Source organism: Asterias rubens, chromosome 17, assembly GCF_902459465.1.
Source record: "Asterias rubens chromosome 17, eAstRub1.3, whole genome shotgun sequence".
In the NCBI taxonomy this organism is placed as follows: Eukaryota; Metazoa; Echinodermata; class Asteroidea; order Forcipulatida; family Asteriidae; genus Asterias; species Asterias rubens.
Genome location: NC_047078.1, coordinates 4,575,758 through 4,647,653, shown reverse-complemented (window position 1 = coordinate 4,647,653; position 71,896 = coordinate 4,575,758). Strand labels below are relative to the sequence as shown.

At 39.1% G+C, this 71,896-nt stretch overlaps 3 protein-coding genes across 3 annotated transcripts in view; 2 read left to right on the top strand and 1 right to left on the bottom strand.

Moving 5' to 3' along the window:
- The first annotated feature begins 12,028 nt into the window (after nt 1–12,028).
- Nucleotides 12,029–47,712, top strand: LOC117301456 (serine/threonine-protein kinase SIK2-like). Its single transcript, XM_033785450.1, has 9 exons — nt 12,029–12,240; nt 12,923–13,077; nt 20,411–20,527; nt 22,636–22,699; nt 24,215–24,330; nt 26,030–26,200; nt 37,568–37,691; nt 43,795–44,012; nt 44,255–47,712. The coding sequence occupies exons 2-9, from the start codon at nt 12,937–12,939 to the stop codon at nt 45,953–45,955; spliced, it is 2,652 nt and encodes an 883-aa protein (XP_033641341.1). The 5' UTR covers nt 12,029–12,240; nt 12,923–12,936; the 3' UTR covers nt 45,956–47,712.
- An 8,676-nt stretch (nt 47,713–56,388) lies between these two features.
- Nucleotides 56,389–60,880, bottom strand: LOC117301635 (39S ribosomal protein L41, mitochondrial-like). Its single transcript, XM_033785653.1, has 4 exons — nt 60,713–60,880; nt 59,081–59,116; nt 58,365–58,429; nt 56,389–56,791 (listed from the first exon to the last, which is right to left on the bottom strand). The coding sequence occupies exons 1-4, from the start codon at nt 60,807–60,809 to the stop codon at nt 56,603–56,605; spliced, it is 387 nt and encodes a 128-aa protein (XP_033641544.1). The 5' UTR covers nt 60,810–60,880; the 3' UTR covers nt 56,389–56,602.
- Nucleotides 60,881–61,090: 210 nt separating this feature from the next.
- The window catches only part of LOC117301553, a 15,266-nt gene continuing 4,460 nt past the window's right edge, over nt 61,091–71,896 (top strand). The window contains exons 1-2 of the mRNA XM_033785583.1: nt 61,091–61,207; nt 66,161–70,883. Coding sequence (XP_033641474.1) covers nt 66,242–70,883 — 4,642 coding nt within the window. The 5' untranslated portion in view covers nt 61,091–61,207; nt 66,161–66,241. The remainder of the gene's footprint in view (nt 61,208–66,160; nt 70,884–71,896) is intronic.

The window sequence follows — 71,896 nt, the reverse complement described above, 5'->3', positions numbered from 1 at the left end:
AGTCAGTAATGGGTTATGAGGTACTGCATGGGGTGTCAAAATAGAATTTGGTTTGCGGTAACACCATGCGTGTGTGTATAAGTAAACGTTTTCTCTGTCAATTTCGGAAAATGAGCAGTCAAGTTAGCCACCAGCCTATTTTATTTCGCACAAAATTGAACACTACTGAGAAGGGCCATTCGATTCCTTTTTAAGACTAGTCGAATGTACTTTTACGTCATTCGATTTAACAAAGAATAATCATTCAATTTAAAAATTCATCGAAGCTGCATTAAATTTCGCAGGATTTTTTTGGGGGCAGTCAATTTTGGAATTAATTTTGGTTAAATTTTTGTTTCCTTACGAAAAAGGCATGCGGTTCACTTTTTGGCACTCTTGAGCATAATAATTATGCCAAGATGTCTGGCACGCCAACAGATTGATGGCTGGCGAACATCCCCCCCCCCCCTAAAAAAAAACAAAAAAAAAACAAAAAAACATTCAAGCACATTCAACTAATATCAGGTCTTGCTCAGTTACTCATTTAAGCTCTTCCGAAAAAAAAAACCCATGAAGAATAATAAAACCTTACTGGGCCCTAGTTAAGGTCTAGTGGAAACATAAAATGGAAAAAAATAAGGTTCGCCTTAATTTAAATTACGAAACAGTTGCCTTTTACAGTTTATCTGTTTATTTGTATTTCTTTAGTCGTATACTTATATGAATCCTCGTTTAGCGAAATTGATTGCCTCTTTACGAATTCGAAAATCAGCGAAATCTCTAGTCGAACCAGCTTTGTGTGTCATGAAAAAGAATGAGTGTGCTAGGAACTTGAATGCCTCAAAACGAAGTTGAATGACCGAATTCTGAATTTTGAAACGCAGTAAAAACCGGAGAGGCAAAATAGCTTTAATCCGAACGCATGAAAATTAAATTGGCTGCTGCTCATTTTCCGAAACTTACCGAGAAAATTTATATTAGAAATATAATTAGAATGTTTTATTGTCCGCAATATAAATAATGTATACAGAAATTTAGCTTCCATTGAAACATACAAATGTTAGTTTAAAACGGTTTATTACAACGTTGCACAGATTAAAAGGACATAAAGTACACACCAAAACAAAACATTTTGTTTTACTTGCTATATAGCTATCAGTAGAATGCTTTGCGAACTTGTCTTGCTTTACATAATACTGCCGATGTGGCACGAGATTCTGGTCTCCCCCCCCCCCCCCCCCCCTGAGATTCAGTCCCCCATCGGTGAACTGATGTGCAAAAACTTCTTTGGATAGCGCCCTCTTTGAATCATCCTTCTCCAACCATTATCTATGGCCATTTTCGAAACTACGGCTTCGGCTTTGGACTCGGCTTTAGGCTCCGTCCTCTCGTCTGGGGCCCTGAGTGTGCAGGCAAAGCACGTGCAATATTTTCAAAACTAGTCTAACCAAGACTCTAACAAAGCTAGTCAGAGCCGAGTCCAAAGCCAAGACCGTGGTTTCGAAAAAGGCCTATGTGTATTTCCCGTAAGGTGGACAGAATCTCTGGCGGACACATTTCCCTGGGACACCGATTTGGGACACGTTGCCTTGGATCGGGCGAGTTGGTCTATGAAAAGTGTTTGAAACCGTTTGTTATGAAATGCGTGGTTAAGATGTTTTAACGGTATAATAATAATAATGATCCAAACAAATATGCCTCGGCTATTGAGTGTTTTTCCCTTTATATTGCGAACTAACATGGTCGGCCATTTTCACAAAATAGCATGCCGTGTTAGTAACCGAAAAAACATGGTTGTACCCGCAAGTTTACTATTAGGCCGTGTCCGAAACGGCTACTTCGGCTACAGCTACGGCTAGATCGCGCGCGTCTGCTATTCTTCAACACTGGTAGACGCGCTGATCTAGACGTAGCTGTAGCCGAAGTCGTCGTTTCGGACACGGCCTTAGTATGTATAGTTACTTCTTGCAACGTTCTTCTTGTAGCACCCTCATGTGAATTATCCTCCTCCAGCCCATGATCATTCCATTGGACCGGTGATAATGGGTGCGTTCGATAAGCTTCCCTGGGTCGACCCCGCAGTGCTCACTCGGGTGAGCCCCTAAAACGAACTAATCGAAGGATCACACTCGCCCTCTCGTGGTGCTGTCATGCACCCCTCAGGTCAACCCCAAGTGACCCACTCCACAAGCAGGGCACTGGGGGCTGACCTGGGTGAGCTCCGTCAAAGCTATTCGAAAGTGCCGGGGCAGACCGCGGGGTCGACCCAGAGGGAAGCTTAACGAACGCACCCTATGCCTGAACATCTGACGTCACACTTCGAGGCTCGTGAATAACGCCAGAGACCTGCCTCCAAAACCGGCGTGTATTTTAACTTTTAAGCTCATTCATTTCACATAGAGGTGTACGCAGTCAAATTCTATTGCGGACGTGAAAGCATTGTACTGTTTGGGCAGGATGCACGTTTATCTAATTTCATTGTACCCAATAGAATCACTGGATCTGCCAGCAGGGACTGATCCTTGCGGATAAAGACACGGGCCCAGTCTACCGGTGATTCTGCCCGCGCCCACCATATTGGGAAATACGCAAGTGATCATAGTATTTGACGCAAAGTGTCCATCAGTGCCCTCAACCATAGAGCAAGGAGATGGATACAACGCATGCAATGATAGTTAGCGTTGGACTTGATTGGTCTGAGGTCACCTCGGACGACTAATCAAAACACAGATATGGAAAACTTACTTTCGGTCGTCTGCATGGTGTACACCACGTACCGTACATGATTGTGTATTGTACAGTACATGCATTATGTGCATCTACTTACATGTAATGTTGGTGTGACTGCGTCTTTGTGAAATGAATGTAGGTTTAAGGTGAAGATACTCGCCGGCATGGAGGCCAGTCACTGGCGTTATCACGAGCCTCGTAGGCAGGTGGCGTCATGTTGTTGAGGCTATGCTTCTTCAACACGCAAGAAGAAGAAGCTAGCTCATGTAATGGGCCCGCGAGAACAGGATTGTATAGAGAGCTGTTTCGCAATCACCGCGCGACAAACATTTCAAACGACTTGTCCACAAGTCTATGTTCAGGCAGGCAGGCTGTGGCCGCATGTATGACGTCATTGCGATAGGTCAATAATCGGGCGCTGAGACAATTCATCGAAAGTTATGACGTCACACCCATTACAGATTACGACACATTGTCACAAAAACAGATGGTTGTAAAATTGAACGTACCGCGTCCAGCATGTGGTTACTATCATGTTCAATATGGATTTTAAAAATAGAACAGCTTGCAAACCAGCAGATAGATTTTAACGTACCCAATAATATTTGTGTCTTGCTTATGTTTGGGGTTGACCTCCAGCCTGCGTCACTGGGTCCGGAGCTGTGATTCAATCAGCTACATTGACCATTTAGAAGTGCTTCGCTAATTAATTACTTCTCTTGGTTCATCCACGTGCTGGGTATAGCAGGATGTCATGATTGTTAAAACCACTGGGACAATTAATTTGTTTTGTGGATTGTTGAGCGGGGCTCCCATGGGGGTTGCAGGACCTCAAGGATCCACTGTGTGGTCGGATCAGGACATGCATGCTGGCATTAACAGTATAGCATGACCTGCTGACGGTTAGTCGAAACACCGCAGCCACCTAGCAGTATTTATAGTCAAGGCACTGTGGGTGGAGACTTTTGTGGTAACACCTTAAAACAAATGCTGGTATAACAACCGTCGATAACAAAATTGAGAAAATAAAATTAGCTGGTGCTAACAGGTTACCAAACCAAATCGACCTCATGAGAAAGAAACATTAATGGCCTGACGTTTCGACCCTAGCAGAGTCTTTCTATAAAAAAAATCGTGAGGAGCACGTACCTCTGGAGTATGCAGTTTTTGAGAAAGTCTAGCTAATTCTACTATAATTTTTGTATTTACTTTGAGAAAGAATTCAGGTTGTGAAGTTTTCTTCATTCACCTGAAAGTTTACAATGTTGTGCAAACTTTGGTGACCAACTGAGCAAAACAAATCACAGATTTGTTATGTTTCTCATGCTGGGATGTACAGAGAGTGCTAGTGAGAATGCTGGTCTTGAAAATTGCCAAAGGTGCCCATCAGTGCCTTAGACTGTTTGTTTTTCTAACAAACAAACAAACAAACAAACGAACGAACGAACGAACGAACGAACGATGAACGAAGCAAGCAAGCAAGCAAGCAAGCAAGCAAGCAAGCAAGCAAACAAACAAACAAATCATCTTCCAATCAAGGGAACTCGGCAAACTCCCACAAATACCAAGTTGGCAAGATTGGTATACAGTTGTAAATATGGTTATCCCTGATAATTTGGGCGTTCAGTATTAACAGTCAGTAATCAAGCTCACCCCTCAAAAAAATATTCTTTGCAAGCTACTCAGAACCTAGACGCTACGTATCCGGGACAATTCCAAATACATGCCGGCATAATCGATCCAATAATGTATACTACAAAAAGGATACTCTAATCTACACACAATATGTAAACAAGCTCAACCAACACAATAAAACTCAAGACGAATTAAATCCACTTAGATTTGTTTTCTTCTCACCCCCCCCTCCTCCCCTTCCCCATCCCCTCTTCTTCTTTGCAGCCCGCACAAATTAATTCGAACTATAGGAATGTAATAGTTGCTGCAAAGACTTCTCTAAATTGCGTATAGCGGTATTTCCTATGCACTAAACGACACCACGTTCTGCAACCGGTTTATTTATATCCACACAGTATGACGTGTGGAGCTTGTCGGATGACGTCACTGCCTAACGCCATAATGAGCATTACACGCAATGTGTTTGTTTTGTTTTAAGATCTCTTGAGTGTTGAGTTATTGGTTTGTATTGAATTTGTACACTTGTTGTTGTTTGCTTGTATGTTTGTTCCTAGATGCTGCGTCGTTCGTAACCTTTAATATTCGATCCATTGCAATCGTACGACGAATCAACTCATGATTTAAAGTTTGTGTGCATGCATCACTTCTGTTTTCCCCTCAAAACCCGTTTTAATTCTCTGTCTGCTTTATTCAAACTCTACCACAACGGTATTAAAGTGAAGGTACACGTTTGGTTATTACTCAAAACAAATTTACTTAAAACCTGACTTGGTAATGAGCATTGGAGAGCTGTTGATTGTATAACACATTGTGGGAAATGACTCCATCTGAAGTAATGTAGTTTTTGAGAAAGAGGTAATTTGTCACTAAAGTAATAAAAGACTTCTAGCTAGAAGTATTTTATTAGTATCTGAAAGCACACAAATTCGCCCAACCTGGGTGTTTTTTCTTTCATCATTTTCTCGTAACTTCGATGACCGATTGGGCCCAAATTTTCACAGGCTCGTTATTTTATGGTTATGATGAGATACACCAAGTGAAAATACTGGCCTTTGACAACGTGCACATTCCCTTTAAGCAGAACAAACAATGCGTAAAAACCTTCTGCCAAGCAGAAATGGGCAGGATACCAGTCACAATGTATTGTACATGCGGTTGTGTATTTTGGCTGGTAACGTTGTTCTAGTGTCAGCATACCTTTATTGATGATAATCTCCACCCTCCAAATTAACCTCCAATAAAGAATTTACCCAGTTTCAGGGTACCACTGGAGCGACTGACCTATTTCTTACCCAAGTGTTCTTTTTGTTGTACAATTATTTGTGACAGGTATCCTGCTTTTTGTCGTACATCAGAAAAATGCTATTTTGCTGGACGAGTGGTTTTCCAACTTATTTTAAATGAAATTGAGCTAATTTAGGTATTATGTCTCACTATATACGATTAAGTCGCTGAGGATTATGGTGTCACTTATGCCGTACAAAACAAACAAATATAGCATATGTTTTCTGTCTTAAGTTTGATGAACTCTAAGCAGCTTGTATTAAAGGCACTGCACACGTTTGGTAATTGTCAAAGACCAGTGTTCTCTCTTGGTGTATCCCATCATAAGCATAACATAACAAGCCTGTGAAAATTGTGGCTCAATTGGTCACCGAAGTTGCGATAAATTAATGACAGAAAAAAAACCTTGTGGGACGAATTTGTGTGCTTTCAGAATAAAGACTTCTAGCTTGAAGTCTTTTAATATTTAAGTGAGAAATTACCTCTTTCTCAAAAACTACGTTACTTCAGAGCGAGTCGTTTCCCACAATGTTGTATACTATCAACAGCTCCCCAATGCTCGTTTACCAAGTCAGTTTTTATGTTAATATTTGTTTTGAGTAATTACCAAACATGTACCTTCCCTTTAAGGATCAACTGCTTTGGCCGCAATAGTTGAAGAAACGTGTTTGTTTGGAAGGATATCATTGGCCGAGAGTTGTTGTGCGTAGTCGCCCGTGGGTAGGTTGAATACATACCCTTGGGGCACAATGGGAAATGGGTCCCATACACCGGGGGGGACTCTTTAGAAAACGGAATAACAGAACATAAACAGAAACTCCCACAACTGTGTGTGCAAACAACAGGATTATAGGGGACTTTCCCATTGTTTGTCATCAAAGATGGCAGCCAATGACGTCATGTGCTCTCTCCATCCTCGTAGTGGTTATTGTTACCTCCGTTGTTTGGCAATTACCTCCCCATTGGATACGAGGGTGTTAATGACGTCACACACGCTACTTTCTTACGACATTTTACCACAAACAAATTGCAATGATATAACTATTGAGGCCTGAAGTGTTTTCTCAAATCGATTTTGAAGAAATCAAATTGGGTACATCAAATCGAAGCAATATTGAATATGCCTACCCGTTGAATACAATGATGTCATACGTTACTTTATTACTAGACTGCCCGCTGCTGGATGCACCCTTTATCAACAACAACTGTGGAGATAAACGCATTCTAGCGAAATGTTACCAAAAACAATTTACAAACTTATTGACTATTAAGGCCTACCTTAAAGTCACCTGGAAATAGAATTGTTTTTCTTTCAAACATAAGAGTATATGCTTACGAACAATAAAACAATTTGTTTAGTAATTGTTTGTCACGATTTATATGTTAAAAAAATATATAAAGTTGTTTGGGGGGCTGACTCCGCCTACCCCTTTTGTGACGTCAATCGAGGCAGACTTTGCCTGCAATGCGTATAGTAAACACACGTGCAAAGTACATGTACGTCCAAGTCGTGAGTTGGTACATTTCAAAAAGTGTTTTCTGCATTCAGCAGCAATACACCTGGTCGGCATTGCCGGAAAAAACTTTCTTTTTTCTTTTCTTTTTTAACGTACAAACTCACGACTTGGTCCGTACATGTACTTTGCAATTGTGTTTACTCTACGCATTGCAGGCAAAGTCTGCCTCGATTGACGTCACGAACAGCGGGGTCTACTCTTAAATTTGTAAATAACATAAGAACTGATTTTTCAAAACCGCAGTTAACTGTTTATTCACATTCCACTCATCAAAACACATATACTAGTGACAAAAGCTTTATTTTGAAAAAATACCACTTCCAGGTGACTTTAAAACTGTTTCATTTGGTGCATTCAATCAACAATTGAGTACCCGTTGAACGAGGGTCTAAATGACGTCACACACGCTACTTCATTGAGGTTGCCCGCATTAAAAGCGCTACTCCACCAACAACACTTATGTATGGAAACGCGAACACATTACAATCATAATTCCTTTTTTAAAACAGTTTTCTAATCTCGATTTTAAAGTCACTAGGCACCACTGGTAACTGTCAAAGACCAGTATTCTCAATCGTATCCCTTGCATAGAAATACCAAACCTGTAAACAGTTAGGCTCAATCATAATGGGGAAAAATCACCCTTGTTCCACATACTTTCAGATGCCTAGTATAAGGTTTCAGGCCTGAAGTCTTTTACTAAGATAATTTGAGTGAGAAATTACCTCTTTCTAAAAACTACGTTACTTCAGAGAGAGGTTTCTCACACTGTTTGTTACGGCACTTGTATGTTTACCATATTTTTGTTTTTTGAGTAAACAGTGTCCAGTGCCTTCAACTATTTTGGCCATGATTTAAAACTGTTTTCTCAACTCGATTTTGATTTTGATTTTTTTTTTTTTTTGGCTTTCAATCGAAGAAACCAGTCTTGACTGGCCATTAGAATTTTGGTCAACGCATATCATGCGGCTAGCTATTATACCACTAAGTACTGACGCACACGTACAGATGATCCCACGCAATGTAAGCCAAAGACCACGTATGTTAAAATGTCACACAGTTCAACTTGTTAGCTGATATAAGTTTACTGTTACCTCCACTGCATGCATCTTGAAAATTGAAATACAGATTCCTTTTCAATTTCCGTTTTTTTTTTTCCTCAGCAAAAATGATCAAACGACATTCAACAAAGCAAAATAATATTATTTAAGTTTAAAGGCAGTGGGCACTACTGGTACCAAAATAAGTGTTTGCATAAAAACTGTTGGTAAATAGCCGCAATGGAGAGATGTTGATAGTATAAAACATTGTGGGGAACGGTTCCCTGTGAAGTAACGTAGTTTTTGAGAAAATTGAAATTTCTCACATAAAATATTTAAATTTGATTTTGAGGAGACCTCAGAGTTAGATTTTGAGGGCTCGAAATCAAGTATTTCAAAGCAAACAACCTTCCATTATTCCCTCGCAACTTCAATGACCAAGTTGAGCTAAAATTGTTACAGGTTTGTTATGTTGTGCATAATGTTGAGATAGGCCTACACCAAGTGAGAAGATTGGTCTTTGGCAATACCACTATAGTGTCCAGTGTCTGCCCGGTCCGATAGCCGGAACTGAACCGGGTTTCAATTCACAAATAGATTGTTAATCTTGATGCCCGTATGTTGGGCCTAATTTCACGGCTCTGCTGATCTGCTTAACCGTAAGCAAAGAATGATGCGTTTATGGAAGCAGGGAAACTAGCGCTTACGTCAAGCGTATTTTGTAGCACAATATGCAGAGAATGGTGATCGTATAAGCATAAGCATGCAGAGCCATGATGAAAGTTGGGCATGTTCCCCCATGCTCACGTATAGTGAGTCTGTATAATGTTGCATTAGTGTGTGACATTATGCAAATAGCGCCCTCTATTTCATTTACTGTCAACAAGGCAGACTAGTCACCTGTAAGGATAAAGATAATTCCGGGTTCATGTCTAAAAATGTTGGCCAGATTTAACTGCGAATCTTCAAAAGCATGCTGACAGTGAACTGATGCGAGATCAAAGGTGATCATGTGCGCTCTCTGGCGTAACTCACTATCCTTCGAAGTTTGACGTCAGATGTCACCAGGCTATCAACATGGCTGCGAGAAGAATCTCTTTTGAGTATTACAAAAAAAAAAAAAAAAAAAATAGAACATGACTCCTTGGTAGTCATACTGGTTATTGTTCAAGTACAGCAGCTGCAGGACATGAAAAAGCCGTCGACATTTACACAAGGAGGCCACGTCTTACAACAAATCAATCAACCTTTCTTTTTACGTAATAACGCCATTATAGGCCTCGTGGCTATAATATGGATTGCATGGTTTGGTGCACAACTGATTTACTGCATTAACAACATTGCAGAAAAACCGCAACCCACACAAAATTTAATAATCAACGTGAAATTGGTGAATAACTAATACAGGTACTTATGAAAGTATATGGTTTCGAGTGTGTCAATCGTATGTATACAGATATACAACAAAACTTACGTGTAACATTCATTTCAAAGGATGGTAGCATTTTTCAAATAATTATCGCCGAAAACCCGGACCGGTTTAGTGGCTTGTTTATAATACATTCGTACACATTCGTCTACGTGAGTTCTGCTATAGTATAACGTTTCTCAGAATGCTCAGATTCAGTTTTCGGAATAACAATTAATGTCTTTTTCCATAACAGTATAATCGTGTTACTGTGAAGTGCATGCTTTAAAGTATCGAAAGCTGCTGTGTGTGATACTTCTAACCAGTCAGCTTCTATAACCAAGTGCATTTTTATTGCCATTAATTTTTGGTTACCAAACGCTTACCTTCACTTTAAATTCACAAGGGTGTATAACGTCACTGGAAATGTACCTGGTACTTGGTATACTTGGTTACTTCTAGATACTCCCCGGGAAGTTTAAAGGCACTGTACAGGTTGGGTAAAATAGGCTGACTCAACATTATTAGCATAAAAACTTACTTGGTAACAAGCAATGGAGAGCTGTTGAGTATACAACATTGTGAGAAACGGCTCCACCTGAAGTAACGTATTTTTCTTTTTAGAGCGGGTCCCTCTGATTCTGAGTATGACTTCCCGAGTTTTAAGGCATCTGATGAAAGCAAACACAATTATTGCAACTTCATTATTTTTCTTACATGCAACTTCGATGACCATTGAGCTCAAATCATCTTCGCAGTTTGGCATATACATGTTGAGATACATTAATAGTGATATATTGGTCTTTGACAAAAATTACCAAACGTGTGTAGGGTCTCTAATAAACAAAGTTGTGAAGGGGGGGGGGGGGGGGGGTGGGGGACTGAACTTAATCGAACTTTAAAAGAGACCAACAGTGCCTAAAAGCATTGTGGTTTGTGGCATTTTGGTGCACTCTATTCCATGTCTATAACTGTTCAGGGGACGATTTTCACAAAGTTTTTTTTTGCTTAGCACATTTTTGTGTTAGTAGCTCTATTAGATGGGCCACATGCAATTTTCTTGTTCAAGACTTTAAGCTATAATAGTGCTAGGGTTACCTGAAAGCTGCTTGTAAAACGTGGAAAAGAGAGACATTTTGGGGTGAGAGACGGTCAACCATTTAGTTAGCGGCACTCTTCTTTGATCTTTGATGAAAAACCAATCCATTATTGACAAATAGATTAGACACATTATGAACATTATTACAACAACAATACATTCCAAAAGATTCCAAGAAATGTTCAGTTCTTTTGTCATTACTTATTGATAGACGGGTCTTATAATCAAAGATCAAAGACCTTTGAAATTCCATTATAATAGAAAAGTATGTACCAGCCGGTACTTCATGATTTTGAAGCACGTCAAAAGAAAAATATCCCTATAATAGGCCTAAGTATTTCATGAAGAGCTCACACCAATATTTAGGCTAATCGGAGGGAGCTTGAGCTAGCACAGGTAGATAGTCCCATTCGACGTCTGCATCTACTGATAATTTAGGCATGGGATTTGAGGCCTTGCATGGTAAGGTATGATTTTATATTTGGTTGGTGGTAACACTTTATGTGTATCTAGGACTACTTGTTCTCAGGGTTAATATTATAAAAAATAAAAATTAAAAATTAAAAAAATACGGTACTAAAGTTGAGTTCTACTCAATTCAAAAGAACATCATCTACAAGTAGATTTTATACATTGTGTTACCGCAAGCCATACTCTGCCAATTATAGGTTCACAATCTTAGTTATTGTCCATTGTTTTTGTTTGATGACACGTACGGGGGCTACATAATAAAACAGTTCCAATATTTCACACTTAAAAATCACGACTACCCTGCAATTTTACAACGAGGCAAATGATGCTCTGAACGATGATCCCTGATTTGTTATGTGTAAATTTGCAAGTCACAGTTAACAATAATGTTGTCACATGTTACCGGTCCTCTGGAATGCATATTTCCCGGTTGAATATTAAATGAGACCCAAACCTTTTTGCATGTTGATTTTAATATAATGATGTTTTTTTTTTTTTTTTCTGGTGTTCCCCCTGCTATAATAATAACACAAATCACAACACTATAGCTTAGTGTGATTTATTTATACACCGCCCGTACAGTACCATTGTGACACTGGCAGTTTTCTACTAGTGGATCTATAATAATGCGGCAATTTTGTGTGATGTCGAGTGAAATTTACGTGCCTCGGACCACCGATTTGCGTCATAACCTTGTTCGTTGCCATAACAACTAATAGGGAGTCTCGAGGCACGGCCGCGCCCCCCTCGAAGCCTGGAATGACGTCACAAATTGACGTCCGCGCGATTTGGAGAAGAAAAAAAATACTACAGTGTGTAGAGATATAGAGAAATGTACATCCTATGTGTTACAGCGGCCCTGCGTACGTAATCAATGGGAACTTGATGGTGAATTTATATAGAAACTCTAAAGTGAAAAATGTTGTTGTCTCCCGTACCTCGCTGGCTGGTGTTTGGGTGGACAGTGAACAACTGGGACGAGTTGTGACTCTCTGGGCTGTCAGCCTACCTGGGAAGAAGTGATTTGGGAGCAGTTTGAGGGGCGATTGGAACGCTCTCGGCCACCTTGTTTTCGAGGTAAGAGGGGGGATGAAAGTACCGGCTTTTGTGTACGTACATCCGTAGCATGTGTCGGTGCCTTTCGCCGTGGAAATGACTCAACAGACGGCATGGTGGTGTGTTTGTGTGTGCGGTCTGCCACCACAATTGCCGTACATCGGGCAGCTGGGTTTGATTGATGAGCAGAACGGCTATCGGTGACAGACAACTACTTTTTGTTTACATCGGGAAAAACCCTGACAAAATGTCACTGAATTATTGGAAACATTGAATCACCGGAGAATATGCAGATGCTGGGGATGTTTCCGTCTGTCCAGAGAAAAAAAGTTGACAACAAATGATATTTTATTTAGTGAGGAGTTCTGGACAGTGGTGCTGTGTGCGAACGGCGTGGAAAGACGAAGCAACTGTAAACATCACCAAGAGAGCTAAGCGAGGAATACAAGCATCTCTGTAGGATAGAGGAGGACAGTTCAACAACCTTATTTGGCTACAATTTGTTTGCTTCATCAAGAACAAAAATCCTGCTTAAAATTCCTAGGGCAACACTGCTTTACTTACAACATAAAACAACATTTGTTTTATTTTACATACAGTACTCATTTCATTCATCACATTTGTCTCAAACCAAACTTTGGATTTTGAGACGCTGTTTTTACTTTAAAAAGAAAATACAAGATTAGACGTTTATTCCAAACAGACAAAGCACGGAAAATGGTCGTTATGGCAACGGAGACACAGGGAAAGCCTCGTCGGGGCCACATCCGGGTCGGTTTTTACGATATCGACAAGACCATTGGGAAAGGAAATTTCGCCGTGGTCAAGCTGGCTAAACATCGCATCACAAAATCTCAGGTGAGCGAAAACTCAACATCATTTTCCTTCCCTATCTCAAGTCTAGTTGGGATAACACAACCCTCTTCCTTACGGCCGGAGGGAGGAGGGTTACGTTATCGCCACTACATGTACCTCCCTCAAATTTGTTTGTTTTGTTTGTTTTTTTTTTTTGGGGGGGGGGGCGCGTCAGAATAAGTAGGCCCCCCCCCTAAACATTAATATTTTGTATGTTTAATGTTAGTTGTGATGATTGACACCTTTAAGCCCAGTTCATACCAACTGCAAATGCAATTGTGTTACGAATGTTGACGTAACAAATTCGCACTGAATTCGCAGCAGCTCAGCTCTGCTCAACTCACTTGCGAATATCGCTGTAAACGGATAGTTGTGACGTCAAATTCACATCGCATTCACAGGAAGTATGAACCGGGCTTCAGTCAAACGGGACTGTAATGGAAATGGTCGCTCAACTACTTTTAAACCCCTGTTCATACTTCACGCAAAGCAAAGGCAAAGTAAATCTTCTTGCGTCACAATTGAACAAACAGTGCATGATACTAGTTATTTGAGTTTGTTTCGCGTTTGCTTCCATATGAAGAATTAATTGTACGTATACTCTATTGAAGTCTTCCCCAACCCAACCAGGGGTGGGTTTCACAAAGAGTTAGGACGAGTTACTCCTCCTGTATCTTAGGACTTGTTAAGTGTTTAATATATCCTGGGACTAGTCCTAAGTTAGGACTTGTCCCAACTCTTTTTTAAATCGACCCCAGGACCCAAGTCAGTTTGCATGGAACCTCTTTACAAGCCTTTGCCTACAACAAGCCTTTACCCTAGTCTCCTACCACCCCCCTCAAGTTACAAGATAGCCCCACCGTGTTGGGCTGAATTACATGTATGGCTCTCTTGTCAGGACGTCACCAGTCTTTACTTTTATGAATGTAATGGCTGTAGACTATTTTATAAAAGAGAGCCATAACAGCCCAAACATGTGTGCCAAAACTATTTGTGTTCACATCAACGTCTAAGACCCTCAGTACAGCTGCCATGTCACTGATTAACAATTTTTCAAGCTTAGGAGACCGAGTACCAGTTACAACAATAGTTCCTGCATCGCTTAAGCCGGTCACCCGTTTCTGCCAGTTTTTTTGACACCATGTTTCACTAACTAAGTAAAACCAACATGTGGCTTAATTGCTTTTTTAAAGTATAACAAAAAATCACAAAATCTTGCTTAGAAGCACAGAAAGATCATCTGGCTCGCCTCCAGAAACACTCACGAGCTATGAGATTGGCCCTGCCCCCAATTAAAGGATTCAATCACACCCAAAACACTTGTGCAAACAATTCTTAATGTTTCCCAGTTGACCTTTAAAGTCCTCCCCAAAACAACATCAGACCATGAAATAACCCATGGCACCCATAGCAATTGCAGTTTGTGCAGTGATGCCCTGAGCTTTTGTTGTAGTTGGTGCCCTCTGTGCAAGGTTCCGGAACATCCCATTGTATAGCCCTAGCCTAGTACCCCCTTACCAGAGGCAAATTAATGTGCCCTTTCAATAGCAAATTTTGAGGCCTGCAACTTATCATATAGGTAAAATGATGGTACAAAAGGTGCATTATTAGAATGAACACCCCGTGAGGGCGCCCTTCTCAATAGTTGTACGTAATATATAATTTTTAATAGTGATATGATTCGTTTCAAATTTCAGAGCTTCGCACACGATTTCTTTCAATTAATGACTTCAAAACACCAATTAATTTTCACTATACTGTGTTTAAAACTAAACACATTTAATTATTGTCAAAAGAATGTCTGCATGGAAAATATTACAATCCGGAGGTCGTGGTTGTTAAACCCCTGAATATTTTCAAATTTACCTAGAGTCGGTTTCCTTTGATTGTGCCAGTTTTTACTTGATTTTTATTTTAAAAGGTCGCAACCACTGTGATCCTTCTCTTGTTGGTTCCAAGGTTGTATCATCGTATAATGTGGTGTGATTCCTAGCTATACAGCAGTTAACAGGTTGAATGGCTTCTAAATGGCACCCCAAACAAAGATATTTGGCAAAATAGGGAGACCCCTAACAAAGGGCTCAATAGCTCAGTTGGTATGATCGTCCGCGCGTTAATCCAGAGATTGGGACATCAAGTCTCTTTCTTTTTGTTTTCTATGTTTGAACCAAAAACGTTTGTAAATGTTGCCCAGATTCCCTTGTTGTGGTTTACTGGTATAAGGCCTACTTGGTAAATTAATATTTGAGATATGTTTTTCTAAATCCTATTAAAACTAGGATTTGAAACTTGAAATGCCAGAAATTATTGTTATTATTATGGTGGGGAAAAATTCTTTTCTAAGAGAGGTTTTCTATAAAACAGGAGTAGTGTTGGTTCTGAAAAGAACTGGTTGGTCGTAAATATCTCTAGATCTACATGTAGGCCCTATACAATAAAAAGGTTGCACTTTTTGTGAAAGTCTTTTTTTAACAAAAAGCAAAAAGGTGCGGAGTTATCTATGTGAGATTAAAACTAATTATAGTGGTCAGTTACACCTGTTCTTTATTTCAAAGGATAATAAAGACTGGTCTTTACTTTGACCTTTACTGCAAAGGTCAGAAAAGGTGCCCTTCAAACTCAAGGTTTATTTATAATTTATAAAATTATATTTTTACAACATCCTTTTTAATCAGGGGTGAGAAGGGATAGGTCACTATTTTTAGATTTGTTTCTAAATTAGTTACAAAATTTATGAAACAATCCCACCAGTTAATATAATGAATGTTTCAAACTATTTCACAAAAAGGGATTGGGTTTTAAGGGAAAGTATTTTGTGATTTTACTTCATTTTGTCAAGAGTGTTCCACTAGCCAAATTCAAGTATGACTCTTTATAAAGGCAGTGCAGACACTTTTGGTAATTACTCAAAATAATTGTTAGCATAAAAACTTACTTGGTAACAAGTAATGGAGAGCTGTTTATAGTAAAGAGCATTGTGAGAAACGGCTCCCTCTGAAGTAACGTATGTAGTTTTCAAGTAAGAAGAAATTTTTAACGAATTTGATTTTGAGACCTCAAAATTAGATTTTAGATCAAACATCTGAAAGCACACAACTTTGTGTGACAAGGCTGTTTTTTTTTCATTATTACCTAGCAACTTCGACGTCCAATTAGAGCTTAAATTTTCTGTTATTTTAAAAAAAGTTTACATTCATCTGAAACTTATTATAAAGCTCCAGAACGGGACATCTTTACATTTACAACAAAGAAAAAAAGGAGTCAAGACAAAAACAATATTTTTGACAGTGCAGTACGACATTCTCTTCTTTGAGAGTACAAGATTAATTTAATTCCATTACAATCACTATTTTACAGATGTTTTGCGCCCCGTTATTTACCATTTGTTTCCTTCAATTAATCAAGAACAAATCTCAACACCAGCTGGCCGAGTAGTCTCTAAAACATCAACCGCATTTCACAGACAGGATCCCCCCTTACAATCCAACGTCTACTACCCATCAGCCAATAGAACGATCCAACATATGCGGTCGGCCAGGGTCAGGAATTCCAAAAATCTTACAGTTTCCCCTCTTCCAGTTGCTTCGTAATTTCTTTGACGCGTGGCCAGGAAAGGGACTCCATATGTGATTACGCAGTGCGGGTGTGTGACGATTATTATGGATTCCCAAAAGTTCATTGACCTGTGAGTGCATCATAATGCGTCATCAGAAAGCCTAGGATTTGTTTTTTACCCTCCAAAGAATGGTAGTGATATTTAAGGGGTATTGCCTTTTAGGTGCTGTAAGTGCTATTCACATGGCAGCATTTGAACTAGGGTCCCTTGCCTAATTTTAGCATGGTTATAAAATGTACCAATGTCTGAGAAGGTTTTGCAAGAGAACTTGGACAGTAGACCAAATTCATGTCCTTTCACACAATTTTACAACCATGCTACAATTTAGCAAGCTTGCTGGACCCTTGCAGTTATTTAAGGGTTATAAACACAGGGTCAATCACACCACAGACCGTGCAGGGCTCATGCGTGTTACCTGGGCCTAATTTTAAAGAATTGCTTGAAACAAAAAGTAGCACAAAACATTTCTGCTTAACAGAATGCGGTTACCAGCCTAAATCACGTCTCATGTGCACAATCTTTGACTGGTGCTCTGCTATATTTTGCCAAGCATAAGTCTTTTGAGCAATTGGATGTACATAGGCTTGGCCATCATCAATCCGAAGCCTGGCTGGTATAAGAGCAGAAAGCACTACCTCCCCAATGTTACGTAGCAAGTGTTGAGACCGAGATTCGAACTCACACTCTGCTGATCAGAGCTTGAATCCGGTGCTCTTAACCGCTCGGCCATGACACACCGAAGTATTGGATATTTCCAGTACTGTCAGATCTTTCCGAACTACAACTCAGTTTGTTACCCCAAACCTCACTACCTTGTTTGCCATTGATCTGGTGGAAGACTTTGAAATTTTACTTGTTATCACTGTCGCTGGACAGGTCTTTTCAGAAATGAGAAGTCTCCCGAACACCCGAACAATCTACTCTGCAGTAGTAGAATAAAGAATAAGTATGACAGTTCTCTAAGAACAAACTTTACCTGGCATGGTGTTACCTGGCATGGTGTTACAGCAAACCAAATATAATTATATAGGGGTCTATTGACACAATGTGTACGTATACATGTACACCTCACCTTGCAATGCCTCAAATCCTATAATCCTGTCGCTGTTGTTGTTGTTGTTTTTGTTGGTGTTTACCTTACTTGTGCATTATTTACGAACTCCAAATAAGAATCCACAAACTTGTTTAGTGTTCTTTTTAGTTTATTTTATAAACTGTCTTCTCATCAGACAACAGTTAAAAGCTTTCTTTGTTAAATTACCAACAAAACCATTTGCTGAGGAGAACCAGAACTAACAATGGGTTAAATGAAGCATGTAATTCCCACTGGTCTGATCCTCAAAGCACAGTAAATGAATAGTGGACCAGTAACTTCACTCCTGGGGTCAAATGGAGTTTTATTGATTTTGTTCTCAATACCTACCCTAAGCATCTTTTCCACTGTGGTTGAGATCTTGTGTCCAGGGGAATTCTGTCCACTGGAGATTCTGTCCACTACGTTTGAAATAAACGAGGGCTAAGTGATGAGGATGATTCAAAAAGAGGGTACTATCAGAATGAGTTTGTAAATAGTTTGCAATATGGGGGGGGGGGGGGTAACTAATCTCCGGGTTGGGGGAGGGGGGGGGGGGGGTCAGAATCTCCTGCCACACAGGCATTTTGATCCTGACCGCATCTCAAGATCTTGTGTCGCATTAACACACCAGTGCAGGACTGTTGGTCCCAACATGTATGCTTCGTTTTTGAAAAAGGCAAGGGCACCAACACATTTTTTACTTGGTTTGTAGATGAGGAAATTGTACATTTCGAGAGGATTGTGTCAAGGGCACCAAGGCAATGACCAGGGGGCTTGGAGGCAATCACCGTTGTTGCCTACGTTCATGTAAAGTCTTCCAGTATGCATTTCTAGTAAAAATTATCAAGTTGTTTTGAAAACCATGGATTTAATAAAAACATATTAACCCAAATTTACCTGCAATTTTAAAAGTCTCTCAAGATGCTGGTACAATTTTGATATTTAAAACAAAAAAATAGCACCCAATAGAAAATGTGGAAATAATACCAGAAGAAGTAATCCCTTTATGAGAAAACTAAAAGGCTGTCACCAAAATATTAATCCAAATTATGTAAAAAGTCTCTCAAGATGCTGGTACAATGTTGGAATTTGACACTCAGAAATAAGACCATGGAAAAATGTGGAAATAATGTACTATGTAATGAGTAACTAAAAGGACGTCAACAAAAAAGGAATATCGGTCGAATGAGTTAATTTCTAGCACGGTTAACTAACTAGTGCAAACACACTGTTCACTATTAACCGTTCATCTATAGCACCGCTTTCCTTTAATTATGAATCACTATAGATGACAACCTATGACGCGATACTGCCTCTGCCGTACGTGTGTGTGTGTTGCCGTTAAATAGTAGCCTACTATGACTAAAAGCTATGAAATGTCAAAGCCTGTGTGTGTCATGTGTGCGGGCAAAAGTAGTAAACATGGTTGTGTACGTTGCAGAACTCAGTTATTGGCCTTCTTCCACAGTTACTTTCACATTGGCCTCTGGAAGTTTAATCCGTTACTCTAACCAACCCAAACCCTTCAAAATCCAACCGCTTGTTTTGTTTGATTTTGTTGGATCAAAGGACTGTTATATTGAATGCTTTATCGGATCAGACTACATGTACCATCAGTAGATAGTGTGGGTGTTGAGTCTAATGCCATATGGTGTTGGATTTTGTTAGAGTGAGAAAGGATCTAACACTAAAAAAAAAAACAGTAGTGAAACAATCAAAGCCTGGACTCCATAGAGCTGCTTTAAAGCCATTGGACACTTTCGGTAAACAGTAGGGGCCTATTGTCCAAAGGCCCACACTTCGTGTATCACCGATTATATAAAATAACAAACCTGTGAAAATTTAGGCTCAATCGGTCATCGGAGTCGGGAGACAATAACGGGAAAACACACCCTTGTTTCCACACGTTTCGCCGTGTCATGACATGTGTTTACTATAAATTTGTAATTCTCGATGTCGAGAATTGATAATTGTTTTAAAGTTTTCTCAAAAAGTAAAGCATTTCATGGAATAATATTTCAAGAGAAGTCTTTTACCATTACCTTCTGTAAACACTGTAAGTTATTTGTAAATCTGTGAACTTTTATTTTATTTGTTCTGTTCCGAAAGTGTATAATGGCTGTAAAACCACAAAAAGTAGCTTAGCACAACAAAGTTAGGCTAACCAACTCAGCCAAACTACCATGCTACAGGTACAATTTGTGACTGGAATCTTGCTCATTTCTGCTAAGCAGAGAATCTTTTTAAAGCTATGTTTCCTGCTTCTAAAGCAGTTCTTTGAAATTGGGCCCAGGGGTGCAACAGAAATCTGGATAATATTGTGAAGGATTTTTGTATCATGATTTTAATGTTAAATAAGATTTACGCTATCAAATCTCCAAAAATCATCATCGTCGCTAGACCGTATAAGTTTTATGTAAATCTGTGATCTCCACGATTTCTGTTTCTTACAAATTCTGTAAGGTTTCTTTAAGCTTAAATAAGCTAAAATATTTTAGATTGTCGCAATCTTTATTTTAAAACATTTTTAAGGAAATGCATTGATTGATGTGCACAGATTTAGCAAGGGGGTGTAACTGTAAAATGCCAAGGAATTAACCTTAAATGTCATTAATTAGTTTTTCTTGTTCCTTTGTGAATTATAGGTTGCTATCAAAATCATTGACAAATCAAGGTTAGACGAGTCAAACCTGCAGAAAGTCTACCGAGAGGTCCAAATCATGAAAATGCTGCACAACCCACACATCATCAAGCTGTATCAGGTGAGGAGACTTGTTAGCCAGTTTAATAGTTAGACAAAAGTTATGCTGAACAATTTAGCCTTTGAGAAAGACTGGGGGGGGTACCTGAATTGGCGGTTACAGCTACATGTACATGTACCTGGAAGCCGTGGCATATGTTGCCCCTGTTTTTGGCCCTGGTACCCCTTCAGTGGTTTCCCATAGACTTTCCAATGTGCCTTTTGCAAAAGGAAAAGTGGCCTTGCCCTCTCAGAGGTGAAGTTCAAGGCCTGATTTTGACACCAATGGAGGGCTGTGGCTATGCCTCTGATCTTGGCCTTAGTACCCCCTTCCAATGGTTTCCCATCTACTGTAGACTTTAAGATTTCCCAAAGGACAGTGCCCTTTGCAAAAGGAAAGCGCCCTTGCCCTCTCAAAGTTGCAATTCTAGGCCTGATTTTGTCGTCAATGATAAAATTGACGCTCATCTGCTTATCTCCACTCAACCGCTGTTCCATCATTATGTTACAAATAAAGTGACTTGTTTGCCAGTCTAATTCCTACAAAATCGTAAATCTAGACAAGACCTGTCTACGGTACATGTACGTCGGCTTTATATTCCTCGGCGACCGAACCGTGTGCCATTCACAATTTATATTGCCTTATACTGTATGTCTGATAAAGTGACTTGTTTGCCAGTCTAATTCGTACGAAATCTAGATTGAAGACTGTCACAATTTTTATTGCCTCATGTCGAATTAAGTGACTTGTTTGCCAGTCTAATTCCTACCAAATTGTAAATCTAGACAAGACCTGTCTACCCTCAGCATTCTCATTCCACAGCGGCCGAACCGTGTGCCGCTCGCAATTTATAATTGCCTCATCTGACAACGTGACTTGTTTGCCAGTCTAATTTGTACAAAACCGTAAATCTAGACTTAGAGCTGTCTGCTCCATCCTTTCATTCCACAACGGCCTAACCGTGTGCCGCTCGCAATTTATAATTGCCTCATCTGATAACGTGACTTGTTTGCCAGTCTAATTCGTGCAAAACCGTAAATCTAGACTTAGAGCTGTCTGCTCCATCCTTTCATTCCACAACGGCCGAACCGTGTGCCGTTCGCAATTTATATTGCCTCATGTCTCTGATATGGTGGTGTGTATTACAGCAACAGACGTCGTCGTTGTGAGGATGAGTTTTGTCAGAGCTTTGTACTAACTGTAGTACACTTAGCAGTGATCAAAGCATTAAGGCATCATTAGATAAATGATTGCTGTTCTGCATCATGGTTGTTTTTTGTTTAATGACTATTACTCACTTCCCTGGAGAACACATCTTGGTTGTTTCAAGACACAAAACTAAATATCTTGAAAATGAGAAAATAGAATTAGCTAATTGCAAACTGCTTTGGAGGGTATAAATGCAACAGATATATTTAATGGCCTGGAGGTTGCGATCTAGCAGAGTCTTTCTTGTTTACTTAGTGTCGAGAAAGACTCTGCTAGGGTTAAATCGTCAGGTCTTTTTTTGGTGCAAAATTAAAAATCAAAAGTAAAGGTCGATAGGATCCAGGGCTCAAATTTTAAACTGGATCACTGTGCAAAGCCAGTCAGAAACTTCTGGCCAGAGAAGTCCGTTTTGTCCAGTCTTGTGTTTTTCAAAGAATACTCACTCACTGTTTAAAGGCAGTGGACGCTATTGGTAATTACTCAAAATAGTTTTTATCATTACCTTTCTTGGTAATGAGTAATGGGGAGAGGTTGATGGTATAAAACATTGTGAGAAATGGCTCCCTCTGAAGTAACGTAGTTTTCGAGAAAGGAGTAATTTTCCACGAATTTGATTTAGAGACCTCAGATTTAGAATTTGAGGTCTTGAATCTTAATTTTTCCCGAGGAAGGAAAACCGGATCGTCTGGAAAACCCTCGTAGCACAGCTCAGAGAACCAACGCACAACTCAACTCAAATGATGGCCCTGGCGGGGAATCGAACCAAGGTCACATTGGTGAGAGCAGGCGCTTTACACCATGGTGATTTGCTCTGATGTCCCTTGCAACATTTCCTACATGAGAGTTTTTAAAATTTGTTTTAATGCGTACAATACATTATGTAAAGTAGTTGTTGACATATTTTCCCTTGTTGTTTACAGGTCATGGAAACAAAGAGCATGCTTTATTTAGTATCGGAGTATGCCAGCAATGGAGAAATGTTCGGTAAGTGTTTTGTTGACACGGCTCACAATATACATTTCGTATCGCAAGCCTGAGGCCAGTGACATTGCATCGGGCCAATAAACTTATGACTGGGGAAGTCCAGCTGTCTTGTGTTTTTGTTCACACTGTGATGTATACGCTAAAATATTATTGTTAAACGCAATGAGGTAATCCCTTATTTTTCTGGCCCAATGCTAAAATCGCATGCCTCGGTCCTGTGTTCAGTTTGAACCCTGGTTGCTCCGCCCTCCTTTCTGCCTTTCAAAACAACTTCAAGATGTTGGAAGTGTGAACTGGCTGGCGGTCAGTGAACAGACCCCCTCCATTTGGGTACACCTCCTGCCTTCTATAATAAAGGATGTATCGAGCCTCCAGAATGCTTGCGTCTATACTGTAATTTGCTACCTCTGATTAAAGCTGGTTTACGTCACACACCAGAAGGTCTTAGACCTACAAAAATATCCTATTTCCACTTTGGTTTTTTTATTCTACGACAAGGAATTCCAAATATTTTCTGGGGGACACATCACTGACAGATCCGATATGGTTTGCCCAGTCGTCCATGTTAAGGGGCCTCTGGTGAAAACAGCATTACAATGCACAGGGGCATGGCAGCATGGCCGGAATCTGGATTATTTATCAACAAGAATGTCAGTGAAATTAATTTTCAGGGCTGCCCATGTCTAGCAGTAAACAAGGACGAAATAAAAAATATTAACGTCATCACAAATTGATGTGCTTGTTATTTTCACCAAGTGAGCTTGTTGACGTCATTTTATGAAAGATTTCGCGATGTGGCATAGAAATAAAATTGGTTGAATTTAATTTAATAGCCTCATTAAATTTATTGATGAAAAAAAAAGTAATTGTTAATGACGTTAAACGTTTGTAGCAAAGTAACAGCACTACTGATGCTGTATGTACGTCATCAAAACCCTTACAAAATTATCCGTTTACACTTACAGAAAACAGACTAACATGCAGTTGTTGTTTGTTAGTTTTCAACAACAAACTTTTTGTTTACCCTGTTTTAATGCATCTTTTAATTTAAGGTTTTATTTGGTGAGATAATTTTGACAAAATATTCCATGGTAATTTTGTACTAATGACACGCGTGATATTCTTTCTACCTCAGGCTTATTTCTGATTTTTTGAGAGGCTCTTAAAAATGACAACTGTTAAAAATGTATTAAAGGCAGTGGACACTTTTGGTAATTGTCAAAGACTAGCCTTCACAGTTGGTGTATCTCAACATACGTGTATGCATAAAATAACTGTGAAAGTTTGAGCTCAATCGGTCATCGAACTTGCGAGATACTAATGAAAGAAAAAACACCCTTGTCACACAAAGTTGTGTGCGTTTAGATGGTTGATTTCGAGACCTCAAGTTCTAAATCTGAGGTTAATCTAAGACTAGTACGCCCTCAATTCTTATAATTAAATTTTAATTAGTTTTTTAAATTAACTGTTTGGTGGATACCAGTGACTTATAACCGGTTTCATTTGCTCCCGCAGACTATCTTGCCAACCATGGTCGGATGTCGGAGAAAGACGCACGCAAGAAATTCTGGCAGATCATCAATGCTGTGGCTTACTGTCATCAGAGGAGAGTGGTGCATAGAGACTTGAAGGTGAGTGTGATGTTAAGTGTATCCAGTGTAGTCTAGGTGCCAGACTTGTGGCTTTAGGTAATGGCTGAGGCTTTTCCCAGATAACTGCATACTACTAGTGCTGCATTATCCTTAAAGGAAACGTTGCCTTAGATCGGTCGAAAAGCGTTTGTAACCGTTTGCTATAAAATTGATATGGTTAGAAAGATGTTGTAAAAGTAGAATACAATGATCTACACAAATATGCCTCAAAATTGCGTGGTTTTCGTTTTACCTCGTCGACTAACACGGTCGGCCATTAATGGGAGTCAAAAAGTTGACTCCCATAAATGGCCGACCGTGTTTATTCGCGACGTAAAATATAAACCGTGCAATTTTGAGTGATACTTGTGTGGATCATTATATTCTACTTTTAAAACATCTTTCCAACCATTATACATTTCATAACAAACGGTCTCAAACGCTTTTTTGGAGACCAACTCGTCCCATCCAAGGCAACGTGTTCCTTTAACCATTGCTCTTAACTTGGATGTAGTCTGGGTGGCTTAAGTTAGTGGCTTACAGTGGCTGTGGCTCTATTCTTAAATCACCGTGCATTTTCCTACCGTTGCTCTTTAACTTGGATGAAGTCTAGGTGCCAGACTTTTGGCTTAAGGTAGTGGCTGTGGCTATATTCTCAAATCACTGCATTAAAATCCTACAACCTCTTCGACTTGGCTGCTTGAGCCAATTATTGCAGCTGTAGTGGCTCATCAGTTTGGACACAGAGACTATACTCCAATTGGCGGCTACAAGAGTTTTGCGGTTTGTCAAAGGCGGTAGTTCATGGAACTGGCTCTAAAGGGGGTGTTGAGGGGGTGTTAAAATGGGCTAAAAATAACCATTTACCCTCAGATGACCTGCCTTACCACACATACATGTAATGTAGGCTACGGAATGTTGGTATTTTGTCACCATGGTGACGAGTTCATTGGATGTTTTTCAAAAGTTGTTTATTGTTCAGAAGAAACTAATTATTCCAGCTTTTATTTTGATGTTCCAAAGCTCAACTTAAAAAGAAAAAGGAAACCATCACTTACCAGTGAACTACTCAAATTTACTGTTAATTCAGGGCCCAATTTAAGGCCAAGTAAAAAAAAAAACATGTTTCGCGTCCCCGCCCGCTTCCTTTTTACAGGCCGCCTCCTTTTTTATTTTATTTGTTATTTTATTTTTTTATGCACATTGTTTTTTTGTTTTTTTTAAATAGGGTTATTTTAAATGATTGCAGCAAAAACAATCTGAATGTCTTGTCTGAATGCCTCGACTAAATTGTTTCATTTATGTTTTGTGTATTTCAGCAGTAGAAAAAACAATGGATATTTGACATTTTAACAAAGAATGGCGGCCATCTTGAAATAAAAAATAAAAAATAAAAAGCCCCTCTTCCTCCTTTTTTTTTTACTCTGCCTAATGGTTCTACTTATTGCAGGTTTATGTGTTACATGTACATACACACTGTACGTATGAGCTTGTTCAGTACACTGGTGAGCTTACAATCCCCAAGAAAAACATTTGAACATTCAATTGTGAATGCCTTTTCTTCTTGGAGACTACCTGGAACTGGTTGCTTGTATTAAATTCCCTTGTGTGACACTGGCCTTTACAGGTGTATATAGAGCAGAATTCTGTAGTAAATTTTGTCCTTATTCGTCTTTATTTTGTCTTTACGCCTCCCCAGGCAGAAAACCTTCTCCTAGACTCCAACATGAACATCAAGATTGCAGATTTTGGTTTTAGCAATTTCTTCGTTCCCGGTGACCAGTTAGCAACGTGGTGTGGTAGTCCACCCTACGCTGCACCAGAGGTCTTCGAGGGACACAGATACAGTGGTCCGCAACTAGACATTTGGGTGAGTTGTCTTAAAAACAAACAATATTTACGCTGCCAACATTTCATGAAAAGACTGGAACTGATCATAAAGGTAAGCGAAAGTTACAGCTAAGGTCCATAACCTAACCTCCAGTAGCCATGAACTTTACAAAGAATAAACTTGAGGTCTGAATTTGTTCTGAGGACAGAAACCGAAACACGCTGCTTTTAAACAGGGTCCTCGGAATGTTTTCCTACTTGATTTTTATGTTTGGTTTTAAAGGCAGTGGACACTATTGGTAATTACTCAAAATAATAATTGTTAGCATAAAACCTGACTTGATAACAAGTAATGGGGAGAGGTTGATAGTATAAAACATTGTGAGAAGCAGCTCCCTCTGAAGTAACGTTGTTTTTCAGATAGAAGTAATTTTCCACAAACTTGATTCCGAGACCTCAGATTTAGAATTTGAGGTCTCGAAATCAAGCATCTGAAAGCACTCAACTTCGCGTGACAAGGGTGTTTTTTCTTTCACTATTATCTCGCAACTTTGACGACCGATTGAGCTCAAATTTTCACAGGTTTGTTATTGTATGCATATGTTGAGATACCCAACCTGTGAAGGCTAGTCTTTGACAATTACCAATTGTGTCCAGTGTCTTTAAAGGCTCTTATCATGCTAATGTTATTTTCTGCGTTTGTTAAATAATTGCGATACCCGTTGCTAGTCCAAAGGATTTGAACTGCCTCTAGCCACCAGGCTGGCTTTGTGGTCTAGTGGTAAGTCGTCTGCTCTAGCAATGCAAAGGTTGTGGCTTGTGGGTTCGAATCCCACCCAAGTGATTTGCTTGTTGATTTTGTTTTCACAGAACTCGGGAAAGTACTTCGGTGTAAGGGTTTAACAAAATTATATAAAAACTACCTCTTGAGTGTAGTTAGAGCACCCAGCACAACTGTGTGATCATTTCGATCGTACCATCTTCGTGATGAGATGTTAGGACGTTAAGTGTCTAAAAACAAAATATATTTCAAGGCTGTGTTGTTCCTATTACATGTACGTATGTAGGCCAACTTTTCGGAGAGTAATTTGTGCAAGATGGCCCGATGCTGGTTAGTGCATTAGGAAAACCCTGCTGAAATTTACTTGTAACGTTAAGAAAAGAAAACAAGATGTTTATGTAGGTCAACATCCTGTAAAAAATCCTCTCGTGGTTTCCATCTACATCTTTCTTTTGCCCTTTTCTTTTTAAGCGGCTACCTAAAAGCTAATATCCCACACGTTGTTACGTACCCAGATGGGCTGAAATGTCATCCCGGCATGCGAAATGAGCGTTATTGATTCCCAATGAGCGTGCTCAGTGCGTGGACATCACCTGATGGTGCGCGATCACACTGGGAAATTATCAATGATTTATCGATATTGAGTCGGCCTCATACTCAGATATTGAGTCAGCGCTGGCCGATGTAAGGTTAAATGTGGCCTCTGAAAGGACCATTTTTTTTCTTTTTTTGAAACTATTTGCGTCATTAGTGGGGATGTGTGTAGGAGGGTCAACATCTAGGTAAGTGTCTCTATTGACGCCAAAAACGAGGTCAAGCGAACGTTCAGACAACATGTTTTCATTTACGCCAACTTCGAGGTACACACATTTTCAGATAACATGAAATATATGATGGGCAATCTTTGTTTTGGTTTTGTGAATCAAATTGTTTTGTAATACTTGGACTGTGTTTTTGGTGAAGAACAAAGTTAAAAACAAAAAAATAAAACTTAAATACAAATTAGAATCAGATAAATTAAAAATGGAATCAATTTGTTTGGTGTAGTGTAAAAACTGTAATTAAAAAAATAAAAAGGGATTCAAACTTAAAATCAAAACAGAAAAATAAAAAGTGGCATCAAGATAGTTATTTAAAATATTAAATAGAATCATACAAATTTACAAAATTGAATCAAACTTTTTAAAAATAAACAACTTAAGGGTGGGTAATATAGTTGTTAGACAAACAAATTCCCCAACACTTTATCTGTCATATTTCATTAAAAACCAACCCATGCCTAAAATATTCACAGTTGACTGTTTTCCCACAATATAAACCCCAACCCAGTACTAATTAACCACCCATTTTTATCGCTACACAATAAATATTGCAACCTTTGCTTAAGAATGTTTTAGCCATTAGAATAATTGGACTAAGAGAATATACGTATGAAAATCTCCGGGCGATTCGCCGGGAGCCAAAACCTTGTACCCAAATATGAACCCATGGCATTTTCCCACAATATAAGGACCCATTCAGCAAGCCCAGTACTAATTAACCACCCATTTGTATCGATACACAATAAATAATGCAACCTTTGCTCAAAGCTGTTTAAGACCTTGATAAGACACAAGTTGTAAAAATCGTCGAGTAATTTGCAGGAAGCCAAAACCTGGTACTAGTGGAACCCATGACATTCACCCACAATATATCCACCCAGTACTAATTAACCACCCATTTTTATCTATACACAATAAATAATGCAACCTTTGCTCGGAGCTGTTTCAACCATGAAAAAAATACGTGTAAAACTCGTCGGGAAATCTGCCGAGAGCAAAATGCGTCGGGCAATCCGCCCGGGAGCGAAAACTCAGTACCCAGATGAACCCATGACATTTGTGTTGTGTGTTTATCGTACCAGCCCGTGCATATGGTAATCGAAAAAAGGCATATATGTATCCCCGGTACCTCGTGGGTGCTGCAGTGTCATTAATGCTAGGTGACTGGGCACCACTCGCAGGAGATTTGCAGATGAGGCCGAGAGATACTGGAAAGGAGTGGGTGACCGAAGTGTGTGTGGGTGGAACAGCGTACGGTGTTCCGACTCCACGTTAGTATTATTACTATTTTATAGATTGACGGGGAGATAAAGGAAAGCGGATTTCGATTCGGAGATGATACTTGAGACAGGGTTGAGGGAAAATTATTTTTTTAAACTTTTAAAACGCTTTCTTATCATCCTTGCATTATAAGGTATTTCAATTAGGACGGATTTGGAAAGCCTTTTTTTGAAATAATTTGTTATTTCTTGAAACCTGGTGTCATATATGTGAGACTTGAAGAACTGAGGGGTTTACTCAAATGTTTAGGAAGTTAAAAATCTCACAAGTTTATCTGTCTTGAATGCTTTGTTTTGTGGGTAATTTAGTTGAATCCATTTATTGTGCAGACTAAAGTTGTGGAATATTGAAATTATTTATGTCGCAAATTTTTGAACTTTTTAAAAAATATCATCAAAGATGTATCATCAATATGTATCAGACCATACCCCCCCTTCCCCAATTAAAAAATAAACTATAAATAAGACATGTCAGAAAACAAATATGTTGCATGAAAATGTAAAAAATAATTAATAACAATAATATAAAATGTATTCCCTACTGGTCCCCCTGGAGGCAGAACAGGGACAATTTCTGATATAAAATAATATTTTACATGCAGGGACAATACAAAGCACAGCACACCTTGGACACCCAGAACCACACACATAGATTATTAATACCTCGCCCTATACCACATTTTTTTACCCCTCGCCAAGGATCCTGCCCATCCCTAATTAATAATGGAATTGCCTACAGGTCCTTGGTCACCCATTGACGTCATTGCCCATTGTTATTGGCTAACTTAAAAAAACATGGCTGTCCCTGCATAGCAACGGAATCCCAATTTATGTAAACTTGGGTTATTGCCACACTGTAGAAGCCACTCAGGCATTCACCCAAACCCTCTCTCCCCTCGAAATTTTGTCTTCTTCTTCTCGACATCCTTAATGGTTGCCGTGGTGATCGGTGGGAGACTTTATAATGGCACGTGGGACGTCAGCGGCAAAGAGCCTATTTCCCAGGGTTTTTATATAATATTACTATATTTTTTTTATTCCTTTTTTAGTTGCCTATACACAGTGCTACTGTAAAAATTGAATGATGTAATGTGTGTAAAATATTTGTTTGGGTTTTACCCGTGTTTTACACCGATGTGTGTTAGCACTGTATGCTCAGTACTTTCCCGAGTCCTGTGAACAAATAAACAGGCATACACACATGTATAAAGTAAAACCAAAATAAATAATTATTCTTGATCCTGATGCAAATTTAAAATAATATGTCTGTAAATTAATTTAGAGAAAGCAAAATATGTGCACAGTGAAATAAATCTGTGTTTCACTCTTTGTAATTACATATAAAACATGTAATAAATATATATTTTGAATACCATTGCAGTGACTTGCATTTGTTATAACCGGGGCAAATATCATAGAGCTGCTCTTTAAAGGAACATGTCGGCCGAGTTGGTCTTCAAAAAGCGTTTCTAACTGTTTGTTATAAAATGCATTTGTTGGAAAGATGTAAAAGTAGAATACAATGGTCCACACAAATTTGCCTCAAAATTGTGTGGTTTTCTTTTTGCTTTGCTAACTAACACCGCCGGCCATTTATGGGAGTAAACAATATGACTCCCATAAATGGCCGACCGTGTTAGTCGACGAGGAAAAGGTAAACCACGCCATTTCAAGGCATATTTGTGTGGATCATTGTATTCTACTTTTAAAACATCTTTCCAACCCTGCATTCTACAACAAACAGTTATAAACGCTTTTCAAAGCCCAACTCGACCGGTCCAAGGCAACATGTTCCTTTAAGCATAATAAATAATTAAGCAAAACAAAATGCTTACCAGAATAGAGTACCAGCCAAACTACCATTCCGTGTTTACAATCTGTCACTGGTATCCTGCTCATTCACAATTGCACTTGAGCCATATTTTCTATTTTTAAAAGCAAGGCTTTGATTTTGAGTCCAGGAGTCAGGAAATTTACAAAAAGTTGGCTTTTATTTGTTCTTCAAATTGGAACACTTTTGATGTACAATAAAGAAAATATAGGCTTCATTCCTCCATTTTTGTCCGGTCTTGTTATGGTAGCAATAGTTAGACTTCTGCCATGTAGCACAATTTAAAAACAAGTTGCAGGATACATTTTGTTGTTTTCACAGACACATTTATTAGTTTCAATTTGATTTTATAAGGTCCATACCAGAACCAATCTTGCTGTGAGAAATATCCTGTCAAAAAGATGGTATTTGAGCAGTCCAAAACAGTCAAATCTTAGTAAATTTATTGTTGTATTTGCTTTCGAAAAGAACTGCTCATAAGAGTTTCAAAACAAAACCATTTAAACTTTGAAGCTCAGTGCTTTATTTACAATATTGATGAATAATTTCCGGGCTCAGCGTCAAACATTCTGTCAGTTTAAACATAATAAAAAATGCCAAACAAAACAGGACGATGAGACAAAAAAGCCATGACAAAAAAATATATATTATTAGACATACATGTAAATACAACTTCATCAAGAGAATCAAAACACACTTTATTGAAATTTTCTTGTTGGAGGTTTATGGCCTGCAGGCGCGTTTAAAGAATACGCCACTGCCATTGTACGTCACCGTGGTGGATATTTTGGCTCTCTGCTCCATGCTCAACAACAAAACAAGTAATGTTTGGGAAAAACACATAACATATGACCAACAAATAAGACGTCATCGTAGAGTAGGGGTCGGCAGCGACGACGGGGAAGAAAAAAAAAAAAAGTGGAAGTACACGCCGTTGAATGGTGTAATGAAGAAACGTAGCTCACACGTAGTTATGATTTTTTTAAGTCCCTCCAATAAACAGGAAAGAAGACTCTCCCTGCTTTGCAAATCGTTTCTCGGGACATGTGTTTTCCACTGAATTGCTCTGAGTTTAAAACGTGGAAAGCTGGAGTGATGACATCATCGTCGCCGGGGCAACGCATATCTTACGACCAACTGGTATAATTGGTAGATTATGGTGGTTTGGACACGGTGTTCGACTGACGGGATGGTAGTGTGGCATAATGTGGTTTAGCTATCGGTAATTCATGGTGTTTACATACGTGGACGTACGTGTACGTAATCGGAACTGTTGGCATGTGCTAGGATATCGGTGTCGGGTAGTTCAGATGCATCGAAGATTTGACCTCCATCTTCGAAGATGGATAAATATACCACAGAGTAGAATGGAACAAGAATTTCCTTTTAGTATTCTGAGAAAGTAAAATGGAAATTTTTCAAAGCTTTTTTTTTTTCTAGTACAGTAATAATATGAAATTAATATTGTTAAGATTTCAGACTAAAATTAAACAAGAAAATAGAACAAGCTATCGCAAACTGCCAATCACAGGGACATGGTATGGTATAAATGATAAAAATAGTTGATCGTTTCGGCTCGTCGTTAGGTTTAAAAAAAAAAAATACATATTTAAAACAGATAAAATCAGTGTTTGTTTTCCCCTAATTCAGTCTGATGAACTGTACAGAGTTAAAACAAATCCAACAACATTTTGCAACTAAACATATGCACAACATTTCACAACTTCAGGGTTGCAATTTATTTCATTTGAAAAGCCAAATCTCAAAGGGCAAATCAATTTCCAAGCCATTTGTCATTTACTAAGAGTTTGAACTGATAACTGGACATGTCTTAATTGAAATCCACCCACGTCTTACGACTCATGAGAGCACACTCGAGACAATCCCTGCCGCTCTTGGTTGGCAGGACAAATTGTTTTTGTTTTTGTTTGGGAAGTTGATTTTAAAGGTTTAAAGGCACTGAACACATACATGTAGGTTATTGGTTATTACTCAAAATAATTGTCAGCATAACAACTTGACTTGGTTAGCGTGCAATGGAGAGCTGTTGAAATTCATACACACGTAAAAAAGAGTGAGAATTGGCTCACTCTGAAGTAACGTAGTTTTTGAGAAAGATGCAATTTCTCACTCAATTAATGTTAAAAGACTTCAGGTAAGGCCTCAAGCCTTATATTGGGCATCTGATGAAAGCACAAACATAAATGGTATTTTTTTTGTCTTGCAATTTTGATGGCCAATTGAGTCAAAATGTTCACAGATTTGTTAATTTATGCATTGGGATACCCAAAGTGAGAAACAGGTCTTAGAAAATTACGAAAGATAGACAGTTGAAGAGGAAATAAAAGGAATAGAGCCTACAGTTCATAAAAGAAAAGTATACATTTTTTTAATGTACCTTAGGTTTTTAAAACTGTTTGATTGTTTTAATCAAATAAAAATATACAAAAAAAACTATCATGCAATTTCCCTACTACATGTTTTAAAATCAAACAGAAATAGCCTGTAGCCATATCAAATATTTAATTATTATACATTGTTTAACAACCATTGGAAGGGAATTAGACTACAAATGGCTGACTCATGCCTCTAAACCAATTCCAGCCAGACAACAGTCTACCTGAAAAATCAATTACATCTCACTGTTATCATCCTTCGTCATCTTCGTTCCTTCTCATCTCTCTCGTCTCGCTTGTCTGTTCATCATTGTCATCAGAGAATTAAAGGCTTTGGGTACTTTTTGTAACACAAAACACAATGTTTACAGATTTACATTAAACTTACACCTGTACACAGTTTGAAGGTAATGATGGCAGTAAGCTTGGGCGATATCACGATATTAGCGAATATCGCGATATTAATTTGGAAACGATTTCGATATCGGATGGATTTGGTTTTAATCGAAATATCGATATATCGCGATTTATAGGTTTGGAGTAAAAGAAGAAGGATAGGTCATTAGAACACCTCTCTTAAGCTATGACTGTCTCTTCTACAACTTTCACTTGGAGTTTGAAGACTGATGATGTCAAGTTTCATTAATCGCGATTATATCGAATATCGCGATAAATTGTCGGCGATATATCGTGAATAAAATAAATCGATATCGCCCAAGCTTAGATGGTAGAAGGCTTCCCTTAAAATATTACTTACTGAGATGCTGTAGCTTTTGAGAAATGAGTAAAACAATGTAACAGAAATAATGTTCATACATGTCAGTTTTAGGATGTAAACCTGTTGTACATGCTAAAAGGGTTTTATTTGGTGCAATGTTTATTGACTCATTTCTCAAAAAACTACAGCACATCAGCATCAAACCTAAGTTTAATATAAATCTATGGACATTGTGTTTTGTGTTGAAAACAAAAGTACCCAAACCCTTTAATGCATGGACTGTGAAAAGGTCGCCTCTTACACAACTGTAATCTTTACCAAATCCACATCGAGTGTTTTAGCAGTTAATTTATTTTTATTGATTATAATCATCCGAGATTCCTATAGATGCTTGCTTAGAGTGGTTCGGAAATGGAAATGTTAATACATTGTAGTTGAAGCAACCAAAATGCTGATATCATGGTCAATGTGTGGTTATGATTATATGGATGATGTATGGTTTATTTCTTAAAGGGTTATTTTGTGGTCTTCGAGCTATCTTAGTTTGTATTTCTTGTTTTTTTTTTCATGTTGTCAAGTTTTATTGAGATACACATCTTGGATTTTGATTTTTTTTTACTAAATTCAGTATTTGTACTGAGGGCCTGTACATTAGAAAATTAGTGCTGGGCGCTGATCGGAGTTTACTCTCATTAAAGGCAGTGGACACTATTGGTAATTACTCAAAATAATTATTAGCATAAAACCTTTCTTGGTGACGAGTAATGGGGAGAGGTTGACGGTATAAAACATTGTGAGAAACAGCTCCCTCTGAAGTGTCAAAGTTTTCGAGAAAGAAGTAATTTTCCACGAATTTGATTTCGAGACCTCAGATTTAGAACTTGAGGTCCCGAAATCAACCATCTTAACGCACACAACTTCGTGTGACAAGGTTTTTTTTTCTTCTTTCATTATTATCCCGCAAGTTCGATGACCGATTGAGCACAAATTTTCACAGTGTTTGCTATTTTATCCATATGTTGAGATACACCAAATGTGAAGGCTAGTCTTTGACAATTACCAATAGTGTCCACTGCCTTTGAAGATGACGTAAATAAATAAAAAAAATCAAACATTTGTTGCAAGAATGTTCACTGTATGTGAAAAAAAAAATCATAAAGTGCTTCTCAATTCATTTATTAATTTCTACATTTATTTGTTAATGTTAAAAAAAAAAAAAAAATAATTCCACCCCTGAGTGTCCCGTCCTCTCCCCTTGCTTGTTCCCAATTATTTTAAATCCAGTCTGTCATTTCTGCAAAGCTGTTTTTTTTTTTTTCAAAAAATATACAAACATCTGTTATTCATCCCCAAAATATATTTTCGAAAGAGAAGAAAACAAAATCATAAAATTTCCCAAAAGCAGTCTCAATGTTTATTTGTTTGGTTATTTATTTATTTATTTGTTACATCAATCCAATTCCAACCCCGTCCCATCCCTAGTTATTATAAATCCAGTCCGTCATTTCTGCAAAGCTGTTTTTTTTTTCCACAAAATATACAAACATCTCTTACTCATCCTCAAAATATATTTTCGAAAAAGAAAGGAAAACAATAATAACATTTCCCAAAAGACTTCTCAATGTTTATTTGTTTGTTTATCTATTTATTTATTTGTTACATCAATCCAATTCCAACCCCGTCCCATCCCTCATTATTACAAATCCAGTTTGTCATTTCTGCGAAGCTGTTAACCCAAATACCAACACCTGACATTTACCCTTCTGGCATCTCGGACACGACGACTAAACAGACTGCGAGAGAATTCCCTGTCTCGTCTGACATGCGTGTAGCTAGCTTCCCCAATTGTTTGCAGGGATACTTTGCATCAATATCAGGGGGGGGGGATTCTAGGGATGGTTGGGGATTTTGTTGCAGAGGGATGCTGGGTTCTGTTTACGGAGGCGGGTAAATTAACGAGGAGAACGGCCGTGTGTTTATGTGGGACAAAATATTTGTCAAGGATTTAACAGCGCTAAAACATTTTGTGTTGTTGTAATTGGGGGGGTCGGATAGCTGAGTGATGTTTTTGGGGGTTAGGCTGTTGTTTTTATCTCTGCAGATTCTGTATGCGTTTGTCATCATTTGTAAAAGTTTGTAATCTAAGTTTAAAAAAAAAATTCTGCTGGCTGTCATATGAAAGCATTGTGAGCACAGCCACCCTCATGTTTTTTTTCTTTTACACATTTTGGTCCATGACATTGTTTTCAGAGTTTGTCGAATACAGGATCTGCAAAGAGTTACTCAATATTTATTTGTTTGCATTTGACATGTTTGATAACAAAAAGTGTGCCCTATTATTGTGGTTGCGCATAATATGTCTAAAAAGTCATTGTGTACTGGTAATTCTTTTCAATTTTTGTTTCCTCAAAATTTGTTTTCCCTTATTTTGGTTTAATTGGGATAGATCATGCAAAGATAAAATATTTATTGTAAATTTGTTCATGTATTAATATAAAAAACAGGCAAGATTGTATTCATACCTCGAAAAGTTAGAAAAGTTGTGATTAATTAGCCTGAAATGTCTATTAAATTCATTGAACACTTTCTGAACAGAACAAAAATTAAAAGTTCACAGATTTACAAATAAATTACAGGGTTTACAGAAGGTAATGGTGAAAGACTTATCTTGAAATATTATTCCATGAAATGCTTTACTTTTGGAGAAAACATTAAAACAATATCAATTTTCACTTGCGAGAATAACGGATTTATTTAAAACACATGTCATGACATGGCGAAATGTGTAGAAACGAGGGTGGGTTTTACCGTTATTTTCTCCCGACTCCAACGACCGATTGAGCCTAAACTTTCACAGGTTTGTTATTTTATTATTCGAGTTGTGATACACGAAGTGTGGGCCTTTGGACATTACTGTTTACCGATGTTGTGGGATTGCTTTTTAAACAGCTACCTGAGCGGAATGTTTTTAACGGAAATGGTATTTTAACTTGTTTATAATGCACTTGTTGACCATTTTAATGTAATTTTGATATGTGTACACTTCTGAATTGTTTGTAATTATCGATTAAAAAATTTGGCCCCAACCTAAAGGTTTTGAAAAACTAAAAACCCTTCTGCCGTTGAGAGCGCACGTCAAAGGACAATGCCGCTGACGTCATTTGTGGGAGTTTGCTTTGTTATACCTCCACGCTGCAACAAAGCGGCTTTACAAATTGGAGCTCCCAACTATGAAGTTTTGAGAGTGATTACAAAACGGGGCTTTTCGCAAATCTCTCAGACAAGCGCTGGATAAGGGTATTCGAAATGATTGTTTTTTTACACAATCAAAATCTATTTATAATCATATGACTCGATTTCCTTATTCATTAAAAACATTTTTAATGGAATTCAGCAAAGTTCACGACTTGACATTTTCGTTCAACCAGGTCTTTAAAACCTACATCATGTGTACACACGATGAGTCTTTATACACGATAAAATGTCCCCACTTTTTTTCTATAGACCAGAATATCAAGCCTGTCATTGTCAAAGCAATAATATTATTAACAAATTGTGTATTTATTTTTGTCCACTTTAGAGTCTTGGTGTTGTTCTCTATGTGCTGGTCTGTGGTGCTCTTCCGTTTGACGCCAACACGCTACCTCAGTTGAAGGAACGCGTCCTAGCAGGAAGATTCCGCATCCCGTTCTTCATGTCCACAGGTTACTAACTTTTTTATTTAATCAAGAACATTATTTTAAAGGCACTGGACATTATGTTTGGTTATTACTCAAATTAGTTGATAGCATAAAATAAAGACTTACTTGGTAACGAGCAATGGAGAGCTGTTGATAGTATACAATATTGTGAGAAACAGCTGAACTAATGTAGTTTTTGAGGTAATTTCGCACTCAAATATTGTTTAGTCATCTGAAAGCACACAAATTTGTACAAGGTTTTTTTTTCTTTTCATTATTCTCTTTCAACTTCAATTACCAATTGAGCCACAATTTTCACAGGTTTGTTATTTTGTGCATTTGTTGAGATACACCAAGTGAGAATACTGGACTTTGACAGTTACCAGAGGTGTCCAGTGCCTTTAACATTGGTTAACTGAATAGTGAAATTCTTTTTATGAATTCATATCAAGTATGTAAACCACAAGAAAACCTGACTGGGTAAATTTTTGATCCATTTTGGGGTGAACAAAGAAAAGTATTTAATTGTTCAGGGGTGCCAGTCAGAAGTCACACAACTGTGTAATGACGTATTTAGCTAGGGATCGCACGCAGTGTCTGGTTCTGATGCTTTGTTTCGGAATGGGAAAGGCAACAAGGCGTTTTCTTTGTGGGAAAAAGGCGCCTGAATTGGGAAATTGTATTGGACCATGTCAATATGTAAGTTAACGCATATTTTTTTAAGGGAAAATATGTATGCGGCTATCCCTAAACTCTAGCCCAGTATGCATTGTCTATTAAAAAATGCTTGGGGCTAGTAAACACTGCTTCTCAAACTCTCCCTTTCTGATATGAATGAAATATTTTGATTTTTTTTTACCATTAAAGGCAGTGGACCCTATTGGTAATTACTCAAAATATTTGGTATCACAAAACCTTCCTTGGTATTGAGTAGTGGGGAGCGGTTGATACATGTACGTAGTATAAAACATTGTGAGAAGCGGCTCCCTCTGAAGTAACATAGTTTTCGAGAAAGAAGTAATTTTCCACGAATTTGATTTCAAGACCTCAGATTTAGAGTTTGATATCTTGAAATCAAGCCTCTGAAAGCACACAACTTCGTGTGACAAGGGTGTTTTTTCTTTCATTATTATCTCGCAACTTTGACGACCAATTGAGCTCAAACTTTCACAGGTATGTTATTTTATGCATGTTGAGATACACCAAGTGGGAAGACTGGTCTTTGACAACCAGTGTCTAGTGTCTTCAAAAGGAACATTACAGAATTGGTAACAAAAAAATATGCCTAAGATCACAGATTTACATAAAACTTACACAGTCTAAAATGATGATGATAGTAGAAAACATCACTTGAAATATTTCTGTCTGAAATGTCAGATTTGATGAGAAGTCAATAATCTAATTTCACATTTGGAGTTATTGCTCAGTGAGCCTTTTAATAATTTTTTTGTTTTATAAATGTCATGCAAAATGTTTAATCTGTTTTTCACTGGTTTCTCAAGGCCTATCGATCTCCTTTTTTCCCCAGTGGATTACACAGTAAAGTGCTTACACTACCAGCAACTGTTTTGTTAGCAAAAACCAATTCTGTAATGTTCCTTTAACTGGTTGTGATCGCTACCATGAACAAAACGCAAGAAAGATGAACGTGACATACATCTACATGTTTAAAATCAGGAAACCAAACCTGGACAAGGAGATATTAAAAAACTACAGACCCGTTGCAAACTTAAAATATCTTGGAAAAGTCATCGAACGAGTAGTTTCATCACGTATTTCTGATCACGTTCATACTTTCAACCTGTCCGACGTGTTCCAGTCAGCATACAAGCCTTTCCATGGGACCGAGGCTGCACTAGTCCGTGTGAGCAACGATATTCTCTCTTCTATGGACAATGGTAACCTTACAGCACTAGTCCTGCTAGACTTGAGTGCTGCTTTTGACGCTGTTGATCATAACATCCTTCTCTCTCGGCTCCAGAATCACCTTGGCATAGAGGACACAGCCCTAGCATGGTGCAAATCGTATCTCCACAATAGAACTCAGCATGTATGTATTGGCACTGCGATATCCGAACCTGTTGTTTTGAACTACTCTGTGCCACAGGGGTCGGTACTCGGCCCGCAGTGGTTTACGCTGTACACTTTACCGATTCGTGACATCATCCTCAAATTTAATCTGAATTACCATGTGTACGCAGACGACACTCAGCTATACATCACGTTTAAATCTTCTCAAGAAAACGCCAATGCATCTATTGCAAGACTTGAGAAGTGCATCCAAGAGATTCGACGTTGCACCCAACAAAACTTCCTGAAGTTAAATGATGATAAGTCAGAGTTCCTTTTATTTGGGTCACGCCAACAGTTAACTAAGGTTTCAGTGCCATACATCTCCATCTGTGATGCTCGGATAGCTCCCTCGCTGGATGCTCGGAACGTGGGGGTTATTTTTGATTCATCGATGACACTTCAGCCACACATCAGCAATATTGTTCGTTTGTCATCATATCACATCAGGAATATAGGTAAGATTCGCAAGTACTTGGACAAAAGTGCCACTGAAAAGGTCATTCACGCATTTGTTACTTCTCGTCTTGACAACGGCAATGCTCTTCTCTACAGTCTTCCTAACAACCAGATTTCCTGACTTCAACGGCTCCAAAATACTGCTGCCCGCATTGTGACAGTGTCTAGAAAATCCTGTTCTATCACCCCCATTCTGAAACAACTACACTGGCTACCTATCTCTCAACGAATCATCTTCAAGCTGATGCTCATTGTCCACAAAGCTCTAAATGGCAAGGATCCCCACTATATTTCTGAACTGCTTCAAGTTTACACTCCATCAAGGAATCTTCGATCAAGTTCCATGCTTCTCCTCATTGAACCCAAGCCTCGACACTTATGGGGTGACAGGTCTTTTTCTTCAGCCGCGCCACGCATCTGGAACTCTCTACCACTTAATCTTCGATCTTGTGTTTGTACCGCAAAATTCAAGTCTCTTCTCAAAACTTATCTTATGTCACAGGTTTTCAATGACTAATTTTGTTGTGTCTGTTTTTCTTTGTGTTGTGTTTTGTTTCTGTTTTGTTTTTGGTTTTACTGCGCCTTGAACACCCAGCAGGGTGGATATGTGAACATTACAAGTCTTATTATTATTATTATTATTATTATTATTATTATTTATTATTTACCATGTTTACCATGTGAGTTTTTATGGTAATTAACTAGTAGAATAATTACCAAAAGTTGACCCTAATGTATACCTTTAAAGACACTGGACACAATTGTCAAAGACCAGCCGTCGATTTCACAAAACTCTTCCTAACTTAGTATTAATCTTATGACTTACATGTAAGGCGAGTCCCAACCCTGCACTGTAGCGTGCAGACCTTAAGATTGATCCTAAGTTAGGACAAGTTACTCGTCCTAACTCGAGATAAGACAAGTCCTACATGTAACTCTCTGTGAAATCGCCGGCAGTCTTCTCACTTGGTGTATACAGTCTCAACATGCATGAAATAAAAAACATGTGAAAATTTGAGCTCAAATGGTCGTCGAAGTTGCGAGATAATAATGAAAGAAAAAACACCCTTGTCACACGAAGTTGTGTGCTTTCAGATGCTTGATTTCGAGACCTCGAAACCTAATTCGGAGATCTCAAAATCAAATTCGTGGAAAATTACTTCTTTCTCGAAAACTACGTCACTTCAGAGGGAGCCTTTCTCCCAATATTTTATTTTATACTATCAACCTCTCTCCATTACTCATTACCAAGTAAGGTTTAAAATAAATGCTAATAATTGTTTTGAGTAATTACCAATAGTTTCTACTGCCTTGAAGCAGCTCGGTGACATTTGGCCCAGATTGCCATGTCTAAATGGACAACAATGCGCGGCTGATTTTTTATATACTTCTTTTAGTCGCTTTATGAAGTCGTATCACGTTCTATGCGTGGGGGTTAGTGATGGTACTTGTATTTGACAAGCTGTTAGTGTGAAATTACAGAGAGTCGGTGGCATTTATGCGAGGCAAAACCGGCTACAAGGATTGCCTGGTAACCACATAAATGTTTTTCGCCTACTTTAGTCCGATTTCAGAATTTTTGGGGGAAAAATTAGAAAAAATGTGATTAAATATCCTAACAAGTCTACACCATAAGATAAGCCCTTGTACTCAATATTATTTGTGTACTTTTTTTTCCCCAAAGGCCAAATATCATCCATGTAACCATGAATGGTTTGGGGTTTTGTTTTTATGCAAAAAGCCAGACACACAAGGCCTGAAAGCTGTTGACAATGTTTTGTTTTCAAAAAGGCACATGGACACATAAACTAGTAAATGTCACCAGTATTCTCACTTGGTATTATTCCCAAAATATTCATACAAATATATCAAATCTGTGAAAATTTGGGCTCAATTGGTCATTGATTGCAAGAGAATAATGAAAGAAGAAACACCCTTGTTGAACAAATACAATGTATGTGCTTCAAGGTGCCTTAGAAAGGCGTCAGGCCGGAACCATTTCTCAGGAGTGAGAAATCAGACATACACGTACACACATGTATGTACATGTACATGTACACACATGTATGTACATGTACATGTACATACTGTATGTACGTGTACATAGTGTACAGACATGATTGTAAATAAAGCGTTTGGAGTTGAGAATTTATTTTTGACATGTTGACAGGAATTTGTTGTTTACTGTTTGCCATTTTTCAAGTCCCTATCCCGTCTCGTCATTGACAACGCACACAAAATATAGCCTGAGGTCAAAATGCTTGCGTACAGCATGTATTTTTAGAACTATGTACTTACAAGCCTGTTGCCAAAAGACGCGGTAATGGTCACTCAGTAATGTCCCAAATGGGGAAGGTTTTTTTTTTTTTTTTTTTTAAGGATTGTTTACCTATAGGTTGCAGAAGAACATGTATTCGATCCCACAACCTTATGATTGAAATCCCTGACTCTATCCAATGCTTTTTAATGTAAATTTCTACGTGGACTTTTCAAATTGCACTAAGGACATCACTTTGATAAAAATAAATGGCTGTCAGATAAACATTTTACTTTACGTGATCACCGCATCATCAACGCACCAGACTATAGACCGTATTGAATAACCCCTTTTTGCTATGAAAAGTCGCCATCTTGTAAGGCAAACCGTATGCGCGTCTAAACGCGTTCGTCATCGAAGCACGCAGCACGCAACATTCCCGGTTTGATTTCTACGGCATATGCACGCACACACGCACTCACACGCACAGACGCCACCTTGTAGGTCAGATATTTGAGTCGCCTGACGTCATACATGTATTCAATAGGTCTATTTCAGGCCTGATACATCACTGAGGCAACGAAGGCGATTGCCTCCATGCCCCCTGGTCTTTGCCTTGGTGCCCTTGAAATGCTCTAGTAGAAATTTACAATTTTCTCACACATAGGGTTACCCTTTACGATGGAGAAAATACCTTGAAGCCCTTGCCCTTTCAAAAACGAAGCATGCTGGCCTGAGACTCGGTAGTCTAGTCAAGGAGCCAACATACAACTTGGACATGTACGCCCGCGTGTTTTTAGTGAAATAGAACATGTTTGTATGAGATTCAGGTACTTAGCTTCTATTTTTAGCATTAGCGTGGAGTGCTATTTACCTCCATAGTTGGCTCTGTTAAGTATCAGGCTTGCTAGAAAAAAATAATCATAAAAGCACTCCAAAAAGTAATGTATTGACTTTCAGTCCAGCATGTCCAGTGCCCAGTTTCATACAGCTGCTAAGGCAGAAATGCTTACCGGAATCAGGTTATCAGGCAAACAACCATGTCACATAATGCACATTGGGACTGGTGTGTCCTGCTTATTTCTGCTTAGCAGAATTTTTCTTAGATGCATTTTCTGATGAAGCAGCTCTATGAAATTGGTACCCTCAACAGGTACCCTATTTCATGCTTGCCAGTTTGTGTAAACTTAAGTGCTTTACGAAATTATGGAAAAAATATAATGTAAAGATTTGACATGGCATTAAAATCTATCAGCGCTCCAAACTGCTCGTCCATGACACCCCATTATATTAAATTCACATTTTTATCAAGGAAATCTTTAACTTCTTCCGTTACTTTAGAGTGTGAGCAGCTAATCCGCAAAATGCTTGTGATAGACCCGGCGAAACGCTACACCATCGAGCAGATCAAGAATCATAAATGGATGCAGATGGACGGTGGGGAGCCCTCGCCAGTCACCAGTCCGGTCGCTGAGATTCCCAAACCCATCGGAGAGTTCAACGAGCAAGCATTGCGTCTCATGCAGAGTCTTGGCATAGACCAGCAGAGAACTATTGAGGTGAGAGCAGCTCTTTAGCTTAGAAATTTGCTCTACTTGCTTAGCAGAAATGACAAGGACACCAGTCACAATGTCAACAACATGCTATTTTGGTTGGTAACCTTTTTTCTGCTTAGTAAGAGTTTTTCTGTAAAGCAACTCTTGGCCCTGGATCACTTTAGGGTGAACGTTGGGGATGTGTATCATACACCTCATGAAATCTTTCAAATATTGACATTGTGGTTTTTATACTTTTATTCCAGTCATTACGAAGGGACGCATACGACCATTTTACCGCTATTTATCACCTACTAGTTGAGAGACTCAAACTCCACCGTTGTAGTTTCCCCGTCGAGAGCAGAGTAGACGGACGTTCCCGACGGCCGAGCTCCATCTCTGACCATGCGATCATGCGGAACAAGGTGGTCGGCACGGGCACGAATATGCCTCACATCGTCCCAGGTTCGCAGCAGCAACAAAGCAGGAGTCCAGTCAAACAGCATTCACAACAGCAAATCATGGGCTTCAGACCGGTACAACCCGCCTCGCAGCAACAGCCCGTCAAGTCTGAAGCCGCTCACGCGGCATTGCAACGGAAGCGAAAGGAGCCAATTCTCCAGCCGTCGACGTGTATATTTAGTGAGGGGGAGGTCGTCAGCGTCCCTCAGGTTGTAAGCGGGACTTTATTAGAGCCGCACCCTCGTATGAACTTCAGGAAGGTCCGGTCAATGTCGCCGAATCACATGGTCGTTACGTCTATTGACGAGGGGGTGGAGGTAGACATGCCGGAGAGCGAAGGAGAACTTGAGAAGATCTCTAATGAGCAACTCATGGTACAACGGAGACATACATTAGGGGAGACCTTTGACCTCCCCCCAAGCATGGAGCCGACGCTCTCAGACTTTGGTATCGAACCTCAGGATTTGTCAGCTTCATTCGATTCTCAGGAAGAGATGGAAATCGCTCAGATTTCCCAGGGTTTTGCTCAGGGTATGGGACAGGGAATGTATCAACTAGGTTCGGGAAGTCAGTGTAACTCTCCGGACCTCTCACCGACAGTACAAGAGCAGCATTTGATAGGGCAGCAAGTTGTTCAAGGTGTAACTGAAACGCTTTTACGGACTGGCAGCCAGTCGCCGACGAGCTTTAGGGAAGGCCGTCGAGCATCGGACGGACTTCTTTTGCAGGACTCTTTCAATAGGCAGCACAAGAATCTACCCCGTACTCAGGGGTTGAGCGAACTGCACGCGAGGTTGGATCAACAGCAGGGAGTGGAGTTCACAGACTGTAAAGTTATAGCGGAGCAAGCTAAACAGCAGCAGCTGCAGCAGCACCAAGCCCGCCTGCTGCAGCACATGGACTCTGTGCAGTCCACGGACAGCGGCTCGTATTCACAATGCCAGGTGGGGCAGCAACCGGTCACGTGGCGTCGATTCCCCGCCCAGGTGCAACAGAACCAGCGCCAGAATCACTTTCAGGCGATGAAGCACACCATGCAGACCGAGCCGGCGCAGGGCACCGGCTGCAGCTTCGACGAGCTCTCCCGCGGCGTGACGCCCGCACGGAGCCTCCAGCACCACCTCATGCAGCAGCGACTCATGCAGAAGCGGCAGCAGCTTCACAAGCAGTCACAGCTCAGCCAGCAGTTTCAGCAGCTACATCTGGAGCGACAGCCGAGCTTCGATGGCCGGCCACCTCCCCCGAATCGGGCGGACTCTTACAAACAAGCGCAGCAGCATCCCGTACTTCCGCAGTTCTCCATGAAAGAGGAACCACTACGCAGCATCACCCCGCCGGGAACGTATTCACAGGAGGCGAGTCACCATAGCAGCCAGGCAGCTTCGAAACAACTCCTCTTTGGTTTACCGATGACCCACCACAGTTTTGACAACTCACAGTTTGAGTGTATGGACACTTCAGAAGGACCTGCTGGACAATCAGGGTTCTCGTATACGCCATGCTAACAAAATTGCCATAGTGACCCTAAACGTACTTGCCAAATCTTTCTACCAACATGCGTAGACTGCCTGCCGACATTGGAGTGAGTTCTGGGTATTAAACTTTATTGAATTGAACAGTTTTTGATGGTTTAGTTTTGGTGAAGAACTAAAACTGCATCCAGGTTTTTTGTGAAGTGTCAAGGCGCACACCATGATGTATTCAGTTTTTAACCACAGCAAAAGTGTAGAATATATATTTGAAGTTAAATTCATCAGATTTGATGATACTGAAGTCAGAAGAGGGGAGGAACAAAATATAAAAACTTGTAACGGAGAAGGAGGAGCAGCAACATGTTTTTGAAAAATCACAATTTTTTCCGTTTTTGTACATGTTTGAAAAGCTTCCGCTACTCAAGTAACTAGGCATAACTGGTTCCATTGGTATTCATAGTAGAGAATGTATGCAAAGTGGTATTCTGGGTACACAATTTAAGCAAGCCTGCCTTTTGGGTCAGTTTTAACCCATCTGGCTACTGTTGAATGAATGAAAGTTATTTTGACCGAGCAAAGTGACCATCGGTCAAATCATAAATCAGAAATATTTAACAGCTAATGTGTGATATTTGAACATTCTTCCACCAGGTTTTTGTACTCTCCCTTTTTTTGGCCAGGTCTTGAATCCTGTCGGCCATCTTGGATTCTGTGGGCCTACTTGATTTATAAATTCATAGAAGATCGGGCTTACCTTCGGAGCATTAATACTGTGTGAAACCAATTTGATTTTTTAAAACTTTGGTAAACCAAAAAGTGGTGTGACTTTTAACAGTTTACAAATTTTAAATATTTGGAGACGAAAAGTTGACTTTGCAATGTGCACAAATGCATTATTTCGGACTCTGTGCACTGATTTTTTATCGATGTGTGTGATGCACTTTGGCCAGCATAGGATATTTTTGCTACACCTAAAAAAAATGTCCTCTTGAAATTATCTGAGAAATTGCATTCAATTTAGAAGGACACAAATCCTGCCTGCGGTCAGTGTGTTATAAATGTCTTTATCCAGTGCAAATTTATTTGTTTGCAAACTGCGCTGGATCAGACAATCAAACCAGTAGTCTCAAAATAAATCGTCTCCGAATCGCCGATACTGACAAATTAACTCTCCGATTTGAAAACCCATGAGATCAAGATGGTTTGAAGACAAAAGAAAATGTACTTTGTCTTTTTTTTTTTTTTTCATTTCGTCTTAAAATACCATCGACAGAGCGTCGGCGATGCAATTTGATCTTTTGCAATCAAATCCGATTTGATCTTTCGCAATCCGCTGGCATTTTCGTTGTTCTCACTGAGAAAAAGCCAATGTTTTACCTTCGGTTGACCTTTTACACATTTGTTGGGTTCCCAGATTGTTAGTGGGATCAAAAGATAACAGATTGAAAAGTAAAACTGGCACTAGTCTATTTCTGCTGGCATCAGTGTATGTATTGCTGGTGTAGACCTTTCTCGACGCAACTATTTATGGGAGGTATTTTATTTAATTGAAAAGTTTGCAACAAATGCTGAAATTGATTGAATGTTTTGCTTACATTCGGCCGTTCATGCCAACAAGTGATGTTTGTTTACCAACAATGTAAAGGTCTATTGAAAAGTTAGGGTAAAACAAAACCAAAAACATGATATAATTATTCATAGTGTGGATGTCAAATGATTGTTTAAAGACACTGGACACTATTGGTAATTGTCAAAGACCAGTCTTCTCACTTAGTGTATCTCAACCTATGCATAAAATAACAAACTTGTGAACATTTGATTTTGATTGGTCGTTGGAGTTGCGAGATACATGAAAGAAAAAACACCCTTGTCACACTAAGCTGTGTGCTTTCAGATGCTTGATTTCGAGACCTAAAATTCTAAATCTGAGGTCTCGAAATCAGATTCATGGGAAATTACTTCTTTCTCAAAAACTACATGTACGTCACTTCAGAGGGAGCCGTTTCTCACAATGTTTAACAACATGTATATTATCAGCCTCTCCCCCTTACTCGTTACCAAGTAAGGTTTTATGCTAATAATTTGTTTTAGTAATTACCAGTAGTGTCCACTGCCTTTAAAGGAACATTACAGAATTGGTTTTGCTAGCAAAATAATTGCTGGCAGTGTAAGCACTTTATGTAATCCCATCACATAAACTGACAAACCTGTAGAAGTTTGACATCAATCGGCCATCTGGGTCATGAGAGAATAGCGAAAATTTGATTACAAATTTTGCATTGCATCGATGCCAAAACAAATATGAAGATTGTTTATTTCTCATCAAATATGAAATTTCAGACAAATATTTCAAGGGATGTTTTCTATCATCATCATCATTAGACCGTGTAAGTTGTATGTAAATCTGTAAATCTGTTCCTTTAACAAATTTATTTGTTTGTTTATTTATTTTTATTTTTTATCAATTAGATTGGTAACCGAATGAAGCTACACAATTATTTTTAATTTTAAAGAGTTGTGTTTAAGTCGTATCAATGATACGGAGAAAGAGGACAAATATGGCAAAGAAATAAAACAATGCAAAATCCTTAGCAACCATTTCCCCACAATGGTTACCATGGCAGCAAGCCAAGGGATAATGACCCATAACCTTAGCCACCATGTTGGTTTTATTTTTACTTAACGGATATTTGTATAGAATACAAAATTGTAAATTTTACTTAGTGTGCACTTCTGTTTTTCAAGAAGTCGAACACCTGATTTTTAGTGTATTTAATTTGTTTTTTGAGAATCGAGCAACTCAAACTGTATTTTAATATATTAATAAATGATGTACATTTCCGAATTGCACACCACTTGTAATAAGAAGAGCAATTTACTTATTATACTTGTTTATTTATTTCCATCGAATGCATAAACAGTTGTGCCACCAGAGTTCTTCCAAATTTGTTTGGAACAAAACGGGCATGAATTGATTATTCTTATGATGTTGTACTGTTAATATAGTTACGAACTTGTATATTTTTGCAAAAAACCCAAGTTTGATGGCGTATGCATAATGAGTTGATTTTTATGTATCTATGGTAACATATTCTTTATATTAGCCATAAGGTACTGCAATGGATCTTAAGAAGGATAAAGACCGAAAGAAAGGAACAGTCAATTTTAATTTTTGTGGCTTTTTTTAGCTAGGATTACAGAGGGTTGCGTGGGGTGTGTTATACTTCTCGGTTTTGTGAGAAGGCAAATCAAATCAAGTTTTTTTTCCCACAAAAAATGTCCTTCACTTTGTACTACGCAATAAATATTTCTAAACAAGGACATGTTGTGAGAGAGGGTTAATTGAAGGTGTGTATAATGCCGTGCTGGAATAATACAGAAGTTTGCAAGTCTACGGACACACATACAGAAACCACTTAGTCTACACTCTGTGTGTTCACGTGATGCGTATCCGCGACTACCGTGTTTTGCACACACGTTAGCTACGGATACAGGAGCTCATACACGTCGTAGAAAAACAGATACTGTTTTGCAGCCTTTTAGCTGTCTTTTTGTTCCAGATCAAAAACATTTCCCACGGAATAACTTTCACAGGTATCGTGCTTCATTAGAAAGAAAATTGTTAGTCATTTACAAGCAAAACGATGAGAAAATGTAGTGTTTAAAACACGGGCTATATAGGCCATGCTTGTCGGGGAAACACTCATGGTGAATGTCACGAGCGCACTTAAGTGACACCTGCCTATATTTTGCTAAACAAAATCCAACACACGGCTGACGTGAATGGATCGGTATATCTGTATCCGTACGCTTGTGAAACCTCTCTATTGACTATGACTACAGCTACGGCTATGGCTATGGCTGGATCAAAGCATCATCATGCATTGAAGTGACATCCTTATCCTCATAGCCATAGTCGTAACCGCCATTTCGGATAAGACCTTACTAACTAACCCCTGGCTATGGAACTGGCCGTAGCTGATTGGGAAGTTACATCCACAGCTCATGGTCTTCTTGGAAACCTTGGCTTCAGCTTTGGCTTAAAATGGCTTAGGCTGTGACTTTGGGCTCTCGCTCCAGCTCAGGCTCCAGCCCAGGCTCTAGATAAGATCATGGACTGTTAAAGGCAGTGGACACTATTGGTAATTACTCAAAATAATTATTAGCATAAAACCTTACTTGGTAACGAAATGGGGAGCTGTTGATAGTATAAAACATTGTGAGAAACAGCTCCCTCTGAAGTAACGTAGTTTTCGAAAAAGAAGTAATTTTCCACGAATTTGATTTAAAGACCTCAGAATTAGATTTTGAGGTACCGAAATCAAACATCTGAAAGCACACCACTTCGTGTGACAAGGGTGTTTTTTCTTTCATTATTATCTCACAACTTCGACAACCAATTGAGTTCAAATTTTCACAGGTTTGTTATTTTATGCATATGTCGAGACACACCAAGTGAGAAGACTGGTCTTTATCAATAACCAATAGTGTCCAGTGTCTTTAAGGCTATGAGTTAGGCTATGTTAAGGCTCTAGCTTAGGCTCCAGCTTGGCTCCGGCTTAGGCTCCGACTAAGGCTCCATCAGTAGTTTTGAAAACGTATACATTTGGTACAGGGCTTCAATGGGCAGATCAAAAGCCTTGGCGAAGCTTCAGCTAGATATGATAATGAAACCTAAGCCAGAAGTAAAGACAGATCCTCAGCCAAAAAGGCGAAGGCTAAAGGCAAAGTCACACAGGCCCCGATAACGAGAACGAAAACGATAAAAATGCACGCCCTCGATTAGACGAATGAGAAGGGGCGTATTCTGCGTGGAGCATCAACCAATAGAATGCTGTCTCTTTGCGTTGCTATCGTAATCGTTTTCTTTATCGCTGCAGTGTGACTCGGCCTTAAGCCAAAGAGAAAGCTGTGTTTTTTTGAAAAGGGACTATTGCATTCAAAGTTAAGCAACCTTGTTCCCGGGTTAATTTTCCATCTTCTGTGAAGGACTTCTCACTCCACCATAAACCTTTGTTTTGAGAGATTGTGCAAATTTGAAACAGATTTCAAAGTTTTATTTAATAATGATGACTGGGTCTGAACTTTTTGAAACCAAAACACTTTACCCTGTTATGTTATTTTACCTTTCATGTATGATGGAAAATGTAACTTTGTAACAAAGTTTAAACGTTCACTGTTTTTATAGAACAATTGTGATTGGGCAAAAGTTTTACAAGAACAAAGGGAAGGTTTATTTAATTAGCCAATAGCATTACATCTTATTTAAAATTGTACACAAGTATAAAACAAGCTTTTTTATATATAACAAAGTGTGTGGAAAATCAGAATATCTTGGTTCGTCTGCTCAAGGCGTATAGAGGGCGCTCTTTAAGACAAATCATCTGTGTTTATTCGCAAGAAAAACGACATGCACTGGTCTTACAAGGCCACTTGTTTCATTGGTTTGATGCTGTACATGCAAATGGCCTGATATTCCCTGAATTTCATACCTGTTTAATGCGTTGTGCACAATGCGTAATTGCGTACTGCGTTATTCATTATACGCACAGCGCATACATCAACTGATAGTTAAAACGCACACCAGTGATAAGTGTGCGTGTGTAACCGTAGATGCTCAATGTGCGAGGTCAAAGGTACATCTGGCAAGCCTCCAAAGTGTCGTGTCAGATGTTCAGGTTCGCACCCTTTATGCTGGTCGCTCAAATAATCACTGCTAAGCAAATTGCTAATAAGTGCATTAGCATTCAGTTGTAGGTGGTTACCAGGGATTGAATAATTTTATTCACTGCAGTTTTCAACTTAAAGTACTTATCAAAGGAGATAGCACTGCTGAGATTTTTTCTGGAAATACATCTTGAAGGTTACTTTTTAGAACTCATGTTAACAATCACTGCCTAGAAAAAGTTCTCACAACTGGGTTTGAACTTGTCTACTTTTTTTCCATCGTAGCATTATCGAAAACCATTCAGCAATTCACCAAGCTTTTGAGTTGTGTAAATCATTTATGAGATCCATTTTGGAAACTGGGCGGGGAAAGCTGGTTGATAATTTTGTTAATGATAGAGTCAGTGCAGATAATCTTCTTTAATTATTCATAAGTTCTAATGAATATTTATAAGAATGGTAATTTTGTTAATAATGGAATCAGTGCAGGTTATCTTCTTTAACGGATTTGGGTACTTTTGTCTTTTACATCAAACATGTCCACAGATTTACATAAAACTTGCTCAGTTTGTAGATAATGATAGTAGAAATCTTCCCCTAAAATATTTCTTGCTGAGGTGCAGTAGTTTTTGAAAAATGAGTAAAACAATGTCACCAACATAATTTTTGTCTCGGTCTGTCAGTGAGACAAAAAGTATTTTGCACATAAAAACGTATTCACTAGTTATACATGTATGCAAAACTGAGACTAAACTAATTTATGTGATATTGTTTTACTCATTTCTCAAAAACTACAGCATCTCGGCAAGTAATATTTTAAGGTACGCTTTCTACCATCATTATCTTCAAACTATTTAAGTTCAAGGTAAATCTGTGGACATTGTGTAAAAAGTACCCAGACCCTTTAAATCTTCATTTAGTTCTAATGAATATTCATAAATATTTTAATTAAATACCAGGGTTGTTTTTTGGTTCCTTGGGACGATGATAAATAGTATTGAATACAACAAAATAATGTACAAAATGGGCTGGCCCATGTAATGGTTTAATTCTATAATGTAATGTGTGAGACTATGTGACTTTGTTTGGTTTGCATGGTGATGTGATGTCATGTCATAGAATTATGGGATAGGAATGGTGCTTTTCAAGTAAAAACATGGTATTAGCTTTGTACTTTCTGTTTAGGTATTTGTTTCCCACATTACGAGGATAACCCTACCCTACCCATCCCCCTCAAAAAAACAGACCTTTCCTGAAATATATGTACAATAAAATTGATAATTGTGCCGGAAAACTTTGTTTACCAAATCTCAATTGTTGTTTTTCTGTTTGTTGATTGTTGAGATTTTCTTGAAAGGTACAAGATTTTTTTAAATTATTAATTTTTGTTGTGACACTGATTTCTCGGTTGATTCAAATTTTCAGACTGCACTTTCAGGGCCCAATTTCACGAAGCTGGTAAGCCAAAAATCTTACTTTGGCTGTGACCAGTTTCTGTTAAGCATTATTTTTCTGTGCTTAGCGAGTTTTTGTTCTTGCAAGCTTTTTACGAAATTGGGTCCTGATGTTTTTACCTCCCAAAACCTAGTTCATAATAAACGGGAACGCCAATGAACATGAATTTGTAAAAAAAAATGCATACATGTAGCAATAATGTATGGACAGAACAAGTTTGTGCACAATTAAAGACATTGGACACTATTGGTAATTTTCCAAGACTAGCCTTCACAGTTGGTGTATCTCAACATGTGCATAAAATAACAAACCTGTGAAAATTTGAGCTCAATCGGTCATCGAACTTGCGAGATAATAATGAAAGAAAAAAACACCCTTGTCACACAAAGTTGTTTGCGTTTAGATGGTTGATTTCAGGACCTCAAGTTCTAAATCTGAGATCTCAAAATCAAATTCATGGAAAATTACTTCTTTCTCAAAAACTATGGCACTTCAGAGGGAGCCGTTTCTCACAATGTTTTATACCATCAACCTCTTCCCATTACTCGTAATCAATAAAGGTTTTATGCTAATAATAATGTTGAGTAACTACCAATAGTGTCCACTGCCTTTAATGCTAAAATACAGAAGCAAGTGATAGTTTTTGAGAAGCAGCTGGTACATAACATGTGTAGCATTTTCGTAGCTATACAAACATGACAAAGAAAACCATTCACTGGAGGAAAGATAACTAAATTGATATCAAACATGATTTTCTGAAGAAATTGTTTTAAATAATTTACAATATTCAGGACAAAAACAATTCTAGGAAAAAGCATAACAACCTCTGAATCAAGTAATCAATCAGAACTGTTGTTTATTTCTCAGATAAAATTGATTCAACCAAACCACACAAATTCCAATCTTAAATAATTCTAACATCTTTGAACAAGGAGTTTGGTGAACAAAAAATTGTTCATGCACACCAGCGAGTAAAAATATATATTGAAAATTGATAATTCCAATCATGTTACGTTACTCAATTCCAAAGCGAGAAAGAATAAACAGGAAAAACAAAAATCCACTAGGCACCCAGTCCCTGAGGAGGTGGTTGCCTAGTAACCTGCATGCAAAATGGCCACCCATTGATGTCATCAGTTACCATGGCAACATTGCACTGTGCAAAGAGGAAAGTCTGAAGAGTGTTTGTGCCCCGAAGAAGACATTTACAGAACAGCTGTCTGTGAATGTTAGGAATGAAGACCACAATGAAAGATAATTAATCATGATGAGTGACAATGGAACTTGATGAAAAGATCATAACGGTTGCTATGGATACCATTGCATAATTATGACAACTTTCTTTTTAGGTTTTTATATTATCTGGCAGGATTATAATTTTGGTTTTTCTTCTATTCTGTGATTACAGTATAAAATAGCCTTGGGGTGAATACATATTTTGAGCTATATTGGTTGGTGCTCAACCCTACAAAGAGAGTGACGTCTTTGAAAAATCTCATGACATGTTTTATACAATCCCGATTCTGAAAGATCAAAAAGGAAAACAAAACTTTCATCTTAAATCCCGTAAAAAAACTTAGCGTCCTTAGAATATTGATTTTACAAGTAACACACCACAAGGGAATCTGTCGGGAAAAATCTTTGTAAAAAAGTTTGTTGTCAACAAATTTACAAGTTGGCACTTTTTCTCAAGCATGACAAGATAAGCACGCTGTTTTTTCTGCTTATAAAACAGCTTGATTAAACTGGGCCATGTGCTTTTGACCAACAAACTACGAGTATGTTTACTTTGCTTGCTGTATCACGTAGAACATTTCAACTTGAAACCCATCCCAATTAAAATGCAGATTGGATCTTAAAATTAACAGATATTTTCGTAAAAAGTATGACAAAGTACTGGCAGATTAATGCCTTACCTGTTTCGAAAATGAGATTGACCATCATTTGGAGTTGGTCTGATTGCTGCCTCTGTATACCATTGCTGGCACAAGGAGCAGACTACATGTATGTTAAGTAAGCGTGTAGAATATTCCATTAGTAACGGGGATAAGTTTTAAGTGCAACACATAGCATTTGCAAAATGGTACTTAAAATAAAAAAAAAAGTGGTTGAAACTGCCATTTGATGTTTAAGGAGAATTTGTTCGAGTCTTTTCTTTTGTCCTATTTCCACTGTTTGTTTTAATGAACTTGGATTTTTAAACAATGTCCCTGTTGTTATCGATCTCAAAATCAAATGGAAGCATGTACAGGCACAAGTTTATTTATCCAGGATTTGGTAAACTGTTGTCCAAATTTGCTGAAAGTTTTAAAACCAGGTGTCCAAAATGTTTACAACACAATTTAATTATTTAGATGTAAATGGAAATTTCAAAATAGGTTGTCCAAAAGACAAACAGACACCCCTTTGGCTAACACTAAGTGCAAGTTCGAGTGTGCACAATGGTTAACTAAAGGTTGACCATTTTGACTCGAACCCAGGCTTGTCGACCATTGGTTGACTACTGCGGTCGACCATTTGGAACCAGCCTCGAGCCCATGGTTTCTTCACTGGTCCCAACAGCATGGTCCATTCTAACATGTAATAAGCGCAGAGGGGAACCAGTGACACTTTAGCGAAAAGGTGGAAGGTTGACTAGACTACCAACGAGTCGTTCGGGTGAGTACGTCACTGCGCATGTGCGTTGCTAGTCTGTGGTCGACCACTGGTGAACTAAATGTGCACACTCGAACTTGCTCTAAAGCTGTAGAGCACATTGATTTGGGTAAATTTGTCTGTGTACACCAAAATCAAACAATGCACTGAGCAGAAATTAGCAGGATACCAGTCACAGATTACACATATCACATGGTAGTTTGGCTGGTAACCTTCTCCTGGTGAGCATAATTTTGTGAGGCTAAAGTCCCGCTGTCGATTTCACAAAACTCTTCCTAACTTAAGACTAATCTTAGGACTGAGGACGAGTCCCAACCCTGCACTGTAGCATGCAGACCTTAAGATTAGTAGGCCTCGATAACGAGAATGGAAACGAGAATGTTTACAATGCACACCCTTGATTGGTTGAATTCAACCAATAGAATGCATTCCTCTTTCCGTCGTGATCACTATTAAATAGGATTTGAAAATTTTGCATGGTGGAAATATGATATGGAAAGGTTTACGGTAACACCACGTAATGACTATCTCTAATGAGTTGCAGGGGTGGTTCTCTCAGAACCGTTGGTTTCAACTCGACGATCAGAGCATACTGCTCGAAACGTTGAGTTGAAACCAACGGTTCTTTTCAGAACCACCCCCAACTCAGAAGCTTTCTCCAGAAGACGATCAAAGCATACTGATCGAAACGTCGAGTTGAAACCAACGGTTCTTTTCAGAACCACCCCCAACTCTGGCATGTCTGGTGTTACTGCAAACCTCTCCATATCGTGATTGCTATTGTTTTCCTTATCGCTGCAATGTGACTTGGCCTTTAGCTTAATTTCATGCATTAAGCACCTCTATGAAATTGGGCCCTCACAACAGGGATGTATTTACAGTTTTTAAGAATTCTTGATGATGTCATCTGCTCTGGTTTGACTGTTTCGTTACACCCTCTGACGAGCTCTCCGAGGTTACGTTGACGCTGTTAAACTTCCCGTCCTTAAAGTCTGCCTTGACTTGTGGAGCAACGCAAGCGTCAAAGATATCCCTTGCTGTGATTGGTGGTTCCGTGGTGTCGGGGCATTTGTGAGAAACGTACGCCTTCAACTTCAAAGGGAAAGAAAAACAAATTAAAATAAATAGGGTGGCTACGACTGTCTTCCATTACAAATAGAAAAAAATGACATTTACAACAAATCTTTTTATGGAGAGTTAAAGGCAGGCCTGATATTTCGCAATTTCTCCAAGGGGTGCCCTCGAAGGCCGAGTCACACTGCAGCGATAACGAAAACAATAACGATCACAACACAAAGAGAACGCATTCTATTGGTTGAATTACTCCACGCAGAATACGCTCACGCTCATTCAACCAATGGAATGCATTCTCTTTGCGTCGTTATCGTAATCGCTGCAGTTGGACAGGGCCTTTACCAAGGAGAAAATGCCTTGGTGTCTTTACCCTTTGGAAAATGAAGCATGCAGGCCTGCAAAGGCATTGGATTGGTATGGATTAAAAAAAGCATTGCTTAATTTTTGTCTGAAAGCTTTCTGATTATGAAGTTAAAGACATGGACACTGTTGGTAATTGTCAAAGACTAGTCACTTCAGAGGGAGCTGTTTCTCACAGTGTTTTATACCATCAACCTCTCCCCATTACTCGTCACCAAGCATGCCAAGTAAGGTTTTTTATGATAATAATTATTTTTAATAACCAATAGTGTCCAGTGCTTTTAAAGGCACTGGATACTATTGGTAATTACTCAAAATAGTTGTTAGCATACAAACTTACTTTAAGAGATCAATGGAGAGATGTTGATATTAAGTATAAAACATTGTGAGAAACTGCTCCCTCTGAAGTAATGTCATCGTTTTTCGAGACAGAAGTTATTTTTCACAAAATTTCTCATTTTGAGGTCTCAAATTCAAGCACCTGAAAGCACAAAACTTTGTGTGACAAGGTTTTTTTTCTTACGTTACTATCTCATAACTTCGATGACCGATTGAGTTCAAATTTTCATAGGTTTGTTATTTTGTGCATATAATGTTTAGATCCACGAAGTGAAAAGACTGATCTATGAAAATTATCAACAATTAGTGTCCAGTTTCTTTAATAGGGCCTACTTCAAGAACTATTTTTTTTATGTGAATAGTTCCCTCTCAAAGGAAGTTATATTCTAGGAAAGCGTATTGAAGCTTCTGAATATCAGGTTCATACTAGATTTAGAAAGATTTTTTTTATGTGAAATATTTGCCCCTGAAAGTGAAATGAAGTCATACTCGGGAAAACTTTATCTGAAAACCTAAAAAATATGAACAGTGAACACCCACCAAGGACGATTTGTTTACATGCTTAAAATTGCGCATGGTATCTCAATAATTTCTGCTGACTCATAAAATAGATTAAGCCCAAAGTTTCACAGGTTTGTTATTTCATGTATGGTTGATCACACAAAACATGAGCACTGTCTGCAACTACTTTCTAAGCTCTGCAAATCTTGCGAAAGCAAAGCAAATTTCTTGTGTCACAAAGTCTGCAAAACACAAATGTTTGCTTCCCATTCGCTCTTGAGTAAAGTATAAACCTGGCTTTAGACTAAGACCAGGGTCCACCTTTTTTTATGGGCTTTACCTACATAACATTTAATGGTAAACAACAACAACAACAACAACAACAACTTACTGTGAATCCTTCAAGGTTGGGAACAACAATCTCTGGAATCATCTCTTGGACGTTTTTGAACCTCACTTCAAAAGAAAACACAAAATGAATGCTATTAATTTAAATTAGTTACAGCGTACAGTATCACAAATCTGTCAGTGACAAGATCGTACAAGTTCACACTGAAGTACATGTATAATCTACAAGTACTCCATGTATTCCACAAGTACCATCATCTTTTGAACCTTCTACGTGTATACTCAAAAACTGTCAGGGTTATTTTACAGTAAAGTTTTTGCAACTCGGTTCAACAGCTTGGAATGTTCACATTGGAAACTGTTTATTATGTACATAGAACTAAACACGTATTCAGTTGCCTTCAATCTCCCTTGCCTACAGAATGTTGCTGTTGACTCATTAATTTTTGTAAAGCGCTTTGGGACTGTTGTGTGAAGCGCTATATAAGTGCCGTTCGTTATTATTATTATAATTATTAATGCAGTGCAGAAGGAACGGGGAGGCTTTGGAAAGCTGGATGGAAGCAGACACCAGGTACGTAAATGTCCATTGTTTACACAGTTCTGAGCATGCGCACATTACTAAGAACAATGTATTTACCGTTACAGTTGTAAGTCTGATGCCACCTGGCATCCCAAAACTCCCTCGTTGGACTAACAACAGAAAGCAGCTTGGCATTTATTACCAGCAAATAATAAGAGTGACAAATATAAGCTTACATCCCACTTTGATTCCTGTCCTCTGCAATCCACGACCTGTGAATTTGACGAACAATAAAAAGTCAATAAGCACAGGTTTAAAGCAGATGAAACTGAAAATTAAACGATTCCATCCGTCCAATCCTAGATTTTACAATGACAAATCAAACTACAGCCACTACCCACAATAATTGTGGCACTGTACTCCTGTATGTGGCTGCACGATCGCTGACTGCAGGTTAAAATGTTTTGTTTTTTAGGAGTAGTGTTACAGTGTGTATGTACCAGCATACCAGTGTGCAGTGCCCCATCATATGTATGCCACTGAATTTGTGAATACGCTCTGACTCTTCCTTTTAAGACATTCCTACCTAGCCCCACTTGTGTGCAGGCGTAGAAGCGTTCTGAGCTTGGGCGGCCACACGAACGAGAGGGGAGGCTTGTATACTCCTAGCCCCACTTGTGTGGCCAAGGATAGGATTCAGCTATCCTTGGCCACACAAGTGCCCAGGGCTAGTATACTCCTAGACCTAGAACTATTGAGGTTAGTTCCGATATCGTCTCGTCGAGATAGAGGAACGAACCTCAATACACTGTAGTTCTAGGAGTAAGGCTTGACTAAATTGACAGTCTTTAAAGCCATTGGACCCTTTCGGTTCAGAAAAAAAAATAAAAGTTCACAGATTTACAAATAACTTACAGGGTTTACAGAAGGTAATGGTAAAAGACTTCTCTTGAAATATTATTCCATGAAATGCTTTACTTTTTGAGAAAACAGCAAAACAATATAAATTCTCGTTCACGAGAATTACGGATTTATTTTAAACACATGTCATGACACGGCGAAACGCGCGGAAACAAGGGTGGGTTTTTCCGTTGTTTTTTCCCGACTCCGATGACCGATTGAGCCTAAATTTTCACAGGTTTGTTATTTGATATAGAAGTTGTGGTACACAAAGTGTGGGCCTTGGACAACACTGTTTACCGAAAGGGTCCAATGGCTTTAAAGACACTGGACATTGGTAATTGTCGTAGAACAGTCTTCTCACTTGGTGTATCTCAACATTATACATGTTATACATGAAATAACAAACCTGTGAAAATTTGAGCTCAACCGGTCGTCGAAGTTGCGAGATTAAAATAATGAAAGAAAAAATACCCTTGTCATGCTTGTCGCACGACGTTGTGTGCTTTCAGCTGCTTGATTTCGAGACCTCAAATTCTAAACTTGAGGTCTCGAAATCAAATTCGTGGAAAATTACTTCTTTCTCGAAAACTTCAGAGGGAGCCGTTTCTCACAACAATGTTTTATACTATCAACCTCTCCCCATTACTCATATCATCACCAAGTAAGGTTTAAAAAAAATAAATTATGCTACAATAATTATTTTGAGACATTACCAATAAAAGCAATAGTTAATATATAGTGTCCACTGCCTTTAAAATTTTTTTTTTTTTTTTTACAAATACAAATGTTTCAATTGAAAAATACAGTGACTGACAGGCCAATTTTGACACTAAAAAGTCTTTATTCATTGTTAACAAAAATGTTTCTCCGAATCTTAATCGTGGACAGAATTGAGAAAGTGTACTGAACTGAAATTAATATTAATAATAATGAAAACAGAACACGTTATTTGTATTAAAACTTACTTGGATGAAAGTTCTTGTTTCCTCGTTTGCTAGTCATCTCTTTGTGTCTGTTCGCTCCTCGATACAAACCTTTTATTAAATCTTTAATAACCGGCATTTTTCCTGATAAAACTGGACAACAAATTGAACCAAATTTAAATTAAATGTTTCCAACATGTGAATATTTAACATAAATAGTGCTATGATATTTAAGTGAGTGCGCCCTCACGTGGTGACCTATGTAATTTTATTTGTGAAGGGTCACCAAATTTGCATGTGCAGTTGGGATATCAATATTCATATATCTACGGTGACGACATGCAAATGAGAATAAACAGTGAAGAAGTGACTGATGGGATATTCTCCATTTTGTGCCAATCTTCATGCAAAGTTAATAAAGTTAATAATTTTAGGCGAATTCAGTGAATTTTCCGTGTGCATTGCGCAAACAATGTCTCACTCGATAGTTTGAGAATGCGGTGGTGTAACTCTTCTTCGGAATTCGAAATAAATAAGGTAAGAAAACTGACTTTTTGCATGGTTTACTTTCGCGAATTACTTTTCTTTTGGTAATTTCGCCATTCACACTATACACAACACGGGTACAACACAACTGTCTGCCCAGATTTCGGACACGCAGTCAAAATGTGAGAGAGTGAGACAGTTGTGTGTACCGAAATAGCAAACATGTGAAAATATTGGTTCAGTTAGACATCAATTCCAAGAGCAAGAGAATGGAAAGTATCCACCCAGTGGTGCCACCACCACGTTTTTACTAATTTCTATTACCCTTATATAGTTCTTAATATTAATTATTAATAAAACTAGGCCTAATTCCATAAATATATCTTTATTAAAATGGGAAAAGTTTCCGTATGGCGCCACCACTTTTTCATTCGATATAAAATAATATAGGAACTTATTTACCTGATTGATATATCCCTTTTTGTAAAAATGAGTGAAAAAGTGGTGGCGCCATACGGAAAGTTATCCTTTAAATGTTACTATTTAGTTAGTTTAGAAAACTTAAATTCAAAAGTACAAAACTAAAATAAAAAGGAATAGCCTAACAGTAATACTCTAGGCCTAATATCAATAATTGTCAATATCATTTGATTTGATGAGTAAATCATTTTTAGTAATTTCACATTTTATTAATAATTAATGCTAAAATCAAAAAGTCACACAGGCCCTGATTATGAGAACGAAAACGATATCGATACAAATGCCCACCCTCGTCGATTGGTTGAAATGAGCGTGGGCGTGTTCTGCGTTGAGCATTTCAACCAATCGAGGGCAAGCATTTTTATTGTTATCGGGAGGAGGGTTTTGTTTCGCAACTAGGTTTGTACTACTAGGTACTACGTACTTAGTGGGTTTCCTCCTGAAACTTCCGCGGGGGAACTTGACAAGGAGGTACTTTAAATGCCTTAAAACTATTGAGAAAGTTATGTTTTGTACGTAAAACTCAAGTAACAATTTCTCTGCGTTAAATAATTTGAATAAATTAACAACCAAATTATTGTTCATTTAAATTTATTAGACTAACAAAAAATAAGAAGGAGAAAAATACAGAATTTTGTAATTGTCTACTTATTTAGCCCTGTATCCTGTTAGTGTAATTAGGGCCAGTATGATTGGCTCTTTTGTGATTGAATCATATTGGTTAAAATATTATTATAATTTTTTTTTTTTTATTCCCCCTGACATAGCTCTTTAGTTAGGTAAAAATTGTTACCGTTTATGGACAAGATCAATGCCCACTCCCTTTACAAAGGAGCATAATAAGGTTCATTCATTGTCATAGAATAAAAGATAGCAATAGTAAAAAGCTTCCCTGAAAATATCACTTGCTGAAGTGATAGTTTTTTGAGAAATTAGTAAAATAATTTCACAAAAAATAAGTTTTGTCTCACTGAGACAAAAATCATTTTAAGAGCATTACGCGACTCTCCTGACAGTATTGCTTTGTGATTTTCACTTATCGTCTCAAAGACTTGACAACTATTGAAGCTGACATTTCTACTGGTAAATTATTCAAATATAATTCATTCGTTATTCACTTACCTGTAAAATATGGATGAATTGGACTAAAAATACAAATAAACAGATCCAAGAGCATTGTTTCAGGATTATATAGCTTAATTTAAGTTGCATTGTGAGTAAAAGACAACTTAATAGTCCATCCAATTTTCAAAATAGTTTTATTTAGCTTGTGTAATAACGTGACTGACATTACATTGTCGTGACTGACATTACACTTTTGTTTAATTAATAACAAAATTTAAACAACAATTATTTACCTGTTTGATAACATTGTTGCTCTACCCTGACCCCCTACTAAGAAAATAATGAAGAACAGATTTTAATTGCTGCCATGTATACTTTTATGACAAAAATCTTCATTTTTTGTGACTGACATTACAATAAGCCTAACAAAAGCGTTCATTTGACAGCACACACTAGGTATCTAACATTAGTTTCATATTAATTAAAGGTGTTTTCCTAAAGATAGACACTGAGAGTTGTTATTTTTACCAAACAAATAAAATGAGTGCCTTTAGATTAATGAAAACTACAAGAAGAAATACATTTTGTGTTCTTACCTATGATTGGTCCCATTTAACGTAGCGACAACTTCAGAGTGCTGTAACTTTCAAAATATTTGGTCTGGATCATTTTTTGTTTCATTTCTAGAAACTTCAAAATATACTCTATCAATTTTGCAAAAGATGTTTGAGCAAAAAGCATTTTGCAATTTTGACCCTCATGTCGCACTTGCGTGGAATTGCCCAGCTACGTATTCAAATGTATATAGGCCTACATCTGTAAATTGACAGTGAGTCGGTATTCATGACATGGCCAAACATTTTGTCTATCAAGGTATCAAGACCGAAACATTTGTTCATCCAACATGTCCAACATGTCCAAGCACGACTTACATGTACAACCACCTTGAAATTAAATACAAATGGCACTTATTTAAGCTAACGATAGTGACGTCATAGTCAATGTAATTGATTCAGGTGACCGGTTTAGGAAGCCGGCTGAAAGCTGCATCCTATTAGAAATTTAAGTCTGATCCTTATTAATCCTTCACATCACACATTGGCCAGAATGCCGGCAAGGCCAGTAGTGTTCAGGCAGCAGATGGCAGGGATGTGGAAAAAAAAATAAATACTAATGGAATGATTCTGAAGTTTTGCAGCCTGGCTTTATTTTAAAGACCACTTACATTATAATCTGTTTGAGCACACTTTGCTTAGCAATTAAGACTGATTCCAACTACTGAAGATTCATTGTAAGATGTGTGATCGGTATTACCGTAGTGATTTATAATGTGAAATCACACTTTGCTTAGCAATTAATATTTGTTCCCACTTGAAATTAGCTCTTTGTAAAATCAAGTCTATAGGCCTAAGTGCCCAATTTCACAAAACGCCAAGGGTTTCATGGTATTCCCAGTGACTTGTATTGTGACATACATGTAGGCCTAACCCTTTACTTAATAGCAATTCAGATTGATTCATAAAGATCAATGTTAATCCTTTGGACTTCTTTTGCAATTTCCTGCTTAAATGATACAATGTACGTAATAACAGAGTTTGTTATGCTTCAAATTCATTTTGTGCTTTTATTTGACATTAATCACACACTGAGGTTTTCATAAAATTAATATAAACTTCAGCAAAGTGTGTTTAGCATTGTGCAGTCTTACAAACCCTGGATACATGTGTACCTACCATAGAGCTATGTATATTGACTAGAGCGCTAACACCCATTTATACACGCCCCAAGGTTTTGAAGCCGTGTGGGCGCATCCATGTTTATGTACAAACCAATACAAAAGCTTGAAATTTTGTACGGCAAATTAATTGTACGGCTATTTGCATGATAGTGCGTTTGTTCTTTTCTATGTGTCATCGAACCCAAAATGCAACAACTGTGAACGCACAATCTGCTGATGAGCGTACACAACTGCGAGCGTCATGTGCGTCATGTTTAAAATGCGCGTAAATTTTTTTTAGTACGTCAATCAAGTCGAACTTACACGAATGGGCAGTCGCGTACGAAAGCGTACTATGCCGAATAAAAAAAAAAAACGCGGAGCTGTGTGTTCTCTTAAAATTAAAAACGTTCCGTAGTCACGCAACACATCAAACATGTCTGCGCTCATGGTGGCTTCAAAACGCGGAGCAAGTTAGCACTCTAGTCAATAATATCTAGCTCTATGGTACCTACAATGTACGTACTCACATTTATACACATCGTCACCATGACTATATCACCCACATTGCCACCCAGTTGGAGAATTGATACTGGTATTGATCGTTCTCTGAAGAGCTATGAATAATTAATGGCGTCTTCTGTAAAGTCCAACCTGCTATGAATCAAGACAATCTTCTAATGGATGACTCGCGATAATGACAAGGTCGATGTTTCTTTAGGACCATAAGATGGGTGGTGTCAGTCTTAGAAGTTATTAGAAATGGATGTTCAATTTGGATTGTGTGTTATTTAATCTAACTCGCTACATACAATTGTTTCTGCCCTTTGTGTTTTTAAAAAGTAAAGCAACATTGCTTTGGTCATGCTCAGGCAATCAATTCACTGAACATTTTTTTATCATGTTTATACAGGTTGTAGGCCAAAATGTTTCAATAAATGATTCTTGAGAGCTACAGTAGGCCTACTACATAATTCAGAATAGTATGCTGGTTAATCGACACATTGACTTGGATCGGTCGAGTTGGTCTTTGAAAAGCGTTTGTAACCGTATAAAATGCAGCGGTAGAAAGATGTTGTTGAAGTAGAATACAATGACCCACACTAACATGCCTCGAAATTGCTTGTTTTTCCTTTTCCCTCGCCGACTTAACACGGTCGGCCATTTATGGGTCAAATTTAAATGGCCTACATACCGTGTTAGTTCGCACAGTAAAAGGAAAACCACGCAATTTCAAGGCAAATCTGTGTGGATCATTAGTTTTCTACATTTAAAACAGCTTTCCAACCATACACTTGCATTTTATAACGGTTACAAACGCTTTTTACAGACCAACTCGTCCGATCCAAGGCATCGTGTTCCTTTTAAAACTAAAATTGCTTTTGGTGAAGAATAGTTTTGCAAAATGACTCTGAATAAGTAGTAGATCTGGGCGCAGTTTTGTAGAGCTGCTTGAGTTTTTATTCTTGCTGCTTGAGTTTTCATTTCATGGCGCTGCTAACCGTAAGGACACGAAAATGCATGCCAACCTCTCGGTGCTTACAGTATGAAAATGAATGATGTAACAATGCATCCCATGGTCATAGTGAATGCACTAGCTGGCCGCCTAAATGTCTTGCTAACCTGTGAAATACGCTTACACTTTAAAAGCAAATTTTTTTGAACACAAATGTAGCTATTTGAGTTGCATTATTTGTATAAAAATTACAATGTTTTTTGTTTTTCTTCTAATTTGTGTGCAGCTGCAGATAAACATCTCGGAATCCACTCAACGTCTTCCTTGGTAGAACTAAACCCTTCGTCCACATCATGGTTGCACTGGGATGGGAACCGTCAACCCTTCAGAAACCCACCCCAAATCTGGTCGCATCATCTCCCACAACCTCCATCTGCTTAATGACAGCTACGGCGATGACCAAGAAACAGGAAGTGTCCCCTCCTCCAAGCAGGACAACTCACCCCTTCGAAAAAATGGAATGCTCAAGACAGACCAACCAGCAATGGAGGTGAACAACAACATGGGACAATATGGTGAGGAGACACCAGGGGGTGCCCAGCCCAATACAGATGCTGGGTACCCTGATCAGTTTAGAGATTCTTTAGAAGATGGTGACAACCGTCCGGCGAGCAACTCATCTGCCGGCAGTCGCGGCATGGACGACTCGCCTGTTGAGAACTCAAAGAGGTCCATAAAAGCCGAGAAGCAGTATCAGGAAGATTTGAGGGAGAGGGTGAAGCAATCGTTCGCCGACCTCGGTCTGGAACCGGAGGGGATTCTTAAAGACGGTCTCGAAGAGGAAAGTAAACGGCCGCAAAGGAAGCGGAAAACAAAAAACTCAGAGGGGCGATCTGCTCCCGGATCGAGTGGGACGGAACATGGGAGTCAATCAGATCAGGATGATGATACTGAGCCTGATTATGATGCAAATAAGCCTGATAAATATGCAAATGAAGATGGCAATCCCAATGATCGGGAGCAGGGATTAGAAGATGAGACTACACCAAGGGGATACCCAGAGGACAGTGGGTTAAGACATGATGAGGATAGATTAGCGGATAGCAACCCAAATGGGGGTTATCCCGATCAAGGGAATTACGAAGATGACAAGACTCCCAGAGCGTACCCCGATCAGGAGGCTGATGAGAGCCGTCTGCAAGAGGATTACCCTGAATATGGAAATGAAGACAATTACAGTGCTGCTCATGAAGCACCAGCAAGGTACTCAGAAGAAAACGAGGGTTACGAGAACAATGACGCACCCCCTAGCCACCCTGAAAATTACCCAAACGAGGGCCGATATGATAACAATCCAGAGAACGATGGTCCGTACAGCTCATACCAAGATCAGGATAATAATGGGTATGGAGCTCAACCTGATGAAGAGAGGAACCCAGATGAGGGTAGTTACCCAAATGAGGGTAGTTATCCAGACACCAAACAGGAAAGGTACCCTGAACAAGACAGTTACCCAGAACAGGGTAGTTATCCAGGAGAAGATAGTAACCCCATACAGGATAGGTACCCAGAACAGAATAGCTACCCCGAACAGGGTGGTTACCCAGACGGAGATAGTTACCCCAAACAGGATGGGTACCCTGAACCAGATAATTACCCCGAACAGGGTAGTTACCCAGAAGAGTCTGGGTATGAACCCAATGAGAAGGATCCTGAAGATGTTCCCGCTCCAAGTTACCCCAGTAGGTATGATAATCAGGAATCTGATGAGGACCAGTATGATGATAGGAATCCGCCCCAAGACAGAGCTCATGAGGACCAGAGCTCTGGTGATGAACCAAGAACTGGGCGTTATGACCAAACACCTAAGGATACTGGGCGTTATGACCAACAAACACCCAAGGATAGTGGGCGTTATGACGAAATACCCAGGGATTCTCTTGATGCTGACCATCCAGGTGCTCAAAATGATGATGCGCCCACGGATTCTTTGGAGTATGACTACGAACCGAAGGACGAACCCTACAACCCTCAGGAGTTTCACAACAATACAGAACCAGAACCACAAGACTCCTTAGACTTTGGCTATTCAAAGCCGGCCCCTGAGCCATCCCAACCCAAGGATCAAGCACCCTATGATTCATTAGATGAAGAGGAACCACCTGTCGTGCCAAATCAAATTGCTCCCAGGGAAGCTATTGAACCTGTCAATGAACTCCAGAGAGATTCTCCAAATTTTCCGCGACCAGCTGTTCCAAGTACCCAGTCGAATAACGTCCAACATGTCCAAAGAGGAGGCTCTGACAGTAATAATTCATCTGCTAAATCTAACCGGGATCCCAATGGATCATCGGCAGGATCGAGCGTTAGAAGCAATAAACAATCTCCAGAACCGCGGAGCTTGCCTCCCAGTGGAAAGAGAAGACCCTCGTCGGGGTCAAGGGGTCAACACCAAAATTCAAGGCAATCAAAACCCCAGGGTTACTCAAACAGGGAGACAAGGAAGAGCTCAGCAAACAAAACGGGATCAGCTGAGTCTGACAGATCCAGGCCCAATTCTCGTCCGCAAGCAGGATCAAGTTCTCAACTGGGTAGTCAGGTCTCTCTGTCATCAAACCGAAGTAGACTTCAAGGCAACAGGGCAAAGGCTTCACCAATTCCTGCCCATGAGCTATCTGCAAAGGAGCTTCTGAAGAGGACGAGATCAAAAGGACCAGACGGCTTGACGGACAGACCCAAATTTGAGCATTCAGACTCTCAGCTTATCAAGAAAAATGGCGAAGATGTTCGCGTATCCTATATATCAGATGATAGTGGAGACGAAGGTGAGCATTTCCTGGATGAGAAGGGAAGTCCTGTCGACCAATTCGGCAAACCCCTCTACAAGGATCTCCACGGTGGTAAGAAAAAACCGGAAGAGCCAAAGTTTGAGTTCAGGATCAAACCAACACCACCTAAACAGAAGAGTCCTCTTGAGTTACAGTCTGTAAATGCCAGAAGAACGTCCGCTGATGCTGGAAGCCCTAAGAGAATACCAATTGGAGGTAAAATAACAGTAGCAAAACCTTTCCCAGTTGATGAGCCTACAATTGAAAAAACAGAAGAAGCTCAGACAGGGGGGTTGGATGGTGCACTTCCTCCAAGGCAAGACTCGCCAGAAATTATCCCACAGAAAACTGAGGTACAACCTGAAGGGATAAATGAGTCTACCCTGCCTCCTCGGTTACGTGAAGCATCAACACAGAAACAAGTCCAAGAGACACCAGCAAACAGTGCGTCCAATTCAAGAACACCTTTCGGAGATGTAACACTCCGTAGCGTCGGCACAGGTATGTCTGCAAGACCTTATGGGCGTGGAGGTAGCAGACTAGAATCTGGAACCACCAAAGACGACAGTTATAAAGATCTTAGGTTTGAAAGCGAGGGAGCCGCGGCTCATGGTAGAGAAAACAAAGCTTCCATTGAGGAGGCAATCAACAAAGATCTTGAAACTGGAGAGAAGAAAAGTTACCAACCTCGTACGTCTACCCGAGACACTACGAGACAAGTACCATCTGGAGTACCTTTAAGTGGCACTTACAATAAAAAGGACTTTGAAAAGAAACAGGAAATCCCACCTGCATCCAGGGGTCCCTCAGGCGCTAGTTACACAGAGAGGGGAATCCAGTATACACCACAGGAAGCCCAGCGGAGAGAACCTGAGCCTGCTGCAATCCCGCAGTATCTAGAAAATGTACCTCAGGATGGGTACCAGATCCAGCAGCAGTATGAGAACCAGCAACAAGCGTATTATCCCAATGATCAGAGTGACTACAGTCAGCCAGGAGGCTTCCCAAATGCACCCCAACAATACCATCAAGAAGAGTTTCAGGGGCAGCCAAACTGGGAGGCTCAGCAACAGCAAGGTGCCCCCTGGAACACTGGCCATCAACCACAACAAGTGCAGCAGCCTTTTTACAATAAAGGACAACCACCACAACAAAGAGGCCACAACCCCCAGGAGGGCTATTACAATCAGCAAGGTTATGATGCCCCAATTGGGAGACCAAATATACCCCAACCGGACCAGGGACGTGAGTACTATGGACAGCAGGGTCCTTATCCTGAAAACTACCAAAGTGCTCCTCCACATGGCAGGCCAGCTGTACCTCATTCGGGGTATATGAGCCCCTCTCAAGGTGGTGGCCCACCAACAAACAGGTTTTATCCCAATCAAGGGACACAGCCTCAAGCTGGGTACTACCCCAATCAAATACAGCCAGTGCACAATGAGCCTCCTCCCTCCAACAAGCAGCGTCCCCCGCCAAAGCCTAAACCAAACTTCATCGATATGAACAAGGCGAACCTAGCCCGAGGCCCACCCAGGAAAAGATACTCTGACATTCAGAAAAAGGTAACGCCGCCCATACGGGCCAACCCAAAGAAGCCCCTGCCGAACATCTCTCGGGAGAACTCTCTAGATGACCCATGGGGGGAGCAGTCCTATAACCAAGGGAGCGCCCACACTTGGTCGCAGGAGAACTGGACTCGCCAGCTTGTCCAACAGCAACAACATCTTCCTCTGAGGAGAGGTCACTCAGACACCAACCTCTACACCCAGACTCAGAACTACGGACCAGGTCCAATCCCGCAAGGATATCAACCAGCAGGGGCACCTCTTCCAAATAACATTCCCTACAACGACCCGGGTTACTCCCAAGACCCCAGAGTCAACCAACCAGCTTACAATCAGACCTTCCCGCCACAGATGCCTCGTTACCAAAACGGACAAGTGTACAGCTACTCTGCGGATCATGCCACCCACTACGCGCGGAATAACGGCCATCCACAGATGAGTGGTCCGCCTAGAACCAGGGTGGCCTTTGCTGATGATCCACAGAATAGTTTTGACTCTGACGTCAATCCGATGGTGTTTGCAAATGAAGGAGCGGGGGTGCCGTTTCAGCATGGGATACAGAGGACAAGTCCTTATGCTGTATTGCCGGATATACCTGGACAGCACAACAGTGGTAAGAATTACTATAACAATTGTTTCAAAGTTAAATGGTAGAGTCATGGCCGAGCGGTTAAGAGCATTGGAATCAAGCTCTGGTGTTTGATCAGTAGACATGTAAGAGTGTGGGTTCAAATCTCGGTCGTGACACATACTACGTAAAATTGGGGAGGTAGTGCTTTCTACTCAACTGGCCAGGCTTCGGACTGATGATACCCAAGCCTACATCCGTACGGACTGTAAAAGGGGTAACCCTGTTTCAACCTTAGTGATAGTAAAGTGGCAACAGCCTCTGGAAAAGAAAATTGTAGGCCACACCTTGAAGTGGCCTTAAGGCCTTGTGTGTCTGGAAAAAAATATAACAAAATAGCTTGGTACATACTCCAAAAATTACTGACCATACCAACTTACTCGGCGAGAATCCGTGCTAAACTATTTTGAGAAAGGATTCCCTTCAAAGTATAACTTGGTTTTGAAAAAATTTCATCCAAAAACTTTTGCCTGTGAGAAACGATCAGATGCATAAATTGTTTCTCAGATTCCTGAGGGTTGAATGAAAATTGGAATGCTGTCATTGCTGTGGCTAGAGTTCAGGCTGGTACCCTCTGTCACCTCTGTTTTTTCGGCTGTTGACATAGTAGACCAGATTCAGCTGAAACTTTCACACACAACTTTTATTACATCTTTCATATGTCAGTCTAACGTTGACAACAAATAATATATGGCCCTAACTTTAGAACACAAAAGTGATTGCATTTTTTAAACAATAAATATTAAAAAGAAATTTAGAGAAAAAAGCAACAGTTAGGAAATGTTTTTGTCATGATGAAAACCCAACTTAGACGGACAAAGCCAATTTTACAAGAGCGGGACTTGAATGAACTTGCGACATTTTGATTAACATACCTGACCACTACCAACTGAGCTTTATTTCCCTATCTAGATACACCAAGTGGTAGAGTGCAGGTTTGTTAATTAATCTGGAGGGCGCAGGCTCAAGTTCAGGTCTAGTCAATTTGTTGTTGATCA

What these genes read in the sequence shown, in the direction of transcription:
- LOC117301456 (XM_033785450.1), top strand. Translation starts at nt 12,937, where the DNA reads ATGGTCGTTATGGCAACGGAGACACAGGGAAAGCCTCGTCGGGGCCAC. An exon ending in ATCGCATCACAAAATCTCAG is followed by an intron (nt 13,078 to 20,410) that starts GTGAGCGAAAAC and finishes TGTGAATTATAG; the next exon opens with GTTGCTATCAAAATCATTGA. An exon ending in CAGCAATGGAGAAATGTTCG is followed by an intron (nt 22,700 to 24,214) that starts GTAAGTGTTTTG and finishes TTGCTCCCGCAG; the next exon opens with ACTATCTTGCCAACCATGGT.
- LOC117301635 (XM_033785653.1), bottom strand. Translation starts at nt 60,809, where the DNA reads ATGCCGGTTATTAAAGATTTAATAAAAGGTTTGTATCGAGGAGCGAAC. An exon ending in AAACAAGAACTTTCATCCAA is followed by an intron (nt 59,117 to 60,712) that starts GTAAGTTTTAAT and finishes TCAAATTCACAG; the next exon opens with GTCGTGGATTGCAGAGGACA. An exon ending in CCAACCTTGAAGGATTCACA is followed by an intron (nt 56,792 to 58,364) that starts GTAAGTTGTTGT and finishes TTCCCTTTGAAG; the next exon opens with TTGAAGGCGTACGTTTCTCA.